This window comes from Mustela erminea, chromosome 3, assembly GCF_009829155.1.
Source record: "Mustela erminea isolate mMusErm1 chromosome 3, mMusErm1.Pri, whole genome shotgun sequence".
Taxonomy (NCBI): domain Eukaryota; kingdom Metazoa; phylum Chordata; class Mammalia; order Carnivora; family Mustelidae; genus Mustela; species Mustela erminea.
Genome location: NC_045616.1, coordinates 126,462,218 through 126,534,306, shown reverse-complemented (window position 1 = coordinate 126,534,306; position 72,089 = coordinate 126,462,218).

Genomic DNA, 72,089 nt, shown 5'->3' with positions numbered 1-72,089 from the left:
GAGTCCCATATGGGGCTCCTTGCTCAGTGGGGAGCCTGCTTCTCTCTCTCGGCCTCTGCCTGACACTCTGTCTGCTTGTGCTCTCTTTCTCTGACAAATAAATAAATGGATAAAATCTTTGAGGGAAAAAAAAAGACAGAAATTATCTCTTAGTTCATGCTTCCTAACTTTTTATTCCAACTTGAGGACCCAATAGAGCCAGTTCCTAATATGTATTAATTATGTATAATGCACATGGAAAGAATGAAATAACACACAACATAGCTTATAAAAAGCAAGACTTTTCACATAGATCTAATTTTATTTATTTATTCCACTATCATGTAATACTTAACTCAATTTCTAGGGCCTTGCTTTATTTGGTTGCAAGTAGAAAGGATGCTTTACAGAACAGATTGTGGTAAACCTTCAGTGTTTCTAAATTATTTATCCACAAGAAATGTAAATGTATTTAACTAAAGTTGAATGAGGTTTAAAGAAAAAAAGTGTGCTATTTTAGGCACAGTCTGTTAAGTCTTCAACTCTTGACTTTGGCTCAGGTCATGATCTCCACGATGAGATCAACCACCACCCCACCCCCACCCATGTCAGGCTCTATACTAGGCTCCATGCTTAAGATTCTCTCACTCCCTCTGCCCCTCTGCCCCACACTATCCAGCTTCCAAGTACTTTCTCTCTCTCTTAAAAAAAAAAAAAAGTTCTATTTTATGCTAGAAGATAATTTGATAAATACAACTTTTTAAAAATCAACATTTTAAAGCAATGAAACCTTTGAAAGACAAAAATACCCCATTATCAATGTCAATTGCTGCATGTTAAATTTACATGTTAGATCTGACAGAAGAGACATTATGTAGGTCTTCATAATTTAACTCATTATTTTTGTTCAGGTATGATTCAGCTGTCTATTTTTGAAGCAATCTTAATTGGAATATGTATTTATATGTAGAAAATTACTCATTCAGAATATTTCTACCTCAAATAGAAAGAGCTGCCATATTTAACATATATGTTGGAAATGTGATTATCTTAAAAAGCCAGTATTTTAATCTTACTTAAAGAACATGAAGATGCAAAAAATTGAGTTCAGCATAAGAAAAGTGAAGGGTTTCTGCTTTTGATAAGATGGAGGTTTATACCCTAACTGTCCAGAAGTTACAAGTCCAGAATAGGAAGACAATTCCATAACAATCAGGGAACCAGAAACCAGACTTTTATTAAATTTTTCTGCCATCTTAAATTTATAGTTTAAATCTCAGGCTCTAATATGGCTGCTTAAGCTCCAGGCAGCATGTCCACATTTTAGCCAATGGGAAAGGAAAGAAGAAAAGAGAAGGAGGACACGTCCTCCTTTTAAAGGTACTGTGTCTTAAATCCCATTGGCCAAAATGTAACTATAACGAATAGTAAAAAAAGCTTGAAAATAAGTCTTTTCCAAGCTGACCATGCACCCTGCCTAAAATCCGGAGCTTTTTGGCCAATAAAACAGGGGAGGATAAATACCTGGGAACAAAAGAACTGTTTTTATCACCACCCCTTCACAGAGGCTCAGACTATTACCAGAGAATCCAGACTATAAACCTTTTCTTTCAGTTCATGGATTAAGATAATTACCAGGAAGAATACAGCTTTGGGAATGAAAAATAGCTGGGTTCAAATCTGCCCTTTACCACAGAGAGAGAATTTACCAACTAACAATTAACTACTTAGGTGATGAACATAACATGGTAAGAATAAATTAAATGTCAACATTATAAATAATTCTCCAAATACTTATATAGTAGCTAGTGCAGATAACACATTTCTGACTTTTTTTTTTTTCCTCAGAGGACCCAGAATTTAATATTTATCTTTAAACCCCAATGAATAAACTTTCCCCAAAATGTTGGCCAGCGGACTACCTTCAGAATTTATTTTTTTAGTTGATCAGACTGTGTATTTGTCATGACTGATTCAGACACTGATGTGTTAATAATTTCAATTCCTTATCAGACAGTTTTGAGCTTCTAAGCTTCTTGATTATGTGTCATGGCACTGAATACCTAATTCCAACAAAGATGACAGGACATTGGAATATCACCCTTATTTTTTTTAAGTAAGAAGCTAGAGCTGGGAGAGGCTTGTTAATTTTCTCAAATTCACACAGATACTGATATCATAGTTCAATACTTTTTAAATCATACAGAATCCAAATGTTTAGAATACTATTTATATAATATAAAATCTAGTGAAAAACTAATGTAAATAATATATGTGTCTGTTTACTGATATTTTTCAAATGTCATGATAAATTATGGGTTTGTGGATTCTAGAAAGATGTACATAAAATTGAGGAAAAGATACCATGTTTTGTTTATAATAATGTATACTCTATGTGATTAAAAAATAAATGTAGTTAAAACTACATTACATAAATAGAAGGGAAGGTGTAAAAGTGATGGGAAATAAACTTATTGGGAAATAAGAAAAAATGACTCAGCAAATGACTAATAGTTTATGCAACTTTTGTTATGGATAATTTGTTCAGGATAGTAATTAAAAATTTTCAAGTCAATAATCAGTTACATATATATAAGCAACTATAAAAATATTTAGCAAATGAAATCTCCCTTAAACAATTTTTCATTTCTCATTACATAAAATCCATATGCAAAAAGAAATGTCATAAACATAATCCATATCCCATTAGCCCAAAGGTTTAAAAAAAAGGTTATGAGACCAAGAATAAAGAGAACAAATAAAGAAATGCAGTATCTGCCTGTATCCTAGTTGTTCTTTCCATTACTTTTAGTCCCATTTCTCAAGCAGCTGTTTATAAAGAAATCTAGATTTCATTCATATAATAGACAATATTTATAAACCTAATGTAGTTTGGTTACCAAACTATTCTCTACTCCATTCCCCCACACAATTACCAAGAGGAGCTTTCTAAACAGAAACCTTCAGATTTTAATATTGTTCAATATGAACTCATAATTTTCATAATGAAATCTAAACATGTTGCCGTGGGGTTCATTAACACTTGTGATCTGGTCCTTGCTTATGAGTCTAGACTTATCTCTTACTTTCTCCTACCCCAAACATCAATTATATTTATTTTTCTTCAATAAGAAAAGAAGTTGTTCATATCAGTGTGTAGAGTATCTAGTACTATGCCAGATAATGTTTTAGCTGGTTGGGAAAACAAAGGAACACAAATACCTGGCCTTTTGGAGTTTAAATTCTCTTCTCTAGCCCTCCTTAAGCCACCAAAGGTTCAGATAATTGCAAATGAGGATAATAAGGGCACTCCCCTCATCTATATACCACCTTATTTGCTAAGTGCTCTCTCTTACACTATACATTTGATCCTCACTTGAACCCTCTGCTATATAGCCGCATCTTTCATACTTTGGACCTTTGAATGTGCTATTTCCTATGTTTGAAATGGGTTTATCATCTCTATTTCTCACCCCAGCTACCTCTTCTGGTCTTTGAAGACTCGGATTAATCATAGCCTAGTGTAGTAAGGACTGCCTGACGGATTGCAATCCCCTGTCCTCAAGACTGGCTTCAGTGTTTCTCCTGTGTGCTGCTATGGATAGAAATCAAGTGTTACACCTTTAAGAAGACCAATTTATATATTGAATTTATATTTTATTTGAAGTAGATTGGTATGATTTGGTTTTGGGGACCTGTAAACTAACTGTTCAATTCTGTAAAAATATCCAGTAAATACAAATCTTTGCCTGCTTTTCAAATTCAAGAACACAGTTTTACAAGAAAAGATAACTCCTTTCAATGTGAGTCAAACAAAGATAGGCTCTTTTGTTGATGTATGTGTGTGTTGCTATAAAAATTGCCAAAAGATGTCTTAATTGTTAAAAAATTCTTCAAAGTACATCTGAGGTTATGCACTGTTTGACTAAGGACTCAAATAATACTTAAAGGTAGGGGAATATATATGGATATGTTCTGGTATAAGTGTGGGCAGTGATTTTTTTGAATAACAAATTCATATGTGAAATAAACAATATCAGACCTGATTTTAGAATGAAAAATAGGAGTTTCATATATGTTTGGCATATGATTATATATAAGGAGCATTTTTTTTTGAAGATTTTATTTATTTATTTGACAGAGAGAGACACAGTGAGAGAGGGAACACAAGTAGCAGGAGTGGGAGAGGTAGAAGCAGGCTTCCCATTGAGCAGGGAGCCTGATGGGGGCTCCATCCCAGGACCATGGGATCATGATCTGAGCTGAAAGCAGAAGCCTAACGACTGAGCCACCCAGAAATCCCTATAAGGAGTATATTTATTAAATACTGAATCCCAATCTGAGACATGGGATGAATGAGTCATCACAACTTTTGGGGGGAAAGCTCCGAGAGTTTGAGCATAAGTAAATGAATTTAAATCTAAAAAGTTAACACCATAAACTGATATAAAATAAAAATCACTTAACGAAAGGGTCATCCAAAACAGAAGCAGATTTCCTATAAACTCTAGGGTAATTATTATGTTGATGCCATCGATTGAAGGTCTGTGTCCCCCAGAATTCAAATGTTGAAACCCTATCAACAATATGATCATATTTGAAGTTGGGACCTTTTGGAAGTGATTATATCATGTGGGAGGAGTCCTCATGAATGGGGTTAGTGCCTTTATAAAAGAGGTATCCAGAAAACTCCCTCATCCCCGCCCCGGCCACGTTGAAGACACAGCAAAAAGATGGCAGCTTATAAAGAGGGGACTGGGTTCTTGCCAAACACTAATCTGCCTGTTCCATGACCTCAGACTTTCCAGCCCCTAGAACTGTGAGAAATATACTTCTCTTGTTTATAAGCCCCTCATCTATGGTATTTTGTTATAGAAGCCCAAACTAAGATAGGTGACAATGAGAAAATAAAGAATGTGGTCTCTGTGACGTTACAATCTACAGAAGTAATTTACAAATTTAAAGATCATGGTATGTTAATTTAACTGGAATTCAAATAAAAACGTGAAGAAAAAAACAAGTGTGGAAGCATAAAAATTAAAGATTATGGGATTATTTAATGTAATTGCATATTCATTCATGTTCCTTATTCTTGACTCCCTTCAGAGCTTTGAAACTGCGACTCATAGTCTTTCAAAAAGGTGGCTCCTCCTCCTCTTCTCCCCTACTTGTTGACTTGCTTACGTGGCTTCATTTTAAGTATGATACCAAAAAAGAACAGTTGAATCAAAAGATAATCTCTAATTTGAGTGACAACTGCTAGTCAAATACTAGAAATTTCTTCATGGAAGTCAAGACCACCTTTAAAAAATAAAGCTGCATGAACAGCATCAACATAAGCATCAAAATTCTTCCAGGAGGAAATTTCAAGCTTCTATTTCATGACTTGCTTTTATGGGTTTAAGCACAAGCTTGACATTATGTGAACGCAGTTTGCTGTGTTTAATTACTATCATTATTATTATTATAGATACAGTAGTAATTATCTCTTCCTACTGTCTCATTATGTTTTGATCAATTCACATAATAAAAGTTTACTGTAAATATAAGGTTAGGTAACATTCAAGAAAACATGTAATTATGGAATATATAATCATATACAATCTAAACAGTTGAACATTTCCCAACATTTCCAACAATTAAATGTTTAGAAAGTAAAGAATTAGCTGCTTTTAATAACATAGGTGCAATTCTGGAAGCAATAGCTACAGAAAGCTTTATTTGTTGACCTAAAATTACTTTACTTCTGTTATATTAATAACATCTAGGTTTCTCAAAAACCTGCTGGCAAAAAAAAAAAAAATCTTTCCAGCTTTATTAATGATTCATATGGCAGTTTCTGAAGAGACAAGTCCCACAGAGAAGGAGCACTTGATTAATGACCTGGAAACACTTTTCCTTTTCAGCTGATTAAATAAAATTGACTGGATTTTTACATTTTTATAATAAAATGACCCGCAGGGCTGAGATGACACAGTGAAAGCAGCATGTTCACTCTTCAGCAGATTTTTATTTTGTCACTTGTAAAAATGAAAGGGCTAACCACCCAAGCAGAAAAATGCACTTTATCATTGTCCATGGCTGCCATGCTGACATATGCTGCATACAAATATAAAAACATGGAGGAAAATAGATAGTGTTTATATTCAGCACGATTTTGTCTAATGATGACTAAAGTCTTACTTATTCCGGGGCCTAGAAACTGTATTATTAAATTGTTATTTAAAAATGAAAAACTTAGAATTAAAAAAAAGAACTCCAACATGTACCTACAATCTTTAGAGGCATTCAGTGTGACCATAATTAAGATTATTGGATGTCATTACTGCAATATTCCTTGCTTCTGGACCAAGGGGATTCTCTTTGGAGACCAAAGTTCTGTTCTTACTTTCACACTAACGGGCTCACAGACAGCCCAGCCAAAACTGTGAAGTAGGAAAAATGTTTTTTTTCTTGCATTTCCCACAGCACCACCTTTCTTTCCCTCTCTGGATCCTTTCCAGAGCACTCTTCAACCAGAATTTGACCTCCCTAACTTAGTATTCCTTTGCTCCCTAAATTCTTGCTTAGTGCCTCTACTTGTCTGCTTCTTTTAAGTGGTAGTTTTGTTATTTCCTTCTTCCTCCTCCAGACCTATAGCTACTATATGTATATTTCTGTATTCATTTTTTAAGCGTACCAGTTCCAGGTCCATTGCCTCAGAGGACCTCAAAAGGAACCCTTCCCTGGCTGTTAACAGCATAAAGGAAAAGCCCCAGAGGAAACTCCTTGGGGGTTATTATCTTTTATACCAGAAATTATTAAATAATATCCCTATATTTAGCCAAAGATATGTGCTGTTGACCTAATAATTAAATTCAAGGCATTCTAACCAAAACCTGTAAATTGTGGGTACTTTTGAAAACTCCAAATTTTTTTCTGCACCAGACTATCCTTCTCACATGGCAACAGTTATCTGAAGATGACTGAGATAAGATGTCTAAGATGAGACACAGGCTAACCACATCTTCCCTTCTCCCTAATGCCACTAACACTGAAGCTATGCCACTCACTTTACTCATGTATGCCCATCCTACCTGTCTCTCAATGATACTACCTGCCTGATCTCCATAGACCTTTGGTTTGAGTCCCCCAAAATCTAGGAGTTCTTTTTAATCTCCAAAATGAAATTTTGCAATCTGATCTTTCTATCCTCCTAAGGAGAAAACAAAATGGAACTGCTCTTGTCATTTAACCCAATGAAACAATGGCAATGGGATAATTTCTAGCTAAAAGGAGTGGTATACAGGCTGCACCAATGAAAGTTAATGTGATCGTGAATATTTGGGGACCATTATCAGTTTTCTGTGTCCATGGTAATACTCTGACCTTTTAACTGGCCTGACAGTCCTGAAATTCAAATCAGTTAAGAAAGTAAGTGGATCATCTAAATTGGAAAATTATTAAATTCAGAAGAATAGCATTAGATAATATACTCGATTTCATACTGTATTTATTTTGTGAAATTTCAGGATAGTAGTGCAGGTGTTGGTGTATTTTCACAAGAAAGGAAAAAACATCACTGAGAAATACTACCTGCTGACCTTGGAGTTGGACAAGTACTATTCAAAAAATAGTACTGTGGTGCTGTGTCACTCTTACTACATCTCTTGACTAATCTCTTTCTTCAATGAACACGAAAGAACCTTTGAGGTTGCCATACTGGAGTTGTAGGAAGGGCTATATTCTTATTCTTATATCTTTATGATACAGAATTGATGTGAGAAGTTTTATGGTATAAAATTTATAATATCACTAATTCAGCCCATGTAACAATATACTTTTACATGATAGATCTCTAGTTCTTATTACTTTCAGTGCATTTTACCATGCATTAATTTCCCCAGATCAGCACCAAGAAAAAAACAATTTAAACCCTTGATAGCAGGGATTTTGTTCTGCTTTATAACCTCTGTATGACTAACCCTAGAACCATACTGGCAAAATAGTCAACATTCAATCAACATTTGTTATTTAGTGAGGACAGCGGCTGAATTTAAGGCAAATTCTCAGACTTTGCAATCATGAAGCATTTATATGGTCACTAGTAAATTTTAAGCAACCTGATTATTTTCTCCCTTTCTGATTTGACCAGGCTAAATTCCTAGTTAAACTTGGAAGGACAATTCATTATCCTATGTCTAGATGAGTATTCAATATTAGGTACAATTCAAGAAACCCATCAAAATCACTGTATTAAGATCTCTCATAAGTACTACAGGGGTACAAAGAGGTGCATTAACATTTGTTCATGAGTTTACCTTCTCATCATATTGGTAGACTTCTCTTACTTTCCCTTTACTTAGAACATTACTTAAAAATTACTAACCACCTGGGATGCCTGGGTGGCTCATTCACTTAAACACTTGCCTTCAGCTCCGGTCATGGTCCAAGGATTCTGGGATCGTGTCCCACATCAGTTTCTTTGTTCAGCAGGGAGACAGCTTCTCCTGTTTGCCACTCCACCTGCTTGTAGTCTCTCTCTCTCAAATAAATAAACAAAATCTTAAAAAAAAAAAAAAAGATTACTAAGCTCAATATAGAAAGCTAAAAATTTATGTAACTAGTTACATTTTTATGTAACTAAAATTTTATGTATATTCTTGTTTCCCTACACTCCTTTCTCCATTTAGTCACTAGTATATACATAACTCATTTCATATTTATTAAATATATCTATATAAATATATTTATATATATCTATATAAATATATTTAGTAACTATATGTGCACAAACACACACATACACACGTGTGCATGCATATGCATATGTGCATGCACACGTGTGTATGTGTGTACAACCTTAAGTAGGGTCATTGCTAAATCTTCCCAGGGTATTTGAAGACTTTCATTTCTATTCATTGCAATATCAGTTTGGCTGTTTTGAGTTACATAATGATTTTAGCTTTGAAGTTAAAGGTCAATCTCAGGGCAAGGAGCACTTTACTGTGAAGTTGGAAACATAAAGAAGTGTGAATAAAACTGTTCATGACCCTCTGAGTCTCCATGAGCTGGGAGTTAAGCAAGAATTTGAAGGATGTCAAATGCACACTCACTTCAACAGGCTATTATAAATGCCATACGACTCCCCGTAGCATGCAGTAAGGCTGGTGACACTGGACACATGGTGGGGTGCCTGTAGCAAACCATGAGATAATTGCATTTACATGGAGATCTTTGAGCAGTGCAAAGCCTTTTATGGATTTCATTCCAAATCAATTTGTACAATTCCCAAATGTGTTCTGCCAAATTAGAAAGGGTAGATTATGTCCCAAGTTTTATAGATAGAAAAATGAGGTGAAAGGAAAGGTAGGTATCTTACTGAAATCCCCAGAAAACACTTTTAGAACTGTCCATTTTACATGACATTTTCATGCCGCTGCACTTTTGCTCTTTAATCGAGAGCACGCCACCACTGGACAGACACTGAGGGAGGCCTCGGAAAACAATTTCATGCAGCTTTCACTCTCAAGTTTATAGGCTCTCAGAAAAAGTTCAGAAGTTCAATTTGATGATATAATAAGAAGTTCAAGGGTTCACAATCTATCGGTGTAAGTAATACCACGAAATTAAAACATGTAGATTATTTTTCCCTTTCACATGCTAAGAAACATTTCTGTTTTTAGATGGATAGAAAACTCAGGAAGAACTCTCTTAGGAATATTCCCATTTTTATCTTGCATAAAGTTTTCAAAGGGGGAATGAAAAAGGAAAAATGAAAAAAACAAAGCAGAGAAAATGAGAAACTCCTGGGCTAAAAGGAAGTAAAAATGCTAGGATTCCACTGTCCTCTGGGTGTGACTCTTAAAGGACATGACCTACACAGGGATCCCAGGGACCTAAGGATTCAGCTTTCTGAATTCCTTTTGCTAGAGAAACTGTCTCCTGTGAGAAAGCTGCTCTGTCTCCCAAATGAGGTCAACACTGTTTCTGTTTTCACAGGTCAAAATTAAGTTTTGAACATTTGTAGGTACGCTAGTCACGGCTTTTTGGAATCCCTTGTGCTAACACTGGCAAAACAGCTAAAGTCAAGGGAATGGTATGGGATGAACTTCACTTTTATACTTTTCAAACACTAAAAACATAAACAAAATGTACTCTGTTAAACTTTGTGGGCTACATTTTAAATTAAAATCAAAAGGACTCCTAGTAACTTAGAATCTAAAAAAAAGATGATGTTGTTAACTTTAGATTAGAAATTTAATGTGGAGCAGTACTGGAATCAATATCAGATTTATTTACCATTGCAGTAATACATAAATTTCAATTTTTAGAACAAAATATTCTTATTATTGGATCTTCTTTTTAAACAGATATTTCCATTCCTATAGAATCTAGATTCTTGATTTTTGTAACTCAGAATACAAGATGAAGTATATTGCTACAGGTCTCAGATCTTGGTGATGAGCCTCCATATGGACAGTGAGAAAAAAGTGATCTCCCTAGATTTGCACCAGGGTGGGGTACAGGTTGATAGTGAAATGATTCTGCATAGCCATAGAGCACATTTATGCAACTAGAGAAGTTCTCTGTCCTTAAATCCTGAACTACAACTATAGAATTATTTAGGGATTTAGTTATCCACTATAGGTTTTTGTGAAATTTGGGTGGGTACTATTTCTCCCGTGACAATATATGCAAAGCCGTGTGTGTGCGTGCATACGTGTGTATGTTTCTTTGTGGCAAGAGAATACGTAGCTTTTTTCAAGACCTTCAAGAAAATTAATATTGAAACAAAAGGAATGCCAAGCATATATGTTTGCCTGGAGGCAGCAATGCAGTCTAGTGGAGCTGAACTCCACCAAGCGGTTGAGGGATCTGTGCCTTAGTCTCAGTCTACCCGGAGCAATTGTTTGACTTTAGGCAAGTTACCTAATCTCTTCATGTTTCAGTTTTCTCAACCATGAAATGGGGGAAATAATACCCTGCACCTGCCTTTCTTAGTTCATATGGCTATAGTGAGGATCAAATAAGATTTTGTAAGAGAACCCTTTGCATTAAAGTGTTCTACAGACGCCTGGCTTATGGGGATTAATCCCTTCTGCTCTTCCCTATATGCCCTCCCCCTTACATTTACCCCTCATAAATTCCCCCTTATATTTACCCCCCTCAAAAATCCAGCCCTTGCTTACAGAGAATTCCCCACCTACTACTAAAAAACATTGGCTTCAAGTGCTAAATTCAATATTTTATAAAATTTCACATTTTTGAAATATGGAGACCATTATTAGGCTCTGCCCTCACTGGGTATTCCCATCTCTTCTTTATTTAGTGAACTTTCATCCATCACCCAGGACAGCTTCAATCATTTCCTGGATACAGTGTTTTCTCCAAGGCCACATGAGGTACCTCTCTCTGTGCTTTCCCAGAATTCTGTTCAAGATCTGTATTACAGATCTTATTAAGTTGTAATGTGCTTATTTATCTGCTGGGCCATTTGCCTCACTAGATTGTAGCACCTTCTCTGCACTACTCTTTAAATAAACCCCCAACCATTGAACAGGGCCACATACATAGCAGGCACATGACAAAGCAGTTGCTGAATAAGAAAAATTGATAATAACTACACTTCTATTGAAAGATGTACATAAAATATGCTGAAATTTTCTGTATATATACAAAAACTTCCTGCATTTTTGCTAAGTGAGCTACAATGTATATGCTACTAAATGGCGTATGATTTTCCAGTACGGAACATTTTGTGTGCTTATTTTAACTATATTTTAGTATCTTTTGTAGCAAATTGTCAATATTTTTATTTTTTAAGATAAAAACTATTCCTTAAACTTGTCACATTCATCTTATTTCAGAATGAATCTCTCACAGATTTTACTTGTACTTCTGTATATATATTATTTCTGTTTGAGAACATTATATTTAGACCTAGTGTCAAAACACCCATTATATCCTTTCTACACATTATATGTATTCAAATTTAATAAATTCAAAATTATATCAAAAAATTTTAAATGAAAACAAAAAGCAGATTGTTTTGATAATTTAACCTGCCTAAAATTGCCAAATATAGCCTAATCCTTATATTCTTCTCTCCCAAGAGTCGGCACCATCAAGAGAAAATAAGAGTAAAATTTGCCTCAATAACTTGCTAAAAGAGACTCATTCTTCTTCTCACACCTAATTATTTACTGATCAGAGTCTAATCCAAGCTAGTTTACAACTAGACTCCCAAAGACCAATCAGGAAAAATGGGCAGTCCCTCTAGGAGGATAAAGTGGCTAAAATTCTTCAAATGAGATCATCATTGTCCATGGTTTAGCCTTCAGGACCCTAACAAGCTGAATTATCCTACCCAACCCAACCCCGCTACTATTTTAGTCCTATTTACCAATCAGCAGGCTGATCCAAATAGGCTCTCTTGAGGTCTATTCCTCCAAACTTAAGCTTTGTTTTAATAGTGCCTCACACTCTTATTGCTAGGATGGAGAGAAGCAACTGTTTGAGCATCTCAGTTTAAGACTAAGTGTCAAGACAACTATCATATGATCTCCCTGATATGAGGAAGTGGTGATGCAACATGGGGGCTTAAGTGGGAAGGAGAAGAATCAATGAAACAAGATGGGATTGGGAGGGAGACAAACCATAAGTGACTCTTAATCTCACAAAACAAACTGAGGGTTGTTGGGGGGAGGGGGGTTGGGAGAAGGGGGGTGGGGTTATGGACATTGGGGAGGGTATGTGCTTTGGTGAGTGCTGTGAAGTGTGTAAACCTGGCGACTCACAGACCTGTACCCCTGGGGATAAAAATATATGTTTATAAAAAATAAAAAATTAAAAAAAAAAAAGACTAAGTGTCAAGAAATCATGTCAATTGACATATTGCTATAACATTAGATACAGAGATATATATGCATGTAAAAAGTTTAGCATTTAGGGGCGCCTGGGTGGCTCAGTGGGTTAAAGCCTCTGCCTTTGGCTCAGGTCATGATCTCAGGGTCCTGGGAACGAGTCCCACATCGGGCTCTCTGCTCAGCAGGGAGCCTACTTCCCTTCCTCTCTCTGCCTGCCTCTCTGCCTACTTGTGGCCTCTCTACTTGTGATCTCTCTCTGTGTCAAATAAATAAATAAAATCTTAAAAAAAAAAAAAAGTTTAGCATTTCCAATTTGTTCTTTATTTTACTAAGCACACTTGATTTTTACCAAATCCCATTTTATAAAAACTCACCACGACCCAAGGCTTTGCTTTGAGGAGACAGAATAGTCCCAAAGAAATAACTGTTCAGCTTTGAGGACTGTGCCCCTTTTCACTCTTTCTGATTTTGAGGATAGAACCACCCTAAGCAGACTAGAAAATGAAGTGGAGAATGGAAATAAATCCCAGAACTTAAATCTAGTACAAGCAATGGGAAGTCACTTTAGCAAACTTAACTCAAGAGCACAAGACTAAGTAAGTTATTCCAGAGTTGGGATGATAAAAATACAAATCCATCACTTAATCTCATAGGTGGCCACATTCCACTTCTTTCCTATGAACAAGAATACTTGATGTTCTACCTCAGTCTAAAGTTTTCTCTTACCCAACAGGGAAGACATTCTCCTTCTACTCCAAATTTGTTATAGTTCTAACTTTCCCAACACCAAATCAGTTAAACACTCTGATGTTTCACCCACACAAAGTGCTGCTTTTGTCTCCATGTCTGGTGTCTTTGCTCATACTATTTCCAGTGCATGTTCTCTTGTAGAATAACAATCTCCCCATCCAAGCCCTACCCCTCAGGCCCAAGTCAATTGTTGAGTATGAAGACAACCTCAATATGACAAATCTAAGTACATATAAGAATGAGAATTTTTATGTATTTTCATTTGTTGCAGAAGTATTAAAAACTGGTATTACCAATTCAAAAAGTATACCTTAATATTAACTGAGCATGCTATTAAAAAATTCTATTGAGATTGATTAGAAAAATACCTTAATTTTATTTTCATTTAGGGTACTATTATGTATAGTATAGTATTTTTTTAGTCATCATGCTTTACAAGCTCTATGATGCTGTTCCTCTTTTCTTCAAAATTAGTTTGCAAACTTCTGAGGATCATAAAACAATTTCAGAACTATACATTTTCCATCCTTATTTTTTTTACTTAGTATATTCATGTGTCCTCTTCAATTACAAGAACTGTCTTTTCAAACCTCAGTGGTGAGCAAAATCTCTTCTGGTAATCTCTATCTCAAATGTTATTTTATGTCTAGTGAGAGGTAAGATTGCAAAGGTAAGAGCAGTAAATTGTAGATGACCCTAAAATGTTGGCAAATATCATCAGAATTTATCCTGACCAGGACAAAGACCCTAGTTCTCTTCATTTGTTCAGAAATGTGTATCAAATATATACACAGAACCAGACATAATTCCTTCCTTCATAATTCATAAAATCTAGTGAAAATAAAATAATCACATAAAATATAAAATATAATTATAATTAAAATATAATTATAAATAAAAGAAATACATAGTGTTTTAAGAGCAAATAATAGAAATTTGGGTTACGTAAGAAGGTTGAACATTTAAGGAATTAACATTTAAGATGATACCTAAAGATTGGCTAATACTTTATCTGAATTAAGAAGACACTAAGGAAAGTATATAAGGTCCTAAAAGAAAGAAGATAGACTAAAGAAAGACATGATTCAAGATAAGCCTGGGAAAAAAGATTTATGCCTTGTAGCTAGTGCCTTGTAGTCCAAGTTCATAATGTGGTGTTTGTCTCAAGAGCTATGAGAAACCACTGAGGGATTTTAAGAAACAGAGAAAGGGGATAGAGCACTAGGAGGAAGGGAGACGATAACCATATGATTAGAATTATGCTTTTAAAAAGATTCATTTAGTTGTATGTGAGGAGCAAACTTAAAGATGAAAGGCAAGAATAAATGAGATAGACCAGTTACCTGGTTTTTACAGTATCTAAAATAGGAATCGTTGTACTCTGTATTAGCATTGTTGCAATAAAATTGGAGGGAAATAACTAGATTTAAGAGATACTTAGAAAACAAAACTAACAAGACTTGAAAATAGATGGCTAAGAGGTAAGTTCTAAGGAGATGCTTTAAAAAAGAGGTTTCTGACTTAAGCCATTATATTTCAGTTCCACTTCCCAGATGAAGAACCCTGGAAGAGAACCAGTTTTCATAAGAAAGACCATGAGTTAGGAGCTATCATCAAGTGTGAGTTTTAAGAGTCACTGAGAGTAGAAGCACCAAAGTAATGGTCTTTTATGAAGATTAATTAAGCATAGGTTTGCAGGGTGCATTGAGTATGGTAGTAATGGAAACAATAAAAGCAGATAGAAGACTATTGTAACAATCTATGTGCTAGATATCAAACTGGAAAGAACGGACTAAATAAGTAGAACTAATGAAAAAAATTTCATTATAAATTAAAATGTGAATGCATTTAGTAGATGATGTGCAAAGAGGAAGGGGAATGGACTATTTAGACAAAGATCAATTGGAAATTAATTCTTCCTTTTCCTTTGGAATAGGATTATCTTATGGGAGAATGGAATTCTAAAGTGCTTTACTGGATAATAGCCAATTTAAATTTTAGAAAATTAAAATGTAAAGAATATTTTAAGCATTGGGTGTGGTTTGAAGACCAAGACAGAGAAAAATTCCGATCCAGTCAGTAAAGTCTGTTTCTGCTGCCTCTGCTTCCTAGGTTATCACCTTACTCACCCCTACTACTCTCTTCTCCTCCCCCTCACTGGTCACTTCTGGTGACTACTGCTGCCTTCTAACTAAAGATAAACTCAGACACAGAAGCAAACAAAACATGTTTACCCAATGCATCTATGAAAGATCTACTGAGTATCTGCCATTATATGAAATTACTCACATATTTTTAAATAAGAAAAAAAAAACTTGTGACTTCATCCTAGAAGTAGAAAACGTGTTCTCTCTGATAAAAAAAAAAAAAAAAAAAAAGAACAAGGTATGACAAAACTGCCTTTTTCTAATTTTTATGGGTCCATGTGAAATAGTAATGCCTGTGACTATGGCAGCCATATTGTAGACACAGAGGCAGGCCTTGCAGTCAAAGCCAGAATGCTGAAGATGACTGAGAAGAAAGATTGAAAGAATACAGATGTATATAGTTATAACTTTAATTTTTAAACCCCAGAATGTTTTACCTCCCAATTACTTGTTTTGTAAGATGACAAATTTCCTGTTTTAAGTATTTTAGTTGTTGTTTCCATAAGTACCCTGACAACTTGATTCTCTTCCTACAAACCTCAACCTTCTTTCTTTCTTTCTTTGACAGACAGAGATCACAAGTAGGCAGAGAGGCAGGCAGAGAGAGAGAGAGGAGGAAGCAGGCTCCCCACAGACCAGAGAGCCCGATGTGGGGCTCTATCCCAGGACCCTAGGATCATGACCTGAGTTGAAGGCAAAAGCTTTAACCCACTGAGCCACCCAGCCTCCCCAATACTCAAACTTCTTAAGGTGATATTTTTTACCGTTAACTATTGAGTAACAACCCAAATTACTTATAAATTATTTTAAAAATAGCTATTTTTAATCCATATAGGATATTTGTTTCATTCACAAAAGAAGAGTATGAATATATGTGGAAGACATATTACAAAACCATAGCTTATACAATTAAAAATAACCCAGTGAATTTATTTAAGATTAGAAAATCAGTTTCTAATCTCTTATGAATTATCATTATGAAAACATACATCTGAATGCCATATCTTTATCTATGTTTATATCTGCTTTAGCAATAAAGGTATGGATGATTTGTTTGAATTATAATGAGTTAACATCTTTTTTTTTTTTTTTAAGATTTATTTATTTGACAAAGAGAGACACAGAGATAGAGAGAGAGGGGACACAACCAGGTGGAGTGGAAGGGGAGAAGCAGGCTTCCCCTGAGCAGGGAGCCCGGTATGGGACTCAATCCCAGAACCCTGAGATCATGACCTGAGCCGAAGGCAGACGCTTAATGACTGAGCCACTCAGGTGTCTCGAGTTAACATCAAAGTCTAGTTATTGGTAAATATAAACCAGTAACACTACTAATGAAAATGTGCTTTACTATACACTGTAGGTTTAATAAAATATCCACAAAAGTTTAAATTTTAAAATAATGGTATTCAAATTTTGTTAATTAATAACATAAAAAAAAAATAAGAAGCCATTGAAGGCAAAGACTAATTCAAAATACAATGAAATCCATGGGGCACCTGCGTGGCTCAGTTGGTTAAGTGTCTCCCATAAGGTTGGATTCCCCGCTCAGCGGGAAGCCTGCTTCTCGCTCTCCCTCTGCTGCTCCCCCTGCTTGTGCTCTCTCTCTCTCAAATAAATAAAATCTTTAAAAAACAACAATAAAAATAACAAAAATACAATGAAATCCAGAGATCTAAGCAAATAAATAACGATCACAGACGAAAGGATTCAACAAGATGAAACCACAAGAAAGTTGAAGCCATACTTAAATTTTTAACAGGCAAGTTAGCTTGCTTATCAACACTGACACATAATTTGCACAATTTGCAATTGATTCTGATGACAGAAAACACTAACTTTGAACCTGGATTAAGCAAATTATTATTGCCCCCCCAAGAAAAAGAATTCTATTTACCTCATTAGTATACCTATGTTAGAAAAGTTATATTAAAGAAAATGACATTCAATTGTTATTTTTAAAATTTCATCAATAAAGTATCTGTGAAAATTTGTTTCTTTGTTTTTTTAAGTACCCATATGATCTCTATTTTGTCTGTTGGCCTACAAAATCTACAATGTTTATTATGTGGCCCTTTTCATAAAAAGCTTGCCACCTTTCCTTTAGTACAATGCCTGGAACCCTATTTGGTATAATTAAACAAATAAACAAAAAGAAAACCCAATAGTTTAAACTCCTTATGATCTTGCACAAAGCCTTTCTGACATAACTGCTTTCTACTTTCCTTATGGCAGATTCTACCACTTCCCACCTTGGACTTGGGCTCTAGCATACCTATACATATACACGCATAAATAATAAGATATAAGAAACCTAATGTTGACAGAATCACATTATGTGAAAATAGTTATAAAGCACAATTTGACTTCACAGAGTGTAATAGTTTCCTTATTGGTGCTGTGAAAAATAAAGACAAATAGTGTTTTAAAACAACCTAAACTGATTTTCTCACAGCTCGAGAGGCCAGCAGTCTGAGATGACTCTTATGCAGCTAAAATCAAAATATCCACAGCATCAGTTCCTTCTGGAGTCTCCAAGAGAAAACCCTTTTCTTGCCTCTCTCAGCTTTTATAGACTGTCAGCTTTCTTGGCTTGTGGCTACATCATTCCAGTCTCTTCCACTGTCATACTGCATTCTACTCATTTTTATCCCCATTCTCCCTATTATAAAGACCCTTTGACCATTTTGAGCCAATCCAGATATTCCGGGATAATCTCCCCATTTTGAGATCCTTTCCTTAATAACATCTGCAAACTTTCTTTACCCAAAAATGGTAACATTCTCAGGGATTAGAACATGGGCATCTTGGGAGCGCCTAGTATTCCGTCTGCTACACAGGACATGTGAGCAATGACTTGTTTTGAATAGATAGCATTTTCTAGATAACTAATATTGTATCCTCTTATTGGCAAAACTTATTAGCTAAATTATATTGAATGGATATATTTTTGAAAATAGTAACTACTTCATGGTTTTTATGCATTTGACTTTCTCGATAAGTTAGAGTTGACCCTCCAGATGTTACTTTACTCTGTAAAATATGATTGTGACCACAAAGTCTGCTGATATGGGCAGGAAATTTCCCCCTAGATTTAATAGTTCCATCCAAGTTTTTTTGTATACAGCCTTCCTGTATTCACTCATGAATAGGTAAAACTTTCCACAGTATCTATATTTCTCCACTTCTTGTCTATCCCAATGATGTTCAATATGGTGTTCTTGGACCAGAAACATCTACTGGAAATTTGTTAAAAATATAAATTTCTGCTGAATCAGAAATTCTGGAGTTGCTATCTCAAGTTTCTGATAATCCTAGAGATACAGAGAACCACTTATCTATCAAAAATAATCATTTCCTGCAACCCTGTTTGTAGTAAACCTTCTGCTCTTTGCACTTTATTGTTTGTAATCTATTGGTGGATTGGGAATCAGATGATTACTCTAGCTGTAACTATTTTCAATATAAGACCACTGAGACTCTGAGTGAAAACTAGGAGTTTCTTGTGTGATTAAAGTCCATAAACTTTCACAAATAATCCATTAACTGTCAACTTTAGTTACTCTGAATATTTTATTTATTTCTTATTTTTACATTAAGTCACTCATAGATAATATTTGTATATTTCATTAAATCCCATAAGGAATGGTAAAATTGATGAGGTGAGATTAAAGAAATTCTACAGATTTTCTAGAAAATTTCCAAGTTCATAACATTATTTTTTAAAATAAAAATGAATTCTCAAATATATGAACAAAGACAGATGTTTCTATATTTATTCAAATGATATTAAATATTTTAAAACCTCAATTATTTTATCCTAAGAAAAACAGGCCAACCTGAAAAATCTCATTCTAAAATATCAGATTTTTGGGAAAAAAAATGTGGTATTACAGACAGATAAATAATTGATTAAATATTATCTAATTGTATTGTTTCATGACTATAGAAACAACTACAAAAAAGAAGTTGTAAACTCTGAACTATGTTTCTGGTTACCAGAATTAAAGGGAATGAATTATGTTGCTTAGACAAAATGTTTTCGAAGTGTATTATTGCATGATTATAATAATTCAGTTTCCTTGTCTCTCAGAGAAATAACTCATACTTTATACAAATCACCAATATCTGTAGTAGAAGTAAGATCCAGTTACCCACAATGGAATTGGTATGATCGTTTACCCTTTAATGGCTTTTGTATCTTTCTTATCTCTCTTCTTCAATTGTTTTCCAGCATCTTCAGATAAACTATTTACACTCATATTCTTGTCTTAGTGTCCATTTCTGGGGAAAGCCAACCTCAAGCATCACATAATTTGGGCAGAAAAAAAATTGCAGTTTTGAAATTTAAAATATGGTCTTTAAATAAATCAGTCTTTAAAACAATGCCACTGTAAGAAGAGATAAAATAGAAGTAAGTCTATAGAATGAGGATTGAGGTATGTCAACATTGGAGTGAAATTGAGCAAAAAATAAATTTCAGCTGAATTTAAAAGAAAAAGACTGTTTCAGTGAGCAAGTCCTTTAGACAATAAAAGAAAATATTCTTGGTGCAGTGGTAGTCGTCCTATTGTTTGAGGCATTTAACTCTAGATCCAACAATGTGTTGTAAATAACAATGCCAAATGGCAGTAGATGGACATGATAACCTAACAGGTCTTTTCTGTCTCTAATATCTATGATTGTATGATTCAATTCAAATACAGTAGTTTACTGTATCTCAAGTGTGTAATACACTTCAATTGTGAAGTGCTACAATTTCAATACTAATATGTTTGAAGTGACAGGTATGTCACCCAAGTACCTGGTAGAGTTGTTTGAAATGCTACAGAAAACAAACCTTCCCCTAGAGGATATATTCATAAACATCTCCATCAGGCAGATATTATACCCATAAGAAGTTACTGTTCATTAACAAGACCCATATTAAATCTTTTAAAGCCCATGCATGTGAAATTACTCTACAAAGAAATAAAGAAACAGGGTCTTCCTAGTTTCATGGGAAATAATATTAATCTGCACCAAGACACTGATCAAAAGGCATGCAGATCAGTGCACTTTCAAGGGAAGTCTGTCTCCATCAACATCAAAATCACTGAACTGAGAAATCTACAGTATCTAAATGACACTTGGAGTTTTGCTGTTATGTCTCTATTTAGTGATACAACACATGTGGCTAGCCTTTGAAACTTGCCAGGTATGCCATTCTTGGTAGAAATAAGGAATAGAAAGTTCTCTAGTAATTCTCATTTTTATTCAGTCCACATATTGTTGTTTTTTCTTTTTTTTTATTATGAAATGTAATTTTTGAATTTACAGATCACCTCCTGACTACAAATGAAGGTAAAGTGAAAGGAACAGTGCCTCAGTTTTGCACTCCGTTTTCATGTGTGAAATGAACACTTTGAACAAAGTGGGACCTCCCAATTCATATTATGGGAAACAAAGTTCATTGACAAAGGAACTTCAGAAAAGCTGGGATATATATATTAAAGTTCAGAGAAATGTTTCCCTATTAACGCCAACCTGTTTAATGCCAACCTATTTCACTATTAATGTTCCAGGGTGTTTAGAAAGAATAAAAGTGAAATGTATTATGCTTGTCAGATCAATAGGTTTATTTATTAACCTTTCACTTGTACAAGATCTTTCACGTTACTGAAATAAATGAGTTAATGGTCTCCACTTGCTACAGGAATGTTCGTTCAGGCTTCATTGAATATATTCTCATGGCCAGTTATACACACAGGCAGATATGGGGAGGAAGTTCCAAGTCTCTTCAAAGAAAGGAAGTGCTACAGTTATAAAACATGTTGTGATTTTGTTGACCCTTCTCTCATAGAGAAGTTAGGTCTTTATCTCCTCTCCATGAATCTGAGTGAGCTAATGACCAACCACTGCATCTAGGAGAGTATGGAAAAGTAATGTTATATGACTTCTGCAGCAGTCATAAAATTGCATTCATCTTTAGTGATGTTGCTAGAAAACTCACTTTTGCAGTCCTGAGACAACTTATAAGAAGTCTGACTATCTTAAAGTGTCTGTGCTATGAGAAAGCCCAAGCCATCTGGAGGATCCACATTGTAGGTGTTTAGTCCCAGGTATGACCAACTTGAATCATACCAATACGATGCCAGAGTTAAGAAATCTCTAGGTTATTCTAGGTCCCAGTCATTTAAATCTTTCTAGCTGAGGCCCCAGAAATTGTGGAAATGAGACAAGCCATCTTTGTTATGCCTTTTCTGAATTCCTAACCTACACACACACACACACACACACACACACAAAAGGTGTTGTTTTACACCACTAAGTCTGAGGAAGTTAGCTGTGCTATGCAGGAAAACAGCAATATCAAGTGACTGGAAGAGAGATTAGAGTCAGAAAGGAAGGGAGAAAGCCAGCAAGAGGAAAAGAGGAAAGAAAGAAACAAAAGAAGAAGAAGAAAGAGGAGGAGGAGGAGGAAAGAAAAAAGGAAGTGAAGAGAGAGGAGGGAAGAATGGAGGGAGAGAAAGGGAAGGAGAGAGAAGTGGAGGAACAGAGGAGTAACCTGTCTTAAAGTATTGTCAAGCCCAGCCTTCTCCATGTTTAGCACAGATGCTAAACATGATGGAGAATTTCTATTGTATGATTTAGTCTTGCCTGCCTCAGAGAGACTGTTCAGCTTAAACACAGATTCACTGATTAATAGGGATTAAAAATGGGGGAAAAGGAGGAGAAAGAACTCCCTTTATTGGGGGGTGAATTTTAGATCGAATAATATATATTAACTACAGAGTGATTAAAAGAAAGTAGCAAAATTAAAGGTAAGAAAGAAAACAAGTGAAAATGTAGGCATAAATTATTTCTTCTCAAAAGCAGAATCATGATTTGAACTTAAACTTTTAAGTAGATTCATACCATTGGAGCCAGTGAAACTCCAAGCAGGACATATTACAGCAGTACTCCAACTGATCTTAAGGGTTAACTTTCCTCAAGCTTATGAACTCCTTGCTTGCTAACCTAAGTCCTTTGGTTTATAACAGAAATAACTTTCCTTGAGATTTGGAGACCGCTGGCCTTGAGGAATGAAGGACCAAGCTTTCCCAGAAGATAAGGCTTCATTACATTCAAAAACAGCTGCCACGGATGCTAGCAAGTTTGTTCAAGGTTTTGTTGACACAGGACCAACTGCCTGGGCACCTGCTTCTCCTGAACGCAGCACCCCCATCCCTTTTCCTGTGCCTTTGCCATTAAAACCCTCTGGCTTCTGGCTTCTCTGCAAAGGAAAGATGGTTCACCATCTTCCCAGGTTGACGCCTTCCTAAATAAAGCAAACTTTCCTTACCCACATCACTTGTCTCTCAAGTACTGATTTTTGGCAGAAAGCACTGAACATGAGTTTGGAACTGGTTCTCTGTCCAATAATAATATGATAGAGGATGTTTCTTGTTGACCACAAGTCCGTAAAGGTAACATGATAACCATTGTAGTAGATTATCAACTACTGTATAACTCATGACTTTAGAGATTAATTGGTGATAATTACTCACAAACTATACTGTTTTTAGTCATTTCAAGAAATCTGCAATAGATTTTTTTTAATCTTAAAAGGATTCCTTAAAAACTGTGACAAAACAAGAAATATATTTAGTCTTTGTCCCTGTTTCTAGCTAAGAGTTCTTAAAACTCTTGCATTTCCTAAGTAAAAGCACTCTGTTTTGTTATTCATAAGAAATCCCTTTTGAACACTCCTGAGTTTATGCTAATGAGTTTACTTAGCTTCACTTAGGGGTTCTAGATAGCCCCAGGAAAGGGCTGGTCCCATAGAGATGAAGTGATTAGAAGAATGGAACCTTTAGCCTCACCTTTGAGAAATCAGTGGTAGGACTGGGAAGTGTACTCTATAAAAATTCTTGAATAATGAGATTAGCTAGGCTCAGGGGTTAGTGAACACATTAAAGTGCTTAGAGGGTGGTGTGCCAAAGAGGGCTTGGAAGATCTGGTCCTCTCTGATCCCCTATACCCTGTCCTATGTATCTTTTTCATCTGGCTGTTCCTGAGTTTCATCCTTCATAATAAATCACTAACTGTGAATAAAGTGTTTCTTCCCTGAGTTCTGTAAGCCATTCTAGCAAAATCTGGAACCTGATGAGGGGCTCTTGGGAACCCCCAGTTTATAGCCAATTGGCTAGAAGTACCAGTGAAAACCTGGGACTTGGGACAGGCATCTGAAGTAGAGGCAGTCTTATGGGACTATGCTCTTAATCTGTGGGGTCTGCACTAACTCTACTAAGGACTTAATGTCAATTAAATTGACCTGTAGGACACTAAATTAGTATCAGCAGAGAATATGTTTTGATGTTGGAGAACACTCCAGAAAAAAAAAAAAAAAAAAAAGAACAAATCACTGGCCAGCCTTTCAGTTCTACAAGTCTATTTTTCATCTCATCATTTATGGGAACGCAGTTCTTCCAGGGACCTATCAAAAACGTACCCAAAGCATGAGGTTCTATGCTTAATTCAACCTGAAGAAAAATTTACCAAATGTTTAAGTTTATATAACTTGACCACCCCCATTAAGGTTTTCCCATCTCTTTCATAAAAATAAACAAATGCATTTGTAAACAGGGCTTCCTCATTTCAGCAATTCATTCAGCTTTAGCTCTCTCATAATCTAGAAAATTGCCAGATTTCTCAAGAGAACTGTACTGGAGGTAAAAAGAAGAAAGATGTTGAAGAAAGAGATTAGGGGCACCTGGATGGCTCAATTGGTTTAGAGTCTTCCTTTAGCTCTGGCCATGATCCTGGGATCAAGCCCTGAGTTGGGCGACCTACTCAGTGATGAGCCTGCTTCTCCCTCTGTTTCACCCCCATGCTTGGGCTCTCTCTCTCACTCTCTCTTTCTTCCTCTCTCTCTCTCTCTTTGAAATAAAGCTTTAAAAAAGAGAGAGGGAGAATTAGTTCACCAGTGAACTGGGACACAGATTTAGTGAGAGACCATTTTGAACACTTGGAGGATAAGTGGTGCCAGGTCTTACAACAGTTGATTCTCTTGGTATATTAGGTAGTTTGGGTAATTAAAATCTATTAGCCTCTTTTGAGGACCTCTTCCTCCCTATAGAATTAACTCTCATTCTTCCTTTTCTGTCTGTTCTAGTCTTTTTACTTCCTTCTCTGCTTATTTCTCTCCGTCTCCTAAACCAGCCTCTCCTGTTACAGGCCTAATCCGCACTCCCACTCTTTCCTATATCTCTATGTCCCTACATTAAGTTTTATTCATTCTGTTGTAGGAATTGACTATAAATGTCTATATATATGATCATCCTTAATCACAAAATTGGTGACCAGACTTTTTACTATTACTTTTTTTTACTATTACTTTTAAATAATGTTTAAAAAGAAGCATATATGTGAACATCCCTCCTCCTGCCAAAATATTTTCATACCTCTGACATAACTTTTTCATCATCAAGCTATTCAGCTCCTTTAGGCCACAGTCATGTAACTTTTCTTATGGAAAATTCCAAACATTTCAAAGAAAGGAGAATTGAATGAACTGCCTTATATCCATCACTCAGCTCTAGTGAGACATCTTAGAATTTTTGAGCTTAAGGGAAACTTAATTTTAGTATGTCATTATTACAGAGCCTTTTAATGGCCTATCATTTAAAACAAAAAAAAAAATTAATTCTCTAAATTGAGGGTCTCCAACCATGCTTAAACCATGTTCTCTTTGCGGGGGCACCTGGGTGGCTCAGTGGGTTAAAGCCTCTGCCTTCAGCTCAGGTCATGATCTCAGGGTCCTGGGATCAAAAACCATGTTCTCTTTGGAAGCTCAAATACATAACTTATATCTGCCTTCATACCCAACGGTAATGGTATTTGACATTTTAAAATAAATCCAATTTCAATTATAATAAAATTATTATACCAAAAGTGCTATTCCAAACTGTATATAACTCTCCTTCCCAAATGTCCTCACTTTATTCTTTATTCTTCCCTGACAGGTACCTTACCTTCAATCTTACATGAAATTCAAAATTACTATTCTAAACATTTATTTCAAATAGCTTTTAAAAAAATAATATTTTAACAAAATAGTAAAACTTTTTAAAGTCTGACTTTCTAAGAACTTCCAACAACTTTAAAGAGAAGCTTTATAGCTATTTGTAGCTAATGCAAGTAAACAAGTATGGTTTTTTTTTGTTTTGCTTTTTTTTTGTTTTGTTTTTTATTTTAAAGATTTTATTTATTTATTTGACAGACAGAGATCACAAGTAGGCAGAGAGGCAGGCAGAGAGAGAGAGGAGAAAGCAGGCTCCCCGCGGAGCAGAGAGCCCAATGCGGGGCTCGATCCCAGGACCCTGGGATCATGACCTGAGCCGAAGGCAGAGGCTTTAACCCACTGAGCCACCAAGGTGCCCCATAAACAAGTATCTTAATGCTACCATTGTCCAATGTTCACTGAGGGCGATCTGAATACGTTTCAAAGAGTGTAGAGATCATATGACAAACCAACACAGATATATCTAGGTTTTTAAGCTGTGGATCTACATTTTAAAATTAAGTGTCTATTACAGACATAAAGCATTGTTCTTTCCTCAGTATATCATTTTTCTGCCCTGACTTTATTTTAGCATGCAATAAAAGATTAACTTGCAGTAGCAACCATAGATAAAAAAAATCCAGTAAGATGTTTCTTGAGCAAAATAAATAGGGGTCAAGGGCAATTTATTCTGTAAGAGTCTTCTATAATTATTGGCAGCTTAATTACTTCTTTGGTTCTCTTCAAAATTGCTGGTGTTAGAAAGACCTTTCTAGTGCAAGTGAAAGGAGCTGTGACCTTCCTTTCGATTAAACATGCCTTCTCATTGGAGACTTAGCATTAAAAAAGAGTTTGCAAATTCAGGACTTACCACATTCCAACAAATATGCCACTGAAAAGATTTGTTGAAAGTTCCTAAACTTTTAAATATGAATAGTGACACACAAGCAAAGAACCTTTTACTTCAGGTTTCTTCCTATCAAATAATAAATAAATAATAAAATATCTATTTTAGAAGTTGCCCACTATAGAGAACAAAACATTTGATAAATGTTTAAGGTAGAAAGTGGTACCTTCCTGTGGAGGATGACTTGAAGGTCAGGATCACAACAATTAACTTTAAATTTTCCCATAATGGCTTTTAATGATATCTTGAGATTCAGTATAATATCAAGGGCTTTACAAGGTAGCCCTTTATAAAATGTTCTTTGGATAATTTAAAATAATTTGTCCATTGTTTAAGCCTTGAATTTTTCTCTTTATTCAGTAACGTGCCTACTGACCTGCAGTTTTCAATAATCCAGATACCTGACAATCTCCTAGGTATGATTTAGAATGAAGGTCAACATGCTGGTTACCATTAGGAGCTAGTAGTTCGCTACCCTTAGTATAGGAACAATAGAAAATATAAATGGGAAATCCCTGCTAGGAATAATAATGAACCTTTGTCTTAGCCTTATTATTCTAGCACCCAAACTCTCTTTTTAATTGCGGAAAGTTATCCCTCTGGTCATAGAGAAAAAAAAAAGGGCGGGGGGGTGGGGGGCGTGGACCAGAAACTATCTTCCCTCACTCATAGAAAGCCAGGGTACCACAAGTGACTTAATTTTGCTAACTGGATGGTCCTCTTCAGAATTCTGAAAACAATGGGAGGTGAAGAAGAAAATGTTAGAATTATTCATAACGTTGATCCAGAGAAGCAGTCTTCCAGCCATGTCAATTATTTCTATCCAATTCTCTCTAACCCATATAAAAACAGCTCGGTTCATCCCATTTAAAAGAATCAATGCATTCCAGTGGGTTGGATTTCATGAATTCTCCATCTAGATTATATAGTTTAATCATGTACATCCAGTCTATTCTGTCTTTCAACATAGTTATATGTGTTATTAAATGGTTATTCTAAGCTAGCAGTCTCAAAGTGTGGTCTTGTGACCCCTTGAGGATCCTTGAGAACTATTCATGAGGTCTCTAATGTTAAAATCATTTCATACTAATACTAAAGTATTATTTTCCTTTTTTCTTTTATTCTCTCACAAATGTACAATCCTTTATTCCAACAAACTGAAGAATGTATAACTATCCAGTAGTTTTCTAAGTTAGACAGTAAAAAGATTAGCAGATAACTTTAAAAAAAAATCAACTTTTCTCTCTTTTTTGAAAATATATTTTCTTTAAAAGTTAGGTTATGTTACCATGTAACGAGTTTATATTGCCACTTAATGAATCAATAAAAAAAATTCATTTGAGTTTTAATTTCTAATCCTATAAATATTAATGCATATAACTGAAGAATCAAAGGCTCCTTGAAACCACAGTATTTGCAAACCATAATTCTAATGCTTGAAATATGAAGAATAATTGATTATTTATTATATGGAGAAATTAATCACAGTTAATTTAAACAAACAAAGCAATGGTAACTAAATAATCTTGGCCTCCTCAGTAAACAAATGTGGTCAGATAAATATATGGCTTCTAAGGTCCTTTTCTTTCTAATTTATTACTGAGAGAATAACATAATTGGCTTAAAAGATATATTTTTTGAAACAGCAATCTATATCTACCATTTGGAAAAGTGCCTATTCTATTCACATTTAATTTCAGATACATCCCTTATTCTATCTACCCACTTGAAATATTACTTGATCTTTCCAGCGTCATTTCACAGAAAATAGGTAAGTATACAAAGACACACAGAGAAAATCATACTTACTTAAAATCTCTTTTATCAAACATTTCTATTAAATTATTTAATTGGCTGTTACTGTAGAAAGAGGTGAGAAAGGACACCTGTGAACATATTAGAGGAATCACAGATACAAAGTAATCGTAGTAAAAAATGTGAATACCAATGTATTCTCAAACTGAATTCTATTGTAAAATTCCTTCATGACATATACTGAATAAGCAACAATAAAAATATAGTAAGACTTTGTATTTAAACAATTATTGAATGAGTCTAAAGTTACAATAACTCCAAAACTTGGCATTTTAAAAATTTTTTTTTAAGATTTTATTTATTTATTTTTAACTTGTTTTTAATTTTTTTATTATGTTCAGTTGTACATCATTAGCTTTTGATGTAGTGTTCAACGATTCGTTAGTTGCATATAACTTGCTCATCACAACACGTGCTTTTGACAGAGAAAGAAAGAGAGCACAAGCAGGCTGAATGACAGACATAGGGGGAAGGAGAAGCAGACTCCTTGCTGAACAGGGAGCTGGATGTGGAGCTCTGTTCCAGGGCCCCGGGATAATAACCTAAACAGAAGGCAGTTGCTTAATTACTGAGCCATCCAGCTGTCCCTAAAATTTGTTACATAGAAGAATCTGTTTGCCAAACACGTATGTGCTATGGAGTTGCAATTTAAAACATAAATCATTGCAAGTTGATTTGTTCTCTTTTTAAATTATAATGACTAGGGACGCCTGGGTGGCTCAGTTGATTAAGCAGCTGCCTTCGGCTCAGGTCGTGATCCCAGTGTCCTGGGATCGAGTCCCACATCGGGCTCCTTGCTCCGCGGGGAGCCTGCTTCTTCCTCTGACTCTGCCTTCCATTCTGTCTGCCTGTGCTCGCTCTTGCTCTCTCTCTGACAAATAAATAAATAAAATCTTTAAAAAAAAATAATAAAAAATAAATAAATAAATTATAATGACTTACATTCTGAACACTATATTTAAAATAAAATTAACTAGTATAAAATCATGGTAATTTCTAAAGGTACTTGAGGATGAAAAGTAATCTCTCACCCTAGTCCTAGCCATGTTTAATTCCCTGAGAAATAGTTGGGTGTACATACCTTAAAAACTTCACCTGGATTTACACCATAATCAAATGCATATATTAGAACAGCAGGGGTCAAGAAGTGAGTTTTTTGCATTTGCTTTACAAAAAAGTTGATCATACTTGATAAATTACAATTCATCTTTCTTTAAAGAACATCATGAAGATCCCTTCAGTTTAACAGGTAAAGCTTTCATTTTTTTGTTTTAACAGCATTGAATTTCTGTACTGCACCATGATATAATCTCTTTATCTCCCTATTAATGGCTGATCAGATTGTTACAGTATTTTTATCACTATTTAAAGCCACAATAAATTCTATTGCTACATTTTTATCAAGTAATTTTATTTCCTTACAATAAATTCCCAAAACTGAATTCAAGTCTTAAAAGGTTTTTTGCATTTAGGGGCGCCTGGGTGGCTCAGTGGGTTAAAGCCTCTGCTTTCGGCTCAGGTCATGGTCCCAGGGTCCCCACATCGGGCTCTTTGCTCAGCAGGGAACCTGCTTCCTCCTCTCTCTCTCTCTCTCTCTCTCTGTGCCTACCTGTGATCTCTATCTGTCAAACAAATAAATTCTAAAAAATCTTTAAAAAAATTTTTTAAAAAAAAGTTTTTTTGCATTCAATATTGATAGATATTGGTAGTTCCATTTCCATTGAGATTACAGTCCTTTATGTTGACACCAGTGTACAAAACCACTAGTTTACTTGTATTCTTGTCTGCGGATAGCTTTAAAACTATTTTACATTTTTGTCTATTTTTTGGATAAATGCCATTTTCTTATTGATTTAATCTGCACTGATTTAATCTGCACTGGCAGTACAGTTGAGCATCTTGTTTATTATTCATTCAAAATTTTTGTGTGTGTGACTTATGTTTTCCTTTGGATTATCTATTATTTTCTTATCAAACTATGGGAATGAATTTAAATGATTATTATTAACCTTTATCTTCATTTATGGGAAATATCTCTTATATTCTATTATTTTCTGTTTATGATTCTCTTTCATCTAATTCATTTACAATTCTTAGGTAACAATTATGTTTATGATTTTGTATTTCCCTTTATTCTTTATGTGTTTCCTGTACTGCTCAAGAATATCTTTTTGCATTAACTAATTTTTTTCTGATGCCTTTATTTCTTTATTTCAATATATATTTTAACTTTATTTTGAATTTATGGAAATACATTTAATGATGTAGAAAAAGTACACAGATATATAAAATAATAAAATAATATTAGGACTTACCACTCCACCTAAAGAGATATGGAGAAATGCTCTGTTCCTGCACATGAGATGATATTATATAAATATTAATTCTTCTGAAGTTAATAATAAACATAATTCACCTATAGTCAGACTCCCAGAAGAGTTTGTACTTTTATACTGGAGAGGGGGTTGTTTTGGAAACTGTTTAGAGTGATTTAAAAATTCCTCTCAAGGGGCCCTGGGGGATTCAGTGGGTTAAGGCCTCTGCCTTCACTTGGGTCATGATCCCAGGGTTCTGGGATGGAACCCCACATCCACGTCAGGCTCTCTGCTCAGCAGGAAGCCTGCCTCCCCCTCACTGCCTGCCTCTCTGCCTGCCTCTCTGCCTACTTGTGATCTGTCTCTCAAATAAATAAATAAAATCTTTAAAAAAAATCATATCAAGTTTAAATATCTCAAAGAACTGCACAATTTTCATAAAAGTAAAAAAAGTAAATTGCCATCATATGATTCTCTAAGGATTATCTTTGAGTTATTTGGCAGGGAGTTTTGTTTACTTTTTTTCACAATGATGTATCACCAATGAGTAGATCTTTGTTAAGCACTACAAAGTATTCATGTTTGGAATATGAATGAATGAATGAATGAATGAATAAATGAAGCAGCAGAGATGAGTCATCAAAAATCTTTTCCCTCTCTTCTTCTCACCTTGTGGTTCTTCTCCTTCCTTTTTTCTCTCACTTGTTCTCTTCTCTTTTCTCAGAACAAGGACTCTAAATAGTCTATTCTGCAGAAATTGAAGAGAATGCTATACTTGTACTACAGGGTTGAAAGAGCATATCACAAATGGTGGTTTAAATATTAAATCTGTTTCTAACCTTTCTCTAAATAAGATGTAATTAATAATCAATTCACAAATTTTGTTCCTGTGTTTGACTCTTTCTTTGAGATAAGTTCTTCGAATGAGGAATGAGAAGGAATGAGTCAACAATGAAACATACTACTAAAGCTTGGATAGCCAAATTTTTCCAGAATGGTTATTATCAATTTACATTGTCATCTGCAATTTTTCACTGATGCCTCACTAATATTAAGATTAAAAATTAATTTTTTTTAAATTTATTTATTAGACAGAGATCACAAGTAGGCAGAGAGGCAGGCAGAGAGAGGAAGGGAAGCAGGCTCCCTGCTGAGCAGAGAGCCCGACCCGGGGCTCGATCCCAGGACCCTGGGATCATCACCTGAGCCGAAGGCAGAGGCTTTAACCCACTGATCCACCCAGGTGCCCCAAGATTAAAAATTAATTTAAAAGAAAAACCTTTCCAGGGGCACTTGGGTGGCTCAGTCAGCCAAGCGTCTGCCTTCAGTTCAGGTCAGGATCCCAGGATCCTGAGATTGAGCCCCATGTCAGGCTCCCTGCTCAATGGGGAGCCTATTTTTCCTTCTCCATCTGCCCCTCCTGCTCATGCTCACTCTAGTTCTCTCCCTCTCTCAAATAAATAAATAAAATATTTTTAAAAATAAGTCTTTCCATAAGAAACTGTAAACATTTGCTGTCTCCTGGGATAGAATTAATGAGGTGAGAATAGGTGAGAGGGGTGCTTTTTTTTTTTTTTTTTTTTGAAGTAGGGAGAGCCCACACAAGATGGGGGAGGGAGGGCAGAGGGAGATGGAGAGAATCTCAATCTCACAACCCTGAGATCATGACCTGAGCAGAAATAAGAGTTATATGCTTAAGCCACCCAGGCACACAGAGGCACCTTTTTACCTTTGAATTTTTAATTATATGAATGTATTAACATTAAAAAATTAAATTTAAGTTAAATTTTAAATGATATGGTAACTTAGAAGAATATGTTATCTGATTACTTTTTAACTGTATATTTTAATTATTATGTGGATTTTTAACATGTGTATCTCATCTCCTGGATTGTTTTTCTCCTAGGCTGGTTTGGAATATTGCTTTACTACTGAGTTATTCATAAACTAAAGCTATTCAGTCTTGTCTTATTAATTGTTAATGTTTGCTGCCTAGCCTCTGGATAGGTAATAGATAATATCCTCTAATTTCTTCCCATTTTGCTTGTATCCACTTTGCATGTACTTATATAACCCACTTAGAATTCACATGCTATGATGTGGGAATCTATAAGCCTGTTGTTGTGATTTTTTTATTCAGTCACTTATTTCAGCATCATTTATTAAATAACTAATTATTTCCACTCTGATTAACTACATACTACATGGTCACATATGCTAGTTCAAGGTTGTTCTGTTCTTCTAATGTATCTGCTAATTCAAATACAAGTTGTAAACTACTTAAAATATATTGGGTTTCATAGTTTATTTCTTTATTAAGATAAAAATCCCCTTAGTTATCAGATATACCTGGCATAGTTTTATTAATTTAGCCTTTCACATAAATTTATAATTATATTATTAATCATCACCCCAGCCTTCTCCCAGATAATTCTCCCTTATTCCAAACTGGCTTTTTGATCAAAATCTCTAAATCTGAAGACATCCAAAGTTAAAACATTTACCTCCATTTCCTTGATAAATTATTTTATAAGTAACTGACATTGGTAAATATAGTCCACTTCCAAATATACATCTAGTATATATTTCTAATATATATTGTTGAGGCTGAGCACTTAGTGTGCTTTTAAAAAAGTAGATATTTAAAAACAGTTAAATGGTAATATAATAGTGAAGATAACAATTTATTGCCTAAATCATTATAGTTTACTGTATTTTTGCATATGTTATTTTAATCAATCTTTATAAAATCCTCAGGAGTTTTTATTCTATTTTACATGAAGAAATGCACTCTGAGAAGTTAAGTGAATTCTGGATACAGCTAATAATTTATAAATTGCAAAACCCAGTATTTCAGACTCCAAACTTTATTTTCCTAGAATATAGTGGGATAAAGAGATATACAGTTACTAAGTCTGTCTCCTTTAAAGAAGACTCTTCAATAAACATTAACTTTCTGTTTTATCCATAGAGTTTCCATTTAATAGTACAGGAAGGAAGTATATACATGATATCTGAGTGAAACCATATTCAAGTTTAATGGAAGTAAACATAAAAACCTGAAAACCACATCAGCTTTTGCAGAAATGTTTGGCTTGACGGGTTAAGAATCATAGATGCAACCTTTTTTATTACAGGCTGGTATTAAATTTAACATATTTATTTTAGCTGTTCCCAAACAAATAATTTGATAAAATACTCACTTAATTGCTCTTATTATTAATTTACTTTTAAGGTCCTTCTGCCATGTGGCATCGAAAAGCACAACAGATCTCTCCAATTATAAAAAAGCTTATTGGTGCATAGCAAGTGTAAACCACTAGGGTCCCTGGCAACAGTAAAATGGCAAATTAAACCAAAACCACATGCAAGTCAAAGTGAATCACTGGTCAATGAGCATTTAGGAAGAGATGCCAAGCAAATAAACAGTCAGTCCATTAGTTAGTTATTGCCGGCACTAAATGAATAAAACTCTTGAGAAAAAATCATGGCAGGGTGGTGACAATCTGTGTTAGGTTTGTTGAGTCCTGTGGAAATGGCAGAAACGTTCACACGGCTGCTGTGAAACAGAGGAATGTAAGTACAGTGGCCAGGCTAAAAGATGCCTCTTATTTGAGACCCGCTGATGAGCTCCAGTCACTTAACGGCATCCTGAAAAACAGCTGGCACCTAACCTTCAAATATTGATTTAGTGTTTACAAATCTGGTTCAGTTTCTAGGCAAACAGCTTATATAAACATAGTGTGCCATCTGGTTTTATAGCTCAAGTGTTTCAACTACACTTTTCCCCAGGTGTGGGGATTATGATTAATTTGAGCAATTTATACCATCCCTTCACTTCTTGTAAGGTAGTTTTGGATTGGCTTATATTGGATACAAATTTCAGGTTCTGGAAGCATGGGATTTTTCAGTTAATAGTTAGTATCAAGAAATCACTGCCACTTATTTATGTGGCTCCAGTACAAGGGTGATACGTCTAAACCCTCTTGAGCATAAATTTGCAGCGCAAGAAGGAAGTGGATTTTACAGGCAGTGTGTACTTTTGTTATGCCACATTTACCACACATTATCAAAGGCAAACATGGGGAAAGGAGAGGTTTTGAGGAGACAAACAAGTTTGGGACCTTCTGCAAACAACCATAGTGGCTCTAAGGATGGTAGCCAGGCAAAGTCTAAAAGTAGATTTTAGGTGGACCTCAAAGTGTGCGGAATTCAGGCCGTAAAAAGCACTGACACTAAACCTTGCATTCCTTCCTCACCACTCTGACTTGCTCACAACACTGTCCTCCCAAGGCGGCTTGATGACCAAAGCTTAACAAGCTGTGCTTTTGCTCAATTGAGTCACGCTAGCTCCTCTATTGTTAAACTGTTAAGAGACATAATGACAAAGTAAGGTGAAGCAGGTTTATTCTTTTTTTTCGCAGAAGAACTTCCACTCGAAAATACATTCATACTTGGTATAAGCACAAGAGTACAACTTACTGTGCTATTGAACTTCAGGTGTACTTCTTACATAATCATCATGATTTTCACTTTTCTCTTTATTTTCCCTACTTTAATTTTTTTTTAACTCTATTGATAATCCACTATAAATGCTTTTCTGGAACAGTGTACATTATAAATAAATAATAATTGTATGAATAGCATTCCCAATGCTTCCCAAAAAAATCACCTTTCCTTTCCTCCTGACAATGCTGTATATTGCTGTACTGTTGATATTTGATGGTATGTATCTACCAGTTTGTAAAAACAGTAACTAAATGAAAGGGAAATTCTTCTAAATCAAGTTAACTTGTTTACTGTATCTTTGACTTTATTTATAAGGTGAGACCAACTGGCTGACTGGATCAGAAAAAAAAAATTTTTTTCAAGAAAAGTTAATTTACTCAAGAGAGTAAATTTGAATATTGTATTAGATAGTTATATATCATCAGAATTACCAAATAAGCAGTAAGGAGTTCATCATTTCTGTGATAAATTTTAATTCCATTACCCTTAGTATTTCTTTTTTTACGTTTTTATTTAAATTCCCTTAGTTAACATACAATGTAATATTAGTTTCAGGTGTACAATAAGTGATTCATCACTTCTATACAACACCCAGTGCTCATCATAACTGCACTCCTTAATCCCTGTCACCTATTTAATACATCTCCCTCATCCACCTCCCCACTAGTAACCATCAGTTTGTTCTCTATTGCTAAGAGTCTGTTTCTTGGGCTGCCTCTTTCTCTTTCTTTTTTTCCTTTGTTTGTTTAGTTTCTTGAATTCCACCTACATGAGTGAAATGACTGAATTATCTCGCTTAGCCTAATACAATCTAGTTCCATCCATGTCATTGCAAACGGAAACAAAGGCAAAAATAAATTATTGGGACTTCATTAAAAACAAAACAAAACAAAAACTTCTGCACAACAAAGAAAACAATCAACAAAACTAAAATGTAACCTACAGAATGGGAGAAGATAATTTGCAAATAGCATATCTGATAAAGGGTTAGTGTCCCAAGTATATAAAGAGCTTACAAAAACCCAACAACCAAAAAAAGGATAACCCAATTAAAAAATAGGCAGAAGATACGAATCAACAGATAGCCAACAGAAACATGGAAAGATGCTCAACATCACTTATCTTCAGGGAAAGACAAATCAGAACTATCACCTCACACCTGTAAGAATGGATAAAGTCAACAACACAAGAAACAACAGGTGTTGGCTAGGGTATGGAGAAAGGGGAATCCTCTTGCAAAATTGGTGGGAATGCACACTGTTGCAACCACTCTGAAAAACAATATGGATGTTTCTCAAAAGGTTAAATACAGAACTACCCTATGATCCAGCAATTACACTACTAGGTATTTACGCAAAGAATACAAAAATACTAATTCGAAGGGATACAAGCATGCTGATGTTTATAGCAGCATTATCTACAATAGCCAAGAGCTTGGAAACAACCCAAGTGTCCACAGACTAAAGGGTGGATAAATCATAAATACACACACACATACAAAGGGATATTATTGAACCATAAAAAAAAAGAATGAAATCTTACCATTACCCTTAATAGTTCTAATGAATTGTTTTTTCTTTTAAAACTACATTAGAAAAGTTGGGACACAACTAATAGTCATACACTTGTACTTATTCTCCTCAAATAATATGCACTTCCCCAAAAGGACTTTTTTTCTTTTTAAAGATTTTATTTATTCACTTGACAGACAGGGATCACAAGTAGACAGAGAAACAGGCAGAGAGAGAGAGAGGAGAAAGCAGGCTCCCCGTTGAGCAGAGGGCCCGATAGGGGGCTCAATCTCAGGACCCTGAGATCCCAGGACCCTGAGATCATGACCCAAGCTAAAGGCAGAAGCTAAACTCACTGAGCCATCCAGGTGCTCCCTCAAAGGGACTTTTATACAAAAATGTTTACAGCCAAGATAGTTTTCCAACTGTCCATCAACACACAGCTGAAATTTAATTAATAAAAATAAAATCATTTCATTAAATTTGACCACTGCGTGTCGTAAGATGTGTTTGATTTATGCAAGTTAATTTTAAGACTCTAAGTGCAATGATGCAGTCATTCAAACACTTGTTCAAGATTAACAGTATGCTCTTATCTTGGAATGGAAGGGTTATTTAAATATCATCTCAAGGATTTAAAGTAGAATCAGGGAGACAGCCACATAAGGAGGTGGTTATAAGACAGTGTGATAAGTGAGATGGCAGGGAAATCTAGGGGGTTATGGCTTCCCAACTTGGCCCTGGGGGAGAAGGAGGAAGTGACACTGGCACCAACTCACACAGGAAAAGCGACTATTAGCCAAAAGAAGAAAATGGAGATAGGATTTCCAGGCAGAGAAAGTCACATGTGCAACAGCGTGGAGAGCTGGGACATTCAATGTGGCTAAAGGTGAGTAAGTGAGGTCCAATACAATGAGAGATGAGATCAGAAAGAAACTCAGGGTCTGAGGAGTCTCTGAAATGCTTTAAATAGGATATAATCAAATTTGTGTTTCAGAAAGTACAGGAAGTTAGAAGAATAGAGGTAGGTAGCTTGGTAGCAGAGACCATTGGGAAGTGATTACAGTAATCAAAGTAACCTAGCTTTATATTGCATGAAATTATCAGAGACCAAGAAAATACTATGGGTACTTTGCAATGCCCCACTAGGACTTCCGTAATGATATCTGAGTTGGGACAAGAGATGAAAAGGAAAGAGCCAGGCATAAAGAACATGTTGCGAGTGCCCTGACTCTATTTATTCTCAGGGTCCAGATTCTCGCTGATACTGCACCACCGCTTCCTCCAAGTCCTAGAATCAGTCAATGAACTTCAGTCTCTATGTATTCCCTGAAATAGGTTCTGTACTTCTATGTATCTTTGGACAGAGCATGGAAAATCCAAGTAGGGTTGGATTTCCAAAAAGAAAACCTGAGGAGAATTGAAAAAATAAAGTGATAAAATCCACAGCATTTAGACATTCAAGAGCTTGCTAAGTATAAATTTTGGTCTTATCTTTAATGTCTAACCAAAGATTAGTTGCCTTAGCTATGACACCTTTACCTTGTCCCTACCTTATAATGTCAAACTCTAAATATACACATTAGTTAAAATATCCTGGGTCTGAAAAAAATCATTTCATTTGGTAAACTTCAGTTAATTGGATATAAATTATCCCAGGCTGTGATTATAGATTGTTCTTGTTTTCTTTCTGACTTACGCCTGCAATACCAGACTTCGCCATCCATCAGTACACTGCCTTGTCTTCTATAGACCCATACAGAAATGGTGTCCCCAACCTGCCATACATTCCATCTCTTTTTTCAGCAACCATTAGCCCTCATGCACCATCCAGAGTCCCATAACCTCTGGGTGAGACCACTGTTACACCAGCTTCTGTAACATGATATCCATAGAGTTCAGGGAACCCTTTCCTGACATTGTAATCGCCCCCTATCATGACACTCCTGCTCTTCTCTATGCTCACAGGGTGCTGACTCATGTTCCTGAATCTCCCCTCTCTTACTGTTTTTGCATTTTCTTGAGTAATACTTTAGCAGCTTCCTCTGGTAGAGGCTGGTGTTGCTCTCTCCACATGGTTTTTCCTCACAGGTTCACTCATCCTCCAGCTGTTGGGAGTACTTAATACTTTACCTTCTCCAGAGCATTCCCCTACCTAAAGGGCACCATCTCACTCAAGGATGCCTGGAAGGCTAAACCCTCCTTACCCCTGTAGCCAAGGATGATGCATAGGGGGTTGCAAAAGGTCCTAAATCCCAGCCCATTACCTGAAGGCAGGCCAAAGTGCTGTGCAATTTATGTGTTAGCGAGAGGATAGACTTTACCTGAGGCCACATCCTTGCTCTGTTCTTTCTCATTCCCTAGTATTCTTCCTGTTTTCTCCAAAAACCTTTCCTCCAAAAATCATATACCAAAACCCTGTCTCAGTCTCTGCTTCTAAGGAAACTGACCCAAAGCATCTCATATCAGGGTAGATGTTATCATTGTCATTTTCTCCTATTGTTTTAGTTAGGTTCTTCAGTAGGTGCCTCTGCCCATGCAAAAGCAGTGACACCTGTACTGCATGAACAATTTTAGATGTTGAGAATCAGGCTGTCTGCCTCTGTGTTCTAAAAGTATATCCCACTCTTTATTTGCTCATGAAATTCTCCATTGCTGTCTAAGAGCATTGCCCTCATTTAACTTTCTCAAACTCTTAGGTATTTTATAGAGCACTAGTGATGGACACATTTGGAGTTCATTCACAACTTTCATTTACTGAGCCCCCTATAGTGACTCCTCACAAACACTGGACTAAGTGTTTACTTACATGGACGCAGTTAACCATACAAAGACCCTGTGGGATCTAAAACACCATCACTGGCAGTTAAAGATGAGAAAACAAATAATTAGAAAAGTGATAATACTCAAGTATATGCAGAAGTTAAGATTCCAAAGACCAGACTCTTGACCCATGGGCTGGCCTGTCCAGGTCTCTTTTAATCCAACTCTCTGCTCCACCTACTAATCTCTGGTAAGAGAAGCATATCACACTTTGGAACAGGAGTACAGTGTAGCGGTTAAAAAGCTAGCATCAGGGCGCCTGGGTGGCTCAGTGGGTTAAGCCGCTGCCTTCGGCTCAGGTCATGATCTTGGGGTCCTGGGATCGAGTCCCGCATCGGGCTCTCTGCTCAGCAGGGACCCTGCTTCCCTCTCTCTCTCTCTCTCTGCCTGCCTCTCCATCTACTTGTGATTTCTCTCTGTCAATAAAAAAAAAAAAATCTTAAAAAAAAAAAGCTAGCATCACTGCCCCTGAATTTAAGTCCTGATTTTGCATAACAAATGCTGTATGATATTAGTTAACTTGTTACTCAGAACCTCAGTTTCCTCTTCTCTAAAATGGGATAGTAGTAACACCTACCTCAGTAGCTGTCAGGATTTGATGCATCTCAATTTTTTAGTCCAGTGTTAGCATGTAGCAAGCACTCAACCCACTCTGGCCATTATTAATTCTCTTTATAAACCCTGTTTCAGATTATTTTGGTTACAACTTTATTTTGTACATAAATAATTTCCTTCTGCTTCTTTCCTTCAACAACAGTAATGAATTCTACTTTCAAATTTGGTTTACATTTCATTTTTGCTGTTTCTCAGTCCCAAATATCATGGGTATAGCATTTATTCCACCTGGAATAAGACCTACCCCTGCAACCTCAATTCTTCAATATCCTTCTCCATATTGAAACAAGATCCATACATATTTCTTCCCCGAACTTTCCCATACATAGAGCAGCTAGCAGTGGCAGTGGGGGTCCCAGGCCTTCTATTATCTTGTTTTCTCAGGTTGCCATTCTAATCTTATTCTCAAAATGGAATTATCTCTGTATACAATTTCTGCCCAGAGCACTTTGGAAAGAACCTAGACGTCCATCAACAGATGAATGGATAAAGAAGATTATATATATATATATATATATATATATATATATATATATATATATATATATGAATACTATGCAGCCATCAAAAAGCCCTGAAGTCTTGCCATTTGCAACAAGGTTAGAACTAGAGGGTATTGTGTTAAGTGAAGTAAGTCAATTAGGGGCACTGGGGTGGCTCAGTGGGTTAAAGCCTCTGCCTTCAGCTCAGGTCATGATCTCAGGCTCCTGGGGTCGAGCTCTGCATCAGCCTACTCCTCCCCCCCTCCATCCCCCACCTGCCTCTCTGCCTACTTGTGATAGAGATCACAAGTATAGAGATAGAGATCACAAGATAGAGATCTATCACATAAAATAAATAAAATCTTTAAAAAAATAAGTCAGTTACAGAAAGATAATTATTATATGATCTCTCTGATATAAGGAATTTGAGAGGCAGGGTGGGGGATTGTGGGGGAAAGAGAGGGAAAAATGGAACAAGATGGGACCAGGCAGGAAGACAAACTGTAAGAAACTCTTAATTTCGGCAAACAAACTGAGGGTTGTCGAGGGGAGGGGCGTAGAAGGGATAAGGTGGCTGGGTGATGGACACTGGGAAGGGTATGTGCTATGGTTTGTGTAAGACTGAGGAATCACTGACCTGAACCCCTGAAACAAACAATACATTATACGTTAATTTTAAAAATCCATATAGAAATTACTAGAAGAGAAACAGTAAGTTTCTCATGAAAGTCCAAAAATTCCAAGGCTTCTTTTTTAACCACCTGCCCTACTTGACTTCAGAGCCAACTCCTCTCTACTGCCAATGATTAGCAGGCGTGGTTGCTTATCTTACTCTTTAGGTAGGGGAGAATTAAGCTCCTAGGCAAGTAATGCAGCAGTAATCTCTATTTACTCTTTGATTTCTCAAACCCTCTCTTCTCAGTCTAAGCCTTTTGGTTTAGCGAAGCAAAAGCAATTTTTCAGGCTTGGCCAAATCTTCTTTCTTTGTGTCTGTGCTGTGAAAAGTAAACATCTTTAACTTATGCCCAAAGAAATATGAGTCACTGAATTTTTTTCACCTTGGGATCTGTTGTTTGATGAGGTCTGCTTATGGAGAAGAAATATAATTTACCTGGGAAGTTCTTAAGGGAAGTTCAGGCACAGTGCAGACTTAATTTTTCTTTTTGTCATGAAAGTTCAATGATTATGTGTTTCCATCTTGGAATTCTAGGAAAATACCAAGCAAGAGTCATGGAATATATATATATATATATATATATATATATATATATATATATTTATATATATATTTTTCAGGCTTCATATCTAAACTATACCTAAGGAAATTGTTCTTTTGGCTTTCCATGTTAGATAATTCTCCGATTCTTTTCATATGCTAAAAACACTAGACAGTGAAGTAAAGGGCATCATGACAATTTCAGCATTTGTGCTTTGGAATTCCCCCAAGAAATTTGTGTTTGGAATTCCCTGTTGGGAACCTTGCAATACTCCCAGATAGGAGTGTTCTCTAGTTGGACAACACAAGATTGTTTTCTTCTCTCCAGCGACATTTTAAAATCTCCTTCAGGAGTTTAAGTTTACATTTTATTGTCATCTGCCTGGCAGCAGACAGTGCAGGTGGCAATTGGTGTCAAAGGGAAAATGTGACATCTGAGCTAATTAGTAGATGGCAGTTTGGAGTGTTGTCAGGCTGCCAGTGGGATGGTAGGTGCTTCGGTAGAAGTACGCAAAGATGTTCTCTAAGGATCAAAATATTTGTATATCTCACATTACTTCGATTTTCTTTGTAAGAACATCTTAGGGAAATGTATTAAATTTAATCAGTAAATGTTACTTCTAATCATAGGTAACTGGCATTTTCACAACATCCACACAATTTTTCACTGTCTTACAGACTTTTTCATGTATGAGCACTTGTTATAATAGAATCTACATACTGTTTTAAAGATGTTCATATTATCCAATAGGTCTTTTTAAGAGAGAAAAGCCCTTTTTTTCCTGCTGATTTGCATTGGGTTATAATTTTGAACACTGAGCTACAATTTTCCATTTTGTCTAGAATTTTTTTTTTTCTTTGATGTCTCCTTCCCACCCCAGGCTTTTCAATACAATTTTCTCATTGAATAGAAAAAAAAAGTTCTTATGTATCTTCCTTTAAATTTCCTCAGCTGGTTATAGATGGATGGATAGATAGACACATAGATAAGTACATAGATAAAATATAGATAGATGTACTTTATAAATAAAACCAAAGTTCCCCAATTTTTCTTGCTCTTTGTGAATAAATGAAAGCAGTTGACCATTTTGACAATTTCAAAAGTGATTTCGTACTATAATTGATTTTGATATTTATCTACACTAGCAATAAAGAGTTTATTCAGAATAAACTGAAAGAACATGTTCTTCATTACTCCTATCAGAGATATAAAATCTGCATTAGAACTGCCACAGATCCTCAAACTATTTAAATAGTCTCTATACTCTTTCAGTAATATTTTCTGTGTAGACCATGGGTTTAAATTCTTCAAATTATTAATTTGGCAACGTTATAAGACAAATCCATCCTATAATCATTCATTTCAGCTATTTCACACAATAGCATATAACACATAATTAACTTTGGCCAGCTACTACATATTTTAGTATGCCAAATATTTTTAAATTAATATCAATTTGTTCAAGATAGAGATAATTAAAATTAAAATTAAATAACATTAGTACTTTTCATATTTTTTATTCCATGTACCAAGGTAGTACCTGATATTCTAAAATTTAAATAAAACATATTTAGGGAAAAAAGTTTTTGTATCCTAAAATTACATTATGTATTTATGTTTTAGAATTCAGTCAGCTCCCTACTAAATCATTTTATAACACATGCTTGAGGCTTTCAGTTATATTGAGACTGAGATCTACAGCTTGCACACATAAATGGCAATATAAAATGACCAATATTTACTGAGTTTCTATTCTAGGGTGGTACCATACTGAACCTTGGCCCTGAGAAATGAAAGTCATGGTCATCTCAAGTGGTTCAGTTTATTTAAGGGGAATCAGAAAATGGACTACTTAAATACATTCTAATAAATATTATGAAAAAGATGTACTCCAAAGCTATGGTAACCTTAATTTAGGTTGAGAGGAGAGTAACCTTCCCAAAAGATATGATACCAGAACTGAATTTTAAACAGTAATAACAATGCTACAAAAATACATTAAATTCTTACTAAACAAAGCAATTTATATGCATTTTCTCTTGCTACCTTCTCAAGCTATCAATATGTAAAGAAAAATGTAATGAGATACATGTATTATCCGCATTTCATAACCAAAATATAATAAATGGGTCTGAGCCATACAACTGGTCAACAGCAGTGCTAGGGGAGGACCTCAGGTTTGGCTGATCGCCATTTCAGGTGCCTCTCTGCTACTAACCCTAAAAAGAAATCAATACGACTAAAGCACAGAGTGGAAAAGCACGGAGTACTTGGGGATCTTCAAGTCACTTAGAATGAGTGGACTCTTAGATAAATGAGGGAATAAGGCCAGGAAATGAGAGTCAGAACCACTCAAAGAGAGTCCTACCAGCCATGGTCAGGAAACTGAATCTTATCCCACAAGCTATGAAGACCAAGGGAAGATGTTAATCCATGGAGTATTAAGATTACAGATATTATTTTGATCCATAGCTCTTTCAGGAAGAACTAGAGAATAGAGAGAGGAATAGAGAGTTAAGAATCTAAGTTGACCTTTACATGTTTGGATGGGAGGGTGCTGGAAGTGGTGGTATCATTCAGAGACAGGAAGTACAGCAGAGAGAATTTGGAGGGGAAGTGAAGAGTCTGATTTGGAAAGAGAGAGCTTATTACTTATTTAGGTAGGGGTGGATGTGGAACACTTTTGCATATGTTGACTAATGTGAAGTGCTGAGAGTATATTAAGAATAAGTGTTTTAGGTGAAACAGCTGAAGGAGATGAAGAGTACACTCATCACGATGAGCAGTGTGACATACAGAATTGTTGAATCTCTAGATTGTACACCTTAAACTAATAAACACTGTGTATTAATTATACTGGAATTAAAAATTTAAAAACAAATTAAATAACACCAGAAAAAAAGCTTAAAAAATAATAAATGTGGGGGGGGTTGTATATTTTTTAAAGATTTTATTTATTTATTTGTCAGAGAGTGAGAGAGAGAGCACAAGCAGGGGGAGCAGCAGGCCAAGGGAGACGCTGGGTCCCCGCTGAGCAAGGAGCCCACTGCAGGACTCAATCCCAGGACCCTGGAATCATGACCAAAACCAAAGGCAGATCTTTAACTGACTAAGCCACCCAAGCATCCAAAAAACATAAATGTTTTAAAAAAGAAAATATTGGAAATATTTTAATATAAAAATGGCAAATTTTGGAAACTAAATGTTCTCAAATTGAGTGAAAAATATATTGGAGGTCTAAGATTAATCTCCGTTTGGGAGACAATCTCTGTAGAAGAATCAAGGGAGTAGTTTGGCAAGTAAACCCTCTACTTGGATTTTCTTTATCAACCTAAAAATTTTGTCACATTGATTACTTTCTTTCCATGCTGTTCAAATGTATAGACTCAAGGTATATTCTACAGATTTGCAGAAATAATTAAAGCAGGAAATCGGTTGATGTAAAGTTTTCTTAAGTACATTTTATTTATTTCTTGTACTTTATATACATATTACTGATATTCATTATATTGTGCATTTTGCTAAATTACTGCCTGTAAATCATATTTCCATTTATATTTAAATGCTTTATTGTTTTTAAACCCAGAAATTAGAACTGGCTTATGACCTTAAGCCACGTGGCTTGTGTATTAAGATCCAACTCAATAAACATTTAATGGGGGTATGCAGTGGGCTGTCTTTAAGGAGCTGACAGTATTTTAGAACGTTTTTTGTTAAACTCCAATGTGCCTATAATTTTCATGGAGAGCTTGTTAAAATATAGTTTCCCTATTCAGTAGGTGTGAGGTGGTGGCCCGTGAGATTTCATTTTACTATCATAATCCCAGGTGCTGTCACAGCTGTGGCTCTGTTATTCTGTGACTAGTAAAGTTTTAGAGAAAATCAACATGTCTCTAACCGAACACAGTATCATTTGAAGTTGGTATTAGCAGGATGAACAAAACACTATGAAAGCCCTGAATTACAGATTATATTTCTTAGGTCTAGACTCATGCTTTGAAATGGGAGATTTGCACTTACGCAGAAACCAGTGAATGGCTGTTGACAGACTGCTCAGTTATCTTCAGAACGCGTTTCAGATCTTTAGCAAGAGAAGCACTCTGGTCTTTTTAAAAATCAGAGTTTAAAAAATACATGTCTGAAAAGTAGCAATTTCATAATTTGTGGCAAGAGGAACTAACAACTATAAAATATAAAGTCAAATAAGTAAATTATTTTGGTGCTGAATCTCTAAAATCAATGGAGCTAAATTTAGGAATACAGGACAGCACAAGAAAGGATGAATCCCACGTTTATTTATTCAAGTAAATATACCTTAATTCCAAATTGAAGATAATGGGATTTTCAGATAAATTTAAGAATTGCCATGTGGCAAGGTTTCATTCTTTTTTCCTTTTTTACCCCCAGTAATGAACAAGGGAAGAAGCAAAAAGAGAGGGATATGCTGTGTTTTAAAGGCCAGGCTGCAGTGTAGAAAGAGTGCAGAGAGAGACGTGGTGAGAACCTCTGGGGTCTCCAGCCTGTGTTAGCTGGGGGAGTTGCAAGAAAACGAATTAAAGGTAATTAACCCAGCAGTAGCTTTCACATAAAGGATAATTCAAGCAAACTGGAAATAGCTGGCAGCGGAGCCAGCTTTGATAAACTATGTGTAGGCCTCTGGCGCTCTAGTGGAAAGTATGCATGAGGTGACTGAAGCCATGGCTGGCACGGGGCACGGCAGTGAAGCAGAAGTTCGTCGATCACACTCCAAAATACGATCCTTGCAAACAGGCTTCTACTCTCACTCTCCATTTTTGTTCATTTAAAAATATATAGTAATAATTTTCTAATCAGTCTTAGCAAAATCATACATATATGGTATACACACACGTGTACACACACAAACACATACGCACACAGGGTTTATTCTATTTTTGTTTCTTCCAAATCACTTTTTTTTTAACCGTAACTCGAGGGTCAGAAGCACAGATGCTGAGTCTGTTTAAAATGGCCTAGAAAGCAAAGCACATGGTTTAATCTGATGTCTAGGATGCATTTTAAAAAATTGGATTGAAAAGGATTAGATTAGATTAGACCTCCTGGATTTAAAAATGTTAAAGCTCCATTTATGCTTTAACATAATCTCTTTCTACTCTCTGGAGCCATCAAGCAGAATGCAGTCTTGGGTAGCTTTTTTATTATTATTAAATTTTAGACCATTTTTTTTAACATCCCACTCTCATATTTGTAATAAAAAGAAATCCTCAGAGACTGAGTTAAAAGTTCTTTTGACCTGCTGCTAAACGGAAGGCTGAGTATGTACATCTTCTGATTTTAACGACTTTTATGTACTTGTGCATGCACACACAGACACACAGACACACATATGAATATAAATAACTAGTTTTTAAATCCAAATAACAGTAAATGCTTTTAAGTACTATGCATTTTTATGAAGTTATAGATGCTAGTACAAAAATTCATCATGTAACTTAAACAAAAGACCTTTATAAGATTTTGTACACTGTACCCCTATTTGACATAGTCATTAATTCCAATCTCTGTAAAAAAAAAAAAAAAAAAAGACAACTGTCCACCATTTTCAAAACTATAAATAGACTTGTTTTAGTTTTGATGCTCATGAATCATAAAATAGAAAACGCAATTATATATGAAATTATATAAAATCTTCAGAGGTGGAAAGCTGGAAAGTCTTTGAGCAATATGTAATTCTTTAGCATGCTTTTTAAAAATTTCTTAATATTTAATTAGTGTTACTCATACACAAAAGAGCTGAGATTGACTTGTAAAAACTTCAAGTTTTGTTGCCACTGCACTTGGGTCACACATCTCAACATTACTGTGGTTACAAATGACCAATTATATTAATGGAGCATCAAAGATGTAAGATTTATAGCTTATCCCAGGTAAAAGGTTTTCATTTATCTCAGACGTAAATAATACTACTATCTAACAAAAAAGCCCTGAGGATATAAACAAATCTTTTAAACTAAACAAATTATTTTTAAGCAAATTACTTTTAACTACATTTTTAAAGCTGGAATATGAGCCATCTTAGCAAAAGGAATATTAGTTTCTTTATTGTCCTCCATGTGAATTTTGATAACTATTTGGTGTAAGGTACCACAGCCCTGCCTTATATCCAGACAGAAAGCAGTCACCCTTATAGAGCAGAATCATCAAGAAAAGTATAATTGAGAATGAAAATGAGATCTTCTTATAGGAGATTCTAAAATCCACCTGGTTTTACCTCATGAGGTCTGCTTTTGGGATTTTGGTAAAAATGTTAATTATTATTTGAAGGAAAAGGAGACTCCTATTTGATATTTCCTTCTCAGTTTAAATAGAATCCAGTGGTGTTCTAATCAGAATCAGTTAAACTTGAATTTTTAGTAAATATGAGACACAATCTAGCACTTATCCTTCCTTTTCCATAACATTTGTGCCCATGGGTAATGAAATAGTTAGTGGGAAAAAGTTTCTTCTTACAGAAATATCCCCGCTAATGATGAAGAAGGAATTACAGAATTAGAATATCTCCATTTTGCAGCTGTTCATGAAAAAAAGAGAGATGATGCATTTAATGATTCCCAATGGCTGCTAGCATCCCTAAATGAGAACTTCCAAACATTGCGGTCCTCTGAAAAAATCCACAATATTACAAATGGCGTTTCTTTTGCCTTTTTAAAAGCTCCAATATGAATCTGATCAAGCCAATATCTACCAGTTTACCGGGAAGGTAGAGGGCAATAAATAGCATATGTCAAACAATATAACTGGATGGGCTCAGCATAGTTCTGACTCTAGGAAACTTGATGACAAATAATCCAGTCTCTTCAACAAATGAACTGCAAGGAAATGACAAATAAAAGAGAGAAAGACAGAAAGAAAGGACGAGGAAAGGAGGATGAGGACGGGACGAAAGAAAAGAGTAAGAGAGACCGAGAAAGGGAATACCTATAGAAGAGACTTAAGAGCTGCATCAACCGTTACAAAATATGGGCCTCATCTTCAAAAACACTAGAAAAAAAGCAAGGTATTATATTCTCAGCAAGATGGGACAATTGTTGAAGTTGAGAAAATTGGGGAAAAAATGATTCTGGGAAGTACTAATTCTTACAAGACAACAATACTACAATCTGTTTTTCAGTGCTTTTGTCTCTAGGAAAGCAAAAATGTAATGTGTCTAACAAGGACTTTAATTCAGCCAAGTTAGACAGTCTTTCCCAAGCTTTAGAAGAAAAAGACAAAGCTCTTACCAATTAATATGTGGTTATCACTTTCAGAAACCAAACTCTAACAAGTCAGTAAACTTGGGCCAACAAAAAACATTATGTTAGAAATCAGTAATATTTCTTCTAGCAGCTTAACGTGGCTCTAAGTAGGTTCTTTCCTTAGACTTAGCTTTCCATATAATAAACTTCATTATTTTACATTTATATGATGAAGATCTAATATTAAAAACTATAGCAAGTTTCTAACTTTTGAAAAGAAAAAGAAAAAAAGAAATTAGAAAGAAAATGAAAACACTAAAATATAAATCTAAACTGAGAAAATATGAAAGCTTTAATAGAGAAATATATTGTAAAAGGAAAACAAAATACTAATAAGATACAATTTGAGTAAGATAAAAAAAATTTTTTTCAAGAGAAACAAGAGAGAGAAATGCAGAGCAGTACAAAATGAAATACTCCCACAACACATTACACTAAAAGGTACTTATTTCATTTGCAACTTATATTTATATTTTTTAATGTGGAAAAAGACCACCATGCAACACATTATGTTAAAAGGTACTCTTTCTTTGTTATTTCTATTTAAAGAGGTAATAGCCTTATTGCAATTACATATAGATTAAGTGTGAATCTATATTATTAAATTGTACATTTTTTAGCTCAGCGATATACACTTATCAAAAAAACTAAGGTAAAAGGAACTCTAATTATTTTGTGTACTTGGGGTTTTTTCTAAAATGTTGAGATTTCCAAAATGTTGAGTTCTAAGGCATTATTTTAATATCAAATTCTTAAAACCTCTGCTTCCATCAGTTCAAGAAGGTCTTTGAATTATCTAATTAGATCTCTATCATACAGACTTATTGCTTCTCCTTTTGACCACAGTGAAATAGGCTAATATTCTAAAGCTCTTAAACACCCTAGAGATAGAACATATTATTATATAACTAACTGATGTAAGGCTCAAATTTCCTCTTCATCAGTATTAGAATGGCTGGTGAGTTGTTAGCAGAGATTATACCTACCTATCAGCAAGTTAGGATGGAATTTGCCAACAGCAAAGTCACTCTGAAGAGTAACTACAAATGTCCTAATTGAAAGAGAGAGCAACCATTTATCCTTAGGTATCCCAAACTTCTTAAAAAATCATTTTCATACTGTAAGCATCACTATTTGTTGATATATATTCTACTTAATATTGTGGGCTCGAAATACTAACAATATTTTCTCAGCTTGAACTCTTTATTTCTAGAAACTAAACTAGACCAAAAAATTGAATATTTCTTTCAATATGAGATGGAGTATTGTTTTAAGAGATAACTATTTCTTTTCAAAATTTCTAGTTCTCTCTTGGTTCATACATTAGCACAATTTTAACTCTGTTCTCCTTCATTTCTTTTATATAGTAGACATAGGTATTTCACAAAAGGAAACTCCACAACTTATCACTTCATCTCTTAATTTTCTTCTTTTTCACGTTAAGGAAACTTTCATTTACTTGTTCAAATTTTTTATTTTCTCTCAGTAAGCATCCATATTTTAATATGTTGATTTTTATTATCCTTCCTTTATGTAGATTACTTAGTTATATTTTATACTTTTTTACAGCTAACTTTTACTATATTTCTCAAACTTTATTTCTTTTCTTGCTAAAAGATTATAAAGCAGTTACTAGTATTTCTAGTAGAGCAGAGGAGTCCACAGGGATTTTCAACTTACATTTGAAGTTTCTTGTGGAGAGAATATAGTTGGATCATATTTTGTTTTGTTTTGTTTTGTTTTTAATTCACTCTGCCAATTTCTGGCATTTGATTGGTATGTTTAGAACATTTACAATTAATTTTTCATTCAAATTGGAATTTTCCTGATTGTTGCTACAACAAGTAATTTTCTTTTAAGATCTGGACATCTTGATATATGAAATTCTGGATCTCATGTGAATCTTATCTATTATCAGGACTTCTGTGAAAACGTTCCTGTCAAAGAAGTGGTAGTCCACATTATTAATACCTACTGAGATGAAAGTCTAGATTTTCTACCAGTCCTTCATTACTTCTACCCTGTCTGGGAGGGGCAGGAGTGTATCATTACTGCTCTCTGAATGGCCTCTACTGTTACTAAAGATGGCTGTCTCCCTACTACTAAATTGTAATGAAAGACCTCCAACACCACACCAGTGGGAGGTGTGGGTGATGGCTCTTTACCACTGACTGAGGCAGAAGTTCAAGTTAGTCACCTGGACTTCACTGACACCATGGGGTTTAAGGCCTCATTATCACCTGGCTCAGAGGGTGAAAGTCTAGCTCTCCACTTGGACTTCTTTGACAATACCTCATGGAGGGTTTGGACTAAGGTGAGAGTCTAGGTTCCCCATGCGGCTTTTGCTGGTGGAGGTGGGAATGAAACTTCAGTGTTCTCAAAGACACTCAGCAAAAGTAGAGCAGTTACTATTTAAAAGTTTTCTGTCTTACTATGCTGTCCTTTTCTAGGAGAGTAGGTTTTCCTTGATTTTTTTTTTTTTTCCCTCAATCTGGCTGGCATTTCTGGATTGCTAACTTTTCTGGTACCCAATCTGAAACCTGAACATTTTGGGGAACAAGGGAAAAAGAAAATCCATATAACTCACTGCCGTGTCATTGCTCAGGTTTCAAAATTTTTAGCCAGGCTACATACTTCTTTCCACCTCTCAGAATCTTTCTTATTTCTGTTTTATGTAATTTCCAGGGTTTTAGCTGTTCTTTGTAGAAGGATTATGCAAAAGTACACTTACTCCATCTTCCTGGAAATAAAAGTGTCCGGTAATATTTGTATAGACAGTACTTTAATACCATATCAGGGTATTAAACAAATCAAGCTTCCTAGAACATAAGTTTATTTTGATCACTTTTTATACCGTTGATAAGTAATCAGATGTTATGAAAGATAGCAACACAGAATAATACAATGCAACGTTTTGAGAAAGTATCTTCATGTTTGAATCCTTGATCTGCACCTTAAAAGATATATGGAATGCCTAAAATTATTTAACACTTTTAGAACTAATTTTCCACACCTACAAAATAGAAATCATAATAGCTGCCTAATATGGTGGTGGCTCATAAATGAGATTCTATTCTCATTCATAAATGAGAGCTATTATAATCCTAGCATATGTGTTCCTCTTTTAAGGCATCCTTATATAATATGATAAACCACTCCTTCCCAAAATGTTAATTGGTACTTTGCTGTCTTGATATGGTGAAGAGGAATGAAATTTCTTTAAAAACTATTTTCTTCTCCCTAGTGCATCATAGGATCAGATTATAGAAAGCATGTGAATTGTTTAACAAGTACAGGTTGCAACAGATGCACACACTGTAAGCTCTGAGAACACATTTGAAAGTATCTTATACTTTGGCCCATGACTCACTCCTTGACATTAATTCCTCTCTATAAGGGATTAATGTACTCGAGAATCAATATGCTCTCAGACAGATTCTACATCAGTGAGTTTCTTTGCTGGTCAGTATTTTCATTATTAACAACTTATGTCAGCAATATTCCCTATTCGTCTAGCAGTATTTGAATTTATTCTCTCATTTTAGTCCTGATTGTTGAACATGAGTCTAACGGTCTTTTATAACTTGATTTACCAAGAAAGAAATCTATATGAAGACTCAGAGGCCTAAAAAGAGAAACAATTAGGAAGAGTATATCATTAGTTCTACTTTCCAAATAAAGGAAGTGACTCTATTTCTTAAGGTTTGCACTTAAAAATACTATATCCCCAAATACCCCCAAGTTATTCTATCCACATTTTTGGGGTCTTTTTTCATCATAATGGACTTCTGTTATTTTCCCACTTGGATCTCATGTTTCAATAAATTTGGACTTATTATAATATGTATTTATATAATCAATATTTAACTATTTTTGCACTAATCCTATTTTGTACATTTTGATATTGTTTTCATATAATGCTTAAGAATGTATGTTCTAGCCTGGACCTGGACTTCTAAATGCTGTTACCCACTAAAAGGAATCAATTTCTTGATGAAGTGGCTGACTCTTGGGCTAGAGTAAGGGAAGTATGAGATGAGTCTCAAATATATATTTGTTCCAGAATGTAAGGCAGGGCTGAACAGATTAGGGTGTCAGATAAAAATCACACTAGAGTCAGCTTCAAAGTTTTCCCACAGGTCAAATCTGGAATAATTATAACCTGAAAATGAATAGTGGTAATAATGGATTAGAATCTATTAATGGAAAAAAGAATCCATAAGTCTCTACTGAGAACATATACATATGTATACATACATAATACATTTGCATAAACATAAATGCAGAAAATGAGGAAGCTCTTTCTTACAGTAACCTGCTACCTAATACATATGGAATAAATGATAGGTATTATGGGCTGCCTTGTACCCTTCCAAAATTCATATGTTAAATCCTTAAACTTAAGTATCCCAGAATGTTAATGTACTTTGAGATAGGACCTTCAAATAAAATAAGATAAATAAGACAGTTTAAATTGTGTTGTATGGTGAGCCTTAATCCATTATGACTAGAGTCCTTATAGAAAGAGATTAGGATATAGACAACACAGACAGAGGGACAATCATTTGAGGACATGGCGAGAAGTTGCCATCTGCAAGCCAAGGAGAAAAATCTCAGAAAAAAACAAACCTGCCTCCAGAATTGTGAAAAAATAGATTTACTATTTAAGCCACCAAATCTGTGGAATTTTGTTATGGCAGCCCTAGGAAAACAAATACAATAGATTTTTTAAAATCACCATTCTATAGTCATCAGAGTAATAATTTGAGTGAAAATTATCAATGCATGCATTGGATTAAAATTTGATGCATTGGATTAAAATTTGACATGGTATTGTTGTATGTTCTGCATATTACTTTTTAGTTCCAAAGGGAAAGAAAGAGTAACTTCACAGTGAAGATACCTGGCAGACACCTCAAGCAAATGATCAATGTTGATATCAGTAATAAAGAGACAAACTGATTTCAGGTACCTCCTGATGTGATTCACTGAGAAAGATACAGTTATTAGGTATTCAGTGCTCTTAACAAAAGCATATAACTTGAATTGAATCATGAGGAAACAATCAGATAAACCCAACTGAGGAATATTATGAAAGCAACTAGCCTCTATTCTCCAAAATGACAACATCACAGAAGAAACTCAAAATCTGAAATATTTTTGCAGATCACAGTATTGGTCTAGAGACATCAACCACATAAAAATTGAGGTTTCTTAAATTTTTATAGTAATTATTATGTATATATGCATCAAAGTGCTGTTTGCTGTTAACAGTTGATCAGCTTGAGCGATTACTAAAGACAGGCAGATAGTAGACAAGCTCTGTAGCTCCTTAACATGAGAATCCAGTCAATACCTGGGGTTACCCAATCAAGTACTAGAGTTGTCTTTTATCAACAAATAACTGCACATATTCAGCAATACTTTCAAAGAAGTATTTCCTCAAGTCGTTGACATAATATCTAACTAGAGAAAAAAAGAATAGAAAGTTGATGTTTTCATGAAAAAAATGTTCATCATCATTAGCCATCAGGGAGATTCAAATCAAAACCACATTGAGATACCACCTTACACCAATTAGAATGGCCAAAATTTTTTTTTCTTTTTTATAAATTAATTTTTTATTTTTTATAAACATATATTTTTATCCCCAGGGGTACAGGTCTGTTTTATACATTTCCAAAAGTTTTACAAAAATCTCATTAGGAAATCAAAAACACTTTGCTATGTTGCAAATATGACTGAAATTTCTGACTTAAATAAATCAAGTTTTAAGAATTTAGTAACTTTCATTTCAGAAACCATCCTTTGGATTGTGTATATTTTCTGATTTATTAATAAAACAATTGATCCTCCCTTCAAAAAAAAATAAAAAATAATGGCCAAAATTAACAAGACAGGAAACAACAAGAGTTGGAGAGGATGTGGAGAAAGGGGAACCCTCTTAAATTGTTGGTGGGAATGCAAGTTGGTGCAGCCACTTTGGAAAACAGTGCGGAGATGCATTAAGAAATTAAAAATAGTTACACTATAACCCTGCAATGGCACTACTGGGTATTTACCCCAAAGATACAGATACAGTGAAAAGAAGGGCCATCTGTACCCCAATGTTCATAGCAACAACGGTCACAGTCACCAAACTATGGAAAGAGCCAAGATGCCCTTCGACAGATGAATGGATAAAGAAGATGTGGTCCATATATATAATGGAATATTATGCTTCCATCAGAAAGGATGAATACCCAACTTTTGTATCAACATGGACAGGACTGGAGGAGATTATGCTGAGTGAAATAAGTCAAGCAGAGAGAGTCAATTATCATATGGTTTCACTTACTTGTGGAGCATAAGGAATAACACAGAGGACATGGGGAGATGGAGAGGAGAAGGGTGTTGGGGGAAATCGGAGGGGGAGATGAACCATGAGAGACTATGGACTCTGAGAAACAAACTGAGGGTTTTGGAGGGGAGAGGGATGGGGGATTGGGTGAGCCTGGTGATGGGTATTAAGGAAGGCACGTATTGTATGGAGCACTGGGTTTGATGCATAAACAATGAATCTTGGAACACTGAAAAAAATATAAAATTTAAAATTTTTTTTTTAAAAACCAAATGCAAAAAAAGACAGTTGGTGTTTTGATGTTAGTTTATGACAGATTATTCTGATTTGCCATGCATTTTCTTAATTATTAAAATTAAAACATTAGTTACAACCCTCAGAGACTGCAGAACTAGTGTTCTGCAAAGAAGCATGATACTCTGGACTGTATTAATGAAACCAGAAGAGTAATTCATCACATGGTACAAATAGTAAGGAAGAATTCTTGTACTTTATACTAGTAAAGAAACTGAATGTATTTACTTTATCTTTCGATGATGAAGAAAATATTTCAGCAGGAAGCAATATGCACATTTGTATGTTGAGATATATAAGAAGTTCATTCTTGGAGAGTGGGACTCTCCGTAGAACAGAAGGGGTGTGGAATGCACAGAGTGGCACCTCTGTTTTAGACTGGAAAAATGTAAAATTTACATGGAAAGATGGAGCATATTAATAACCACAAACAATAGCAGCATTTTGAGCGATTTTAAGGAAAGTAACTATGAAATTAATCTATACTAATACATAAATGACTGACAGTTTCTAAACCATCTCCAAGAATAACATGTACGTTTCTTCCACTGGAAGTTAAATTTCTGGCATCAGAGACACATGTCATAGCCACATTATTATCCTATATTATAGTAGTAGTATTATATTGTATATTATATATGTTATATATTATATATATCCTATATTATATTACTACTATTATTCCACATACCAGGCGCTCAGTACTGTTCGAATGAGCAAAAAACACCATCAGGAATTTTGGAATATATCACAAAATAAGGTGAGAAGTTTACAGAAGTAAGAGAAAATTTGTTTAGTGACAGAGGTCAAGTGGGAAGACAAGTTCTGCCTAGGATGCTGACCAAGTTCAGCTCCTATAATGTTAACTTAAGTTCATTCTTTCATTCTTTTCTCCATTCACGAATGTGAATTTATATAATCTCAACAAGACGTACTTTTACTTTGTTTCATGTATTTCTGACTTAGAAAGGGCTCTTTTCACTCTCTGATGATATTCCAAATGTAGTTCACAAGAGAAGACCTACACTACAAACCCAAATGGGAAAACTGTACTGATATAATACTGAACATGTCATTAGTAACAGAAATATATTCCTGCAACTATTGCTTGCAATATGTGAAAAATGTATTTATAAATGTAGCTTTAACATACTAAAATGAGTATTTTCTCTTTATGTAAAAAATATGCCATACTCATTCCAAGAATGTTCTTAAATTTAATGGTGTTTGACACACATATATTTTAGGTATTAGAATCTTTTTTCCAACTTAGACAAGTCACTTTGTATTTTTAAAATTTCCTTAAGTATTTTGATAAGGGCCATACTAATTTATGACTCTCATTTCTACATTTGAAGTCTACTTCATTATTTTATACATAGTAGCTTTCAAATAAATGTAGATTATTTTATTTATTGTGTGCAATTGATCTAGTTGTAATGGTTTTTAGTTTTCCATTTACACAATGTTTTAAAAGCTAAGTAGCTATTCTGTATTAATTCACACTGTCTTTGCATATATACATGCAAATGAGGAAATGATAGATGTGTGTGTGTGTGTGTGTGTGTATACATATGAAGTGACAGATCAATTAATATTTATGAACATATTTGTAATGATTCAACACAATAGTCAATCCCAGAAAAAAAAATGGTTCTATTTTATACTCACTATAAAAGGGATTTTTTTGTTGTTGTTCTCATATTAGACCCTGCATCACTAACTCCCATGGACACTGTTTTATTAATTGTGTTGAAAAATGTTAGTTTCAAGCATCTGGCCATAAGCTTAAGTTTCTGACATCTATTAGAGTCATAAAATAAGAAGTCCTGATTTTTCACTGGATTGATCAAAATAGAGAAAAGCTTTTTTTTTTTTTTCAATGTTCCAAGATTCATTGTTTAAGCACCACACTCAGTGTTCCATGCAATACGTGCCATTCTTAACACCTACCACCAGGCTCACCCAACCCCCCACTCCCCTTCCCTCGAAAATGAGGAAAGCTTTGAATCACTGAAGTTCTCTTTTTTTGAGCTACCAGAGTATCTTCCTTAGGAAGCCTTCGATAAAATGTTTGCACAGTATTTTACTAATATTTCAGCATCTTCATTCCCCTGACAATGATGACTCAAAATGTGGTGAAGTATCATTTTCATTTTTATCCTCTGTTTAGATGCACTCTCCTATGGTAACTGGTGATTACGACTCAGGAAATATTTCTATGCCACATGGTAAATCATGAACTACCCACCTATTTTCTGTTTCATTTGTCTTCTTCCAACATCCATTATTATTCCATTTACTATAGCTGAAAATCAACATACCTAATTGTCCTCCTGCCTCTGGCATTTAATAAGCAAAAGTGACATAGAGTGATGCATTTGTAAAATTCAGCATACTGCATTACAGGCATGTCAAAACTAATATGTTCTTGAATTGATGGTGTGTCAATACATGCCAAGCCTCTCCTGAATTCCCGTGGCCTTAAGAAGCACTGACCTTGGTGTGTATTGTTTCATGTCCTCCTAATACTATCAGCTGTTACAGGTTCCCTGTGGGCAAGGGGCACACTATGTCAAAGTCTCCATTTCGGCCAACATTGTGGGAGCTGCAGCAATTCTAGTTCTCTGCAAGTTCAGCCTTAGCTGACTTGTATTGCAGCTGTAGGGTAGCAGATTGGGTTGGGTTGGGTTGGTGCAGGGGGAGTAAGGGAACGGAGGTAAACAACTCCCATAGGCAGCAGAGTTAATTCTGACCAATGAGAAACAAGTTATAGGGAGAAGGACTGTTCAAAGTCTCAGGGACCCCATAAGGACTTTCTAAAGACATATGTGTGATCCAGCAGCAGGTCTTTCTACCATAGTCCCCCTTATCCACAGTTTGGCTTTCTGGGGTTTCATTTACCTGGAGTCAACCATGGTCAGAATCAAAACAATCCTTTTGACAAGTCATCTGAAGGTCAATAGCAGCCTAACAATATGTCAAAATGTATCTGTCATTCACCCCCTCCCTCATCTCATCATGAAGGCATTTTATCATCTCACATAATCACAAGGTAATTAGAGTACAATAAGATATTTTGAGAGAGACCACATTCACGTGACTTTTATTACAGTATATGGTATTATTTTATTATTATTGCTAATTAATTACTGTTGTTAATCTCTTATTGTGCCCAATTAATAAACTTTATCACAGGTATGTATGTATAAGAAAAAATTACAGTATATATACATGTTTTGGATCTATCTAGTGCGAGGCACCCACTGGGAGTCTTGGAACATACCCCTCCACAGATACGGAGTACAAGTACTGGATTTGTACAATCTTGGCCAGCTTGGTAAGCAGTATCTTGTATTTGTTTTCTCTCCTTTCTTGCCTCACTTCCATTTATTTTCCATAAAGTACTGGCATGTTAGCTTTCTGTCCCACTTTTATAGAAAATTCAAGCTAGTATGTTTGTGGAATACTTTACAACAAGGCACTCAGGTAGCTATAGTAAGATTTCTAAAATCTCTACACATTTGTAAGATTATTACATACCATTCATACCGGTTTCTGAAGGAAATTTCCACTATCACATTTATTAGAGACATGACCTCGAGGTCATACATATAATACGATTTTTATCTTTCATACAACTAATAAATGATAGTACAGGATTCAAAGTCATAGGACTTGACAGTCAATTAGATGTAGATGTAGGGTCCAAAGGACTAAAACTAAAATTTTCAGTCGAAGAGACTACAAATTACAGTTATACCAAAATCTTTGGGCAGAAAAAGATTCTAGAACTAGGATAAAGCTAACAACTTAGGAGACTCTTTATAACCTAGAAGCCCCATTAATCTTCATCACATTTTAATGCTTCCTGCTCTCGGGAAATTAAAAATATACAAATACTGAACTATTATTATAAACTCCTCTTAATTAACCCAACTCTCTGTGCCCCTTTCTTCAAATTCAAAGCTACCAATGAAATATTTGCTACCAAAGAACATTACCTGTAATTTATCTATAAATTACACTATAAGAATGTTTTTTATAAAAACTACCAGCTTGTTTATTAATATAACCAGAAGAACAGAGAAAGACTAACAATACCAGGGAAATGACCAGTTGGCACCATGTTCTCTTCAGGCTCTTCAAAGTAAACTCCTGACTGTGAGCAAAACTCTTTGATCTATCCTCATAAGTGGGGAATCCAGTCTGCTCAGGCTTCTAAAAAAATTAATATCTCTAAGAATGCATGATAAGAAACATAAATGCACCTAAAAGTTGGATAACATTGTTTTGAGTAGTAATTAAGCAAAAGTAAAATAAATCTTTTTGACTGGTCTCTAGATCTCTTAGTATCCTAAAATTGCTGCCTTATTGTTCAGATTCATCTCTGATTTTGGCAAATACTCATCACAAATGATCAGTTTTATTTTGGACACAGTGAATTTGAGTTACCTATTATAATCTTTTTGTAAGCTAACATTTTTAACATACCACATAGATACTATTATCACCGGGAGAACAACACTTACTGAGAATAACTGGCTCCAAATTATACAGACAGTAAGTGTCGATCTAAGAATTTAACCTAAATCTAAATTCTCTCTCCTCTATACCACCCTGAATCTTTACTTTTTTGTAAGGCATCTAAATACATTAGCTGTTTGAAAAATGAGTATAAGGGTCATCTAATTGTGATGTGCAAGCCACTAAGCATACTCTTTTAGTAATCTACAAAAATGGAATTATAACATAAGCCATCTTTTTAATTGCAGACTTAATATGAATGCATTGCTTAGTTACTGTTCAAATGCACAGTCCACGTGGCTTTATTCTGCATTTATTTTAAAAAATACTATACACTTATTCTAATGCTACTATATAGCTATGAAAACTACCTTGATTCAAATTCAGCCAGTATTAAAAATGTTTGGTATGGAATTGTTTCCCTAGCAACAGTTACCCTGTGCATAGACAGTTCCTAACCATTCATTCAGCTCTTGACCAATCCGACAATTGGCATAAATGTTCATGTATGCCAGTAAGGTTGAAAATTCAAATTCAATACAGAATGACAAGTTTGAAGTGAAAATATAATCAGAATTAAATGAAGTGTTTATACGAACACACTGACTAGGGCCACTGAATAGACTGTAAGACAAAGTTGGGAAAGCGCACAAAGGTGATAGGAAATTGAAAATGACAAGCAAGGATATATAAACGCTAGCCTCCAGATCAGTGTGGGTCTACCATTGTAGAAAGTAGACAATACCAGCTAAATTAGGGAGACTTTCAAACTTTCCTGATTTTTCTGATGATAAACTCATTCTAAAGAAAATGCATAGAAGAGCAGGTCAAGAGATAGAGGGAATTATTTGGTTCAGGTATACCTTAAAAATATAAAACACCCTCTCTAATTTTCCTATTTACTATATTTCTTAAACACAACTAAAATGATATTTCAACTGCAAATCACTTTGGCAGTCACAACTTATCAACTCTCCTAAGGCATTAGGTTCCTAAAATGAAGCACAAAACATCTCCAAAAAAAGCAAAATAATAGTCATCAACAACTGAATACTTGTAAAAATCATAGAATAAAGAGGCAAAATCCATCTATAAATAATTGTGAACAATCACAATTGAGATAACTCACTACCTTCAGACCAGCCTAAAAGGTATTATGCCATGTAAAGTAAGTCAAACAGAGAAGACAAATACCATGTGATTTCACTTATATGTGGAATCTAACAAACAAAAACCAGAAACATGTTCATAAATACCTAGAACAAACCAGTGGTTGCCAGAGGGAAGACAGGGCAGGGGATCTGGGTTAAGGGGAGAGCAAAATAGGTAAAGGGAGTTAAGAGATTTAAAAAAAAAAAAAAATTCCAGTTATAGGGGCGCCTGGGTGGCTCAGTTGGTTAAGCAGCTGCCTTGGGCTCAGGTCATGATCTCAGGGTCCTGAGATCGATCCCCATATCCAGATCCCTGCTTCTCCCTCTCCCTCTGCCTGCTGCGCTGCCTACTTGTACTCTCTATCTCTGTGTCAAATAAAAAAAACCTTTAAAAAAAAAATCCCAGTTATAAAATAAAGAAGTCATGAGGATAAAAAGTACAGCATGAAGAATAGAGTTAATAATATTGTAAGAATATTATAATAATTATAATAATAAAATATTGTAACAATAATATTGAGGTGTCAGGTGGTAACTTAATTAATCACGGTGAACATTTTGTAATCTATACAATTGTTGAATCACTATGTTATGCACCTGAAACTAATACAATGCTGTATTTAAATTATACTTTAACTTAAATTAAAAAAAAAAAGTAAATAAAAGAGGTAAAATCAGGTCTAGTTGACCATCTTCAGGAGAACAACTTAGTGTGTCAATTATGTTAGCGCAACTCAAAAGGGTACTAATGTGACCACCATCTCAGACCTGTATATCTTCATCTGTTATTTATTCATCCATTCATTTATTCATTCAACATGTATTTATTGAGCTCCTTCTCTGTGCCACCCTGTACTAGATATTGAATCAAACAGATCTGGGAAGAAGACAGCTTAGTGAAAGTAAAGACAGTGAGTCAGATGAGGCAACTAAATGAAGCACAGAGAAATTGCACAGGATTCAGACATCTGAGTTTCTCTTTCTGCTACCGTTGAAGGCCTGTGGGACATTGGACAAACACTAAGTCTTTCTAGAACTCTCCTTATTTACTTTTAAGTGATGATTAAGAGGTTCAAAAGAATATAAATTTTAGTGTCATGAAAAGTTTTGTGTATTTTAAAACAGTCCATACATGTACAATGTAACTGTTGCACTGCAAAACAACACTCCCTGGGGTACAACTTCAAACAACCTAATCATTTTATTCCATTGCATGTTCCAACCTGTTCTTTCCAGCTAGTTCTTCTCTGCCTCATGTCTGAAATCTAGAATTGGTTTCAATCTTTGCAGTACTTTCAGATAAACTTTTTCAATAACATTTACTCAAAATTCTGCTTAATACATTAATTTAAAAGTGTCTAGTTTTCTATATAAGTCATTATTCACATGTCATTCAAGTCCTGTCATGGAAAGAGTGTATGATTAGACTCTTGTTTACTCCATCCTGTCTTTGTGTCTGTTCTCCTTTTTTTTTTTTTTTTCTACTTCCACCATACCACTATACTGTGTCTACTGAGTCATAACAAGGGAAGGAGAGACAAAAACAAGAAAGGTCTTAACTAAAACGGTGCTGCTGGGCTCCAGCACTCGTTCTCCAAGATCATTCAGCCCTGGATCTTCCAGGTAATAGGGTGTTTTATCCATTCTTCAGGGACCTACTTACGAATTCAGATTTCTCAAAAGATTTCTTCTCCAGCAGGCCACTTAGTTTCTTGCCTGCCTCTGGTTTTCAAGGTCTAGCCCACGGAGAAGCTCCCCGTTTGAGTACCATAACCCCTCTAGGGTTCCCTTGTTTTGCAGGACCCAGGTCTGGTCCAGAGAAAATCTCACGCTTCCTGGGCTACAAAAAACTCTAGAAATGTAAGGCATTCCCAAAATAGCTTTCTCTCATCAACCCACAGTCAGGTCAGCCTGCATGACTTCTGGCTAGGTAGGATATTCACATTCACTGTGTCTGTCTTTTAGATTGTGTGGAATTTTACTAAAAATAATGGTAAGTAATGATCTGGACCATAAGCTAACCGAAGTTACGGTAAACATACCAGGTCAAAAATAATGAATTCAGTTGTACACTTAGGCCAAATAACACAGATAGATCTGAATTTTTTTTTTTCCTAAAATACAGTCTGTCATTTTCAAAACAAATGAGTGCCAGATGTAATATTTTTAAATACAGTCCTATATTTTTATATGTTTAAGACAACACTGTATAAGAAATACAATGGCCTTTCATTGCTTGCCTGACTCCCTGTTGTCACAGGATCAAAAGAGACGGGCTTTGTTTCAAACTAGTGCTTGCTCACTGACAGAAGTAAATAAATAAATAAATAAATAAAGATAAAAAGCCTAATTTCCACTAGCAGTTTTGCTTGGCTTAACTAGTACATAAAAGATGGAACAATAATGACATTGAAATCCAGTATTATACCACTAAAATTAAGGCAGCCTTTTCAAATTGTAGGATAGAGTCTATGTTGTCAACTATTATTTAATAAGATGAAGGTATCAAGGCAGAATTTTCCCTTTTTTTTAAATATTTTATTTATTTATCTGACAGAGATTACAAGTAGGCAGAGAGGCAGTCAGAGAGAGGAGGAAACAAGCTTCCTGCTGAGCAGAGAGTCCGATGTGGGGCTCAAACTCAGGACCCCGGGATCACCACCTGAGCCAAAGGCAGAGGCCTTAACCCACTGAGCCACCCAGGCGCCCCAGATTTATCTCAAATATTAATCTTAGTTCAGCGAAACCAGAAAAACTAAAATGGATTTGATTCATGTAATAAAATCTACTACCTTTATAGGACTTCCATAAGTTTTTTTAATAGTTTTTTTTTCTTTTTCAAAAGTAAAAGTAGTTTGCTCTGTCTGGTACACAGACCATAAACATAGTGCCATTTTTTTATAAGAAAACCAGAATTTGGAAATTTATCATTGTATTTCAGGGTGCCATTTTACAGAACAAAAGTAAGTATGTGAATAAAACAAAAAGTTCTAAGTGTTCTATACTTATATACAAAATGTATAGATATAACCTCATTACACCAATACCACCCTAGAAAAGGACACTGTTTCATGCTAGTTCAAATTATCATAAGATATTCTTGAATTATGTTCTTCATAAGAAAATAGGTATTATTTCAGTCAGACAGAAGGATGACAGTAAATGTGTTCTAGATGCATGACTTTTAAAGTTAACCTTTTACAGAAGCTTGTGTGTCTTAGTCTCACTATATGAAACACTGATTACCGGAAACTAGCCATGAAAACCTTAGTTGTCTTCTTTTTCCCCACCAGCATTTACACTTCACACTGAAATATTATTTGTTATATGGGACTTGGTCAAGTGTAGTCTAATCTCACGCTAAGTGACTAAACATAGATGTCATTCCAAATTTCCCTTGAAAGATTACATTCTAACTGAACAATCTGCTTGCCAATAGTAACATGCATCCCAAATTACCTTGGGGTTGAATTATAGCTTAAACTATATCTTACGAAGAAGCCATTATTCTTCTGCAAATGTTTATGGATCTGGCTGCGTACTCTCAAGATTAATACAAATCTGGAGTTCACTTTACCTCCAAAAATCTGGCTGAGTAAGGAACATGCCTTTCACTTTTTTCTTCCATTTTTTATAAAATCATGATCACAAGGACTCTTATTGTAACAAGAAATTAAGACAAAAAGAGACAAAAATCCTAATAGGGAATAAATGTTCCAATTTTGTCAGTGTAATTAATGAAAACAATGTGACAGGGAGTATGACCTCTTGTGGGATAATCAACCTCCCAGAAGATAAGGACCTAGGCATGCTCAGTCAAGGTTCATAAAATCTCATCAGTTTATTTACCTGTGTTCACCTCTGTTATCACTGGAGAAAGGAGGAAGAAAAAGTCACAAACACATGCAGTAAAAGATTACCCAAATAATTTTAAATAAGTTATCCAAACAATCTTAGTACAGTGGTTTCAATAAGAAAAACTCAATATTTTTTTTTTCAAAATTGAGATTTATTTTGGTGATTCCTTAGAATCCTTGCTGGTCCTAGATCACAACTGTAATTAACATAGGTTTCTAAGGAATCACAAAAGGAGTAACTGCCCTCCAGATGCTCACAGTCTTAATGGAAGATACAGATGCATAAGAAAGCAACTTGCAACACTACTAGAAAGCGATAAATTCTATCAGAGAAAAGGAATGTGCTCTGACACATATGAAGAAGCTAGCCCTTAAAAGGCAACTGTTTTGCTATCAAGATGAAACCATACAACTGATTTTATAAAAATTACAGGTTATATAACAAAAAGGTAACTATTAAAATGCTTATTCTAAACAAGTAACAACCTGGAACTCAAATAAAGCTTTTCATTATGAAAATAACCATTACTGGAAACCTGTTTTCAAATGTTCCTTTTGCAGCTTTTTTTAAGTTTTTTATTTTAATTCTAGTTACTTAATCATTTTGTGAATTTTTAATGTAAATTCCAAACCATAATGGGAAGTTCATATTAGAAAATCAAGTTCAAATTTGCATTAACTCACAAATAAATCAAAAAAGAAAAAGGCATATGTAAGAAAGAATCAATCACATTTTGCCTGGCTCAAGCTCTAGGTCCTAGAGAACAACTTGGAAGAATCAGAAAACCCCACAGTCCTCTGACAACTGCTCTCAAAGAGAAAAGTCAGTACAGAACAGTATGTATAAAATAGTCAGTAATGGAAATATATTGTAATAAGACTGGGCTGTGACCTCCCCTTTGGGGGGAATTTAAAACCAAAGACAAATCTGCTGGCATGAATTAAACAGAAGGAATAAAAGTATCATCATAAGATAGGAAAAAATACTTAAAGCTCTACTCACAATAAAAATAAGTTAGCATAATGATGTGGAGGGAAGAATAGATATATTCTATATATTTGACACTATATATAGATTTAACTAACACAACCCAGTATATGTTAAAACCTTTAACAAACTATAAGGTGCTATGCAACACTAAGTTTTGATCATCAACTTTAGACAAAATGATTTTGCTGGAGTCTTCTTAAATAATTATCTTCTTATTCAAGAACCAAGAAAGATGCAGGATAGTGGATTTGAGTCTTATGAAAAAGAGAAATAAAGAGGATTTTGAGCAATGGACAAGCATCAATTGGGTGAACCTCCCTCAGGGATGAAAATAATTAACCTAATCTAATAAAATCTAATAACTAACTTAAATCAAGAGACCATTGGTCCTGTGAGAAAGTCTTCTCTTACTGTGGCCAATGACTGACTTGTTCAATCTGAGTCAGTCAGACAGAGCTGAGGAGCAATGATCCTGCATTTTGGGGTAGGATGCCTTCTCTTCAAACACAATACAAAAATTGACTGAAAGGCAATGAGGCCTTTGCCATATCTGTACCTCTATGATCCACAATAATAACCCAGAATTAACAAGGGAGTCCTACATGCATTATATTTTCTGTGCCACTAGAATTTCCACATCCGGTGATTTCCTTTAGCAAACGATTCTCATCTGTCTCCAGTTTCATATAGAGCTCCCCTTTATGCTTATTAGGCTTTTTTTTAGCAAGCATATCACTCACACCGTCATGCTGAATTTAATCTGCCATTTTTGTAAAAGAAGGAATGAAATTATACCTAAATAAAGTCATCTGCAGCTATTCCCAAAGTGAGAAGTCCCCCTGGAAAAAATAGTGTCATTCTGAAAAACCACGTAATTCCAAGCATATCACTGATGACTGATTTTGTACTTAAAACTAAGAAAAAGGAAAAAGAAAAAAAAATCTAGGTAGCATAAAACTCATTACCTTATGATATAGATTTTGCTCAAAAGAAAGGAGTCACACAATTTTCCTGTTTGAAACTCTTACCATTATATATCTTGTGGAAATATAAACATTGACATTTAAAGAGGTTGATTTTGAGTCGTAGTTTTCTATATGTCTTTTAGTCTTCCCAAATCATACGGCGTTTTGTTTTGTTTTGTTCCTAGCTCCTTCCCACCCTTGTTCTGATTTGCTCTTAAGATTCTGAAAAAATTACTGTTTATAGATGCTTCATGGAGCCTTGAAGAAGAATCTAATATAATTGTTTTTGTCCATCATGAAACTCAGGATCCAGAAACTGAAGAGCACACTGTCACCTATCCATATTCATATTACAGACCCTCAGCATACTGTAGCATCATACTGAATTTGGGTGAAAGGGAAGAAATGTAATCAAATGCCAAATTAAGATTTATTTTTATTTATTTAATTATTTATTTTTACCTAGATAGCTCAGGATGATAGCCTTTCAGTGTGTCCTCCTGGAAGATGGGGAGAGGACACAGGTCTTTGGTTCTGTTGAAGTAATGTAGTAACAAATCAGTCAAATTGAGAATAAAATTATATAAAAAGTCATGACTTAAGGGACTTTAAAAATAAAAAAAAATAGGAATCACAAAGCTGTGTAAACACCTAACAGGACATACTGAATTAGAAAATTCTTTATTGATGAACAGTTATAATTATTCCACGTGTTGTACTGTACATGAGTGAAACTGACCCTGGAAATAATCAGAACAATTTAACAGAGATTCAGTTCTCATGATGGAGCACTTATCAATATTAGTTCATAAAAGTAAAAGGAATTGTCTCCATTCTGAGATAATCCACCTGCTTTTTTGCTTTATTTGAGGTTGCAAATATTCATTTAATAATAGAAACTGGCATGCAGTCTCGAGTTTAAGTAAGCCAAGGATTTTCCAAACCTCCAATTTTGCTCAGATCTTAGTAGATAAAATTCTGATCAAGATATATTGTAAACAGCAAAACAAACACATTTCCATTCCTTAAAAACAAAGAAAAAAAATCCAAAAACAAACAGTATGCTTGGGAGTTTTAAATAGCACAATGAAATATTTTCTCATCCTCTCCAACCCCTATGTTCATTTAAATCCAATTATCCATCCACTTCACTCTAGATGGAGAAACTGGGCATTTAGGAGAAACACTTGTTTTAGGACAAGTTATTTTTTTCTGTGTCAAAAACAGATTGAAAGCTTTTCATGCTTGATGAACATTCTGGGCTCCTTGAAGGAAAGAAGTGGCTGTAGAGAATATGGGGCTGAAGTACGATTCTCTCACATACACCTGTTCCTGTTTTCGACGCACTGGCCCACAAATCACCTCATCTTTGTCTACCCCAAAGCCTCTATTCTTCTCCAGTGACCTGAGGTTGATGCAACAAAAGGAGGCAATTTCACAGCAATGTCAGAGGCCCTTTGCTACCGAAAATAACACCCTGCTAAAATTTGATAGCTAGAAAACTAAAATGTAATGTTTGTATTGGGTTTTTATGTAGGGCATCTTAAAAATAAGACAACTGTAGCATTGTTAATTCAAATTCTGATCTGCTAATCCAAGGAATGGGGCTGTAAGTATCAAGTGTTATGGATAAGGCAGAAGAGAAATATAATTAAGGAGCTATGGCTCCAGCAAGCAGCAGCAGAATCTCAACTCAGAACACTAGCACTGCCTCGCTAGCTGCCATTAACCCGTTCAGGACTCCTGCTTTCTGGACCTCGGCCAGGAGCCAGTTCACACATACTCTGAATGACTCAAGCCTTTCCTTTGCTAAGGCATACCTATCCCTGACTGTCTTTACAAAAGATACTGAGTTGCCTTCTATTGCATTTACACACATGCTCTGCTACTAAATTTATGTATAATGGTATTAAAAAATAAAATTTAAGTTTCAAGTATGGAAACGTATACAGAAAAAGGAGTTTAGAAAACGTATTTTGATAATTACTTTGTTGATACAATTTGAAAAAGAAGGGCAAGTGTTTCCTGATTGGAAATATCTAACTACTACCCATGGCCTCATAGTTTTCCAGATTTAAATGTTTTCTGACTTGTACAGTGCTTTCAATGGAAAGGTCCACATAGTTCTATTTATGCTATTGTACTAATATGGCTTTTTGCCTCCCATTTTTACAGATATTGTGGGTATATAGAAAATTCCAGATAATATCTAATTATTTTATATCTATTAAGCACACAAAAGATTTAGTAATCTTTAGGAAAGCACAGAGGAATTAGAACTATAACAAATACACATTGAATCTTAACTATGTGCCAGGAATGGCACTAAATCCTTTCCATGAATCATTGCATCTAATCTCCCCAAACACCCCATGAAAGAGCTAGAATGACCATTGCAATTTTGTAAGTTAAAAACAGGTTTAGGGAGGTTCAATAGTATAACAAATTTCTCATAACTGTAAGGAGAGGAGTTGTATTTGAAACTCCTCTCGTCTGAGAACTTTGAACCATTTACAATCCAAAACATGAAACACTGCACCTCTTTTCCAATTCCTCCTTCGCCATTTGCCAAAATATCCCTCCAAAAAAAATTTCTTTTTGCACCAGCTTCTGTCAAACATTGGAAAAGATCACATAACACAACAACAAATATCAAAGGATAACGATGGGTCACCTGGCAATGTTTCCTTGTTATGGGAACAGCAAAGTCCTTGTCAGCAAAATTATTTCAGATGGTTGCCAAAGGAGCCTGTCTAGACACTTTGAAAATCAAGTACAGAATCAGATAAAAATTTGTATTTGTTTGGGAGTAGAAGAGTAGGGTTCGTGAAGAGCAACCTAGCAGTAAACTTAAATAATTTACACCTACCAAGAACACAACCCACTGATCTTTCCAATTCCCTCACCAATGTGCATGGTCTTTATCAACCAGAATGTGAACTGCTTGAAGGCAAGAAAGAGTTCTTTGTATCCCCACTATATCTGTATCCCCACTGTAGCCCCACTGACAGGGTCAGATTATTTTTAAGTTCTAAATAGTGTTGTCAGTTTTCAGGTATGCATAAGATAGCATTTCCCCCTTTTCCCCTCCTAAGCTAGTTCACCTGGGAGAAAGTTCATTCATCATCCAGCTCAACTTATCCTACTTTTCCTAAATGTTAAATCTCAAAATGCTCTTTTTTCAGCTAGAAGACTACTTTCTTTTGCCACTTTTTAGGACATCTGAAACTCACATGGATTAATAGGAAGACCATCAATTAGGTATTCCTTTACTCAAAGAGGTGGGATCAGTAAATTTAAATTAAGGAAATGGAATTAGAGTGACGACCTGGCACAGTCTGTTCAGGACTTCCCTGGTTTTAGAACTGAAAGCCCATGTCCTAAAATACCCCTCAAGTCCTGAGCAACCTCGGCTGGCTGGTCACCCTAGAAAGTCAAGAACAATTTCTGTAAAATAAAATTTCAATGGGAAGAATCAATCAGATAGCATATATAATATCTATATACTGTATACTATATCCATAGTCTATATATCTAGACTATATGGATCATATACATATATAATATATATATTATAAATAATATACTTTATGAGCCCTTGGTTATTAAGTTCTTATCTTTGTGTTTCTTTGTATGAGAACTGGATAAATTTCATAATCTTAAGACTGCTGTAGCCTGTAGACAAAATAAATTCATGCCAGAATCAAATAGAAGAGGACTTGGTGAGTTCAGGTTTGAAAGTAAGCTGGCTTCATGCACCAGTGTATTGTGGGCCACAGAAGAAACATTATCTCACTAAATAAAAAAACACAATTGAATCTAAGCATGGGAAAACTCGAAAGTGCCTAGTGTAGTGGTTTTCAGACTGGGGATCTATGGAAAACTAATCATGCCTACTCAGGGGATTCTGATTCCATTGTTCTGGGATACAAGCCCAGGCATGGATATCTTTGCACAGTTCTCCAGGTAAATGTAATGTCTACTGTGTTATCATCTCTTAAATTTTTGCATTCTTGTGGAAATTAATTTAACAAAGGAGATTAGAACCAGAGTTGAAATAGACCTTTTGATTAACAGTTAATAATTTATTATTTCATGTTACTATGAAAAAACGGAGAAATGCCTGTGTATATTTAGGTCTTCTTTCTATGTGGTTAGTTGAGAATTTTTAACTTTTTGTTGATAGAAAATTTACATGCTAGCATATTACTCCGATGGCAATATTGACTACTGGAAACAATTCTTCCATACCATGTGTTTTGCTAAACATATACTATAACTTATCTATGTATGCACATACGTGTGCATGAAACAGTGCACCAGAATTGATTTTTTAATCAGATAAGGAAAAGAAACAAATTATCATCAGTAAAAGTCTTTCTCTATAATGAAACCCAAGGACATTTATAAAGAGAAATGGTCATTTGGAATCAGTAATAGGATGTGAAGAAAATGACCTCTTAAATGCTATTTTAAAATTTCTTCAGGTCAATAATAGCCAAATGTTCTAATATACTGATTTCTCAGTGACCCATGTCAGTTGACTAGATAATGTGAGTCTTATAAGTAGTGAAAAAAATCAATATTTTAGAGACAAAATTGCATGACTAGGTACTTCTGATGAGGAATTTAAAAATCAGATTGAGAAATACTTCTTTATATTCTGACTGTCTAAGTCTTAATGTCAAAGTGTAAAACACATCAGATCCAGAAACTCTAGTATAAGAATACACATCATTAATAAGAGGTGG